This window comes from Loxodonta africana, chromosome 1 (assembly GCF_030014295.1).
Source record: "Loxodonta africana isolate mLoxAfr1 chromosome 1, mLoxAfr1.hap2, whole genome shotgun sequence".
Classification (NCBI taxonomy): Eukaryota; Metazoa; Chordata; class Mammalia; order Proboscidea; family Elephantidae; genus Loxodonta; species Loxodonta africana.
Genome location: NC_087342.1, coordinates 181,279,538 through 181,351,626, shown reverse-complemented (window position 1 = coordinate 181,351,626; position 72,089 = coordinate 181,279,538). Strand labels below are relative to the sequence as shown.

The following is a 72,089-nucleotide window of genomic DNA, read 5'->3' as shown; positions in this document are numbered from 1 at the left end:
CTGGCACTGTATCAAACCATGTTTCACTGTTATTCATAAAGTTTCAGTGGCAAATTTTTTCAGAAGTAGACTGCTGGGTTCTTCTTCCTAGTCTGCCTTAGTCTGGAAGCTTAGCTGAAAGCTGTCTGCCATGGGTGACCCTGCTGGTAGCTGATACTCATGGCATAGCTTCCAGCATCACAGCAATACACACATCCCCACAGTACGACAAATTGACAGATATGTGGGGACCATAATCCTCCATCTCCACAAAAATTTTCATCCCCTGTCCTGGGTTACTCTCCTTGTACTGCTAGAATGTTCTTTACTCCTACTATACTCACCCTACAATGTTGCCTTTCCTATTCCACACTTTCCATATTCCAACATAAGCAAATTCCACTATATTCACAGCCTTTGTGCAGATGGCTTTATCTAAGTCTACCTTAATTGAGACCTAACTAAAATGTCCCCTTTGATCCTCATGAGTGAGGTTTATGTCCGCACGTTTCACAAATGAAAAGGGAGGGCTAGTATTCCCATGGTTACCCAGCACTATGTCCCAACCAGAGCTTTTACACCATCCTGTAATAGTTTATCCTCCACTGAAGCTCAAGCTATTTGGCACCACTTCCATCTCTATCTCACGCCTACCATCTGTTTTCATTTCCTTCAATTATTCAGACTTTTGCATCTGGCGGCAGTCTTTCTCTTTACTTCATCTTCTGTCATTAGTAAAGGATTTTATTTTCAAATATTTTTAGTTATAGAAACTATTATCTCGTTAGCCTCCCTTCCAGAAATAGACTGATTCCTTTGATTACCAATTTATTAGTTAACTCAATCATTCATTGAATTGTTTAATAAACACCCAGAATATGCCAGTTATCTATAAAAATGCCTGGTATTTCTGGATACAACAAGGAACAAGACTGACAGGTATCTTGCTGTCATTGAGCTTACATGATAGTAGAGAGGCGACAGAAAATGTGAGGGGGGTAGCTCTAAAGGTCATGCCCCACTGCCAATAGTTGCCCGTCCAGTTGACTTTCACTTATGGTGACCCCATGTATGTCAGAATAGCATTGTGTTCCATAGGGTTTTCAATGGCTTATAGTTTAGAACTAGATTACCAGGCCTTTCCTCTGAAGCACCTCTGAGTGGTCTCGAATTGCCAGTCTTTTGGTTAGCAGCTGAGCAAATGAGCCACTTGTAACACTCAGAGACTCCAAAGTTTATGCAGAGAATTAAAACACAATGGTATGTTAGAGCGTGTCCTGAGAAAGCCTCAGGGAGGTGATGACATTTCAGCTGAAATCTGATTGACAAAGAGTCTGAGTTGCAAAGGAGCTTGGGTTTCAGTGATTTGAATGAAAGAGTGGTGAGAGCATGGAAGGTGAGAAAAATGGTAGCACATCATGAGGGAAGAGCTGCAGGTTGGGGCCAGGTTTAAGGGCTTCATTTTATTGTTGCTACTTGCTGTCCAGTCGATTCCAACTCATGGCAACCCCATGTGTGCAGAGTAAAACTGTCCCATAGGCGTTTCAGGCTGTCAGCTTTTGGAAGCAGATTGCCAGGCCTGTTTTTTGAGGCACTACTGCATGGGTCCGAAATGCCAACCTTTTAGCGAACAGTTGAGGGCTTCCTAGACCAGAGCATGTAATTTGCAAATCAGCTCCTGAAACTGCATCAGACATAATTTTCAATCTGCTTGTGTTGCCAAATACTACCTCCTGGGTTTAATGCCTCTGTGTGCCCGCATTCATAAACCTCCTAGATACTAATGATAATTCTAAACCTATTACAGCTTTTCATACCTGTGAGAGTCTGGGTTCTGCCTACCAGCCTGAATTTTTTCCCAATGCCTGCAAATGAGTCTCATACCCTGCCAGTAACTCCCACCGCCTCTTGTCCAATTTCTTGTTGTTGTTAGGTGCCATTGAGTTGGTTCTGACTCCTAGCAACCCCAAATACAACAGAATAAAAACACTGTCCTATCCTGCACCATCCTCACAATAGTCGTTACACTTAAGCCCATTGTTGCAGCCACTGTGTCAATCCATCTCATTGAGGGTCTTCCACTTTTTCCATGACCATCTACTTTATCAAGCGTGATATCCTCCTCTAGAAACTGATCCCTCCTGACAACATGTCCAAAGTATGTGAGAGGTAATCTCACCATCCTGCTTCTAAGGAGCATTCTGTTTATACTTCTTCCAAGGCAGATTTGCTTGTTCTTTTGGCAGTCCATAATATATTCAGTATTCTTCTCCAATACCACAATTTAAAGTGGTCAATTCTTCTTCAGTCTTCCTTATTCATCGTCCAGCTTTCACATGCATAGGAGGCGATTGAAAACACCCTGGCTTGGGTCAGGTGCATCTTAGTCTTCAAGGTGACATCTTTGCTTTTGAACACTTTTGCAGCCAATTTGCCCAATGCAATGTTGTTGTTGTTAGGTGCTGTCAAGTCAGTTCCGACTCATAGTGACCCTATGCACAACAGAAAGAAACACTGTCCCATCCTGTGCCATCCTCACAATCGTTGTTATGCTTGAGCCCATGGTGGCAGCCACTATGTCAATCCACCTCCTTGAGGATCTTCCTCTTTTCCGCTACCCTGTACTTTGCTAAGCATAATGTCCTTCTCCAGAGACTGATCCCTCCTGACAACATATCTAAAGTACGTAAGATGCAGTCTCGCCATCCTCGCTTCTAGGGAGCATTCTGGTTGTACTTCTTCCAAGACAGATTTTTGTGTTGTTCTGGCAGTCCATGGTATATTCAATATTCTTCACCAACACCACAATTCAAATGCATCAGTTCTTCTTTGGTCTTCCTTATTCATTGTCCAGCTTTCACATGCACATGATTCGATTGAAAATATTATGGCTTGGGACAGGTGCACCTTAGTCTTTAGGGTGACATCTTTGCTCAAAAAAAAAAAAAATTTTTTTTTTTCTCTGCTCTTCAACACTTTAAAGAGGTCCTTTGCGCAGATTTACCCAATGCAATGCATCTTTCGATTTCTTGACTGCTGCTTCCATGGCTTTGATTGTGGATCCAAGTACAATGAAATCCTTGACAACTTCAATCTTTTCTCCATTTATTATGATGTTGCTCATTGGTCCAGTTGTGAGGATTTTTGTTTTCTTTGTGTTGAGGTGCAATCCATACTAAAGGCTGTGGTCTTTGATCTTCATTAGTAAGTGCTTCAAGTCATTTTTACTTTCAGCAAGCGAGGTTGTGTCATCTGCATAATGCAGGTTGTTAATGAGTCTTCCTCCAATTCTGATGTCCCGTTCTTTTTCATATAGTCCAGCATCTCGGATTATTTGTTCAGCATACAGATTGAATAGGTATGGTGAAAGAACACAACCCTGGCGCACACCTTCCCTGACTTTAAACCAAACGGCAACCCATTGTTTTGTCCAAACAACTGCCTCTTGATCTATGTAAAGGTTCCTCATGAGCACAATTAAGTGTTCCAGAATTCCCATTCTTCGCAATGTTATCCATAGTTTGTTATGATCCACACGGTTGAATGCCTTTGCATAGTCAATAAAACACAGGTAAACATCCTTCTGATATTCTGTGATTTTAGCCAGGATCCATCTGACATCAGCAATGATATCCCTGGTTCCACGTCTTCTGAAACCAGCCTGAATTTCTGGCAGTTGCCTGTCAATATACTACTGCAACCATTTTTGAATGATCTTCAGGAAAAAATGCTTGCATGTGATATTAATGATATTCTATAATTTCTGCATTTGGTTGGATCACCTTTCTTGGGAATAGGCATAAATATGGATCTCTTCCATTCAGGTGGCCAGGAAGCAATCTTCCACATTTCTTGGCATAGATGAGTGAGCATCTCCAGCGCTGCATCTGTTTGTTGAAACATCTCAACTGATATTCCACCAATTCCTGGAGCTTTGTTTTTCACCAATGCCTTCAGAGCAGCTTGGACTTCTTCCTTCAGTACCATCAGTTCCTGATCATATGCTACTTCTTGAAATGGTTGAACATTATCTAATTCTTTTTGGTGTAATGACTCTGTGTATTCCTTCCATCTCCTTTTGATGCTTCCTGCATCATTTAATATTTTCGCAAAAGAATTCTTCATTATACAACTCGAGGCTTGAATTTTTTCTTCAGTTCTTTCAGCTTGAGAAAAGCTGAGCATGTTCTTCCCTTTTGGTTTTTTGTATCTCCAGCTCTTTGCACATGTCGTTATAATACTTTACTTTGTCTTCTCCAGCACCACTTTGAAATTTTGAAATCTTTTGTTCAGTTCTTTTACTTCATCATTTCCTCCTTTTGCTTTAGCTGCTCGATGTTCATGAACAAGTTTCAGAGTCTCTTCTGACATCCATCTTGGTCTTTTCTTTCTTTCCTGTCTTTTCAATGTTTTTGTTTTTGTTTTTTTTTTTTCAGCACTATCATTATCAGTGTCAGGAGTGCATTTCAGAAACTGCAAAACATTTCTGGGAAAAAGAAAGCAAGAGAAGCTTTTAAGAGGAAATATACAATTCACACTGTGAATCTGAAAGCTCCTTGCATAGTCTTCAAGTAAGTTAGTTCTCAAACACAATTTTCTGCAGCTTTCCTAAGAACTCTGAGTAATGGTTTGACCCTGTTTGGACTATGACTGCTAGATTGCAGCAAAATGTCAGTGCAGGGCCCTAGACCCACCAGTAAGAGTCAAATCAAATTACAATTCGAATGTCTTTTAAGTGCCCATCATATGCAAGGCACAACTTTAGATGCCAAAATAAATAAGTTAATTTAGGAAGTCTAACACTCCTAATCTTTTGGAGAGTATCTTTCTGCATGTTAAAATTCATGGACATATTATTTATATTACACAATGTATTTGAAAATCTGGAACATTTTATTACCTTAAGATATTAAAATTTTTGAATGTTTATGAAAGTACCTCCTATGAAAGCATAAAGAGAAGGAGGGGAAAGATCAGACCCTTTTGTTGGCATAGGAGTGGTATCATTTGTGAAATGGCAATCCCATCTCATTTCAGGTAAGCTTTTTACAGATTACCTATTTAGTCCCTTCTTAGCATGAATTCCCTAAACCTATCACAAAATTTTAGGTATTCACTGATTGATACACTGATTTTCTTTTTCTCGAGGCAGATGACTGTTTTAGCTCTGAAAACCTAGATGTGGCCAGTTGACATCATCATCATCATCTGACCCTTAAATCTATTAAAGGTTCTAGTTTTTCTTCTTTGGTTCCTAAAATCTATGTCTACCAGCAATTTTAGTAAATTAAATTACATTTTCCCATCAACTCAAATTATTATTTCAGAGATGATTTGAGTATGCGATAGAGCTTCATTGTCACTGGCCACATGTACTTTGTTTCATGTACCCCTGAACTCAAATTTGTTTACTAGTTTATGAACTATGAACAAAGATTTGGATTTCCAAAGGGAATCATAACAAATAACTGTCTTAGTTATCTAGTGCTGCCATAATAGAAATACCAAAAGTGGATGGCTTTAACAAAGAGAAATTTATTTTCTCATAGTCTAGTGGATTAAAACTCCAAATTCAGGGTGTCAGTTCCAGGGAAAGGCTTTCTCTCTCTGTCGGCTCTGGAGGAAGGTCCTTGTCCTCAATCTTCCCCTGGTCAAAGGGTTTCTCAGGTGCAGGGACCCCATGTCCAAAAGACGTGCTCTGCTCCTAGTTCTGTTTTCTTGGTGGTATGATGTCCCCAACTCTCTGCTTGCTTCCCTTGCCTTTCATCTCTTGAGAGATAAAAAGTGGTACAGGCCACAACAAGGGAAACTCCTTTTACCTTGGATCAGGGAGGTGACCTGATTAAGGATGGTGTTACAATCCCACCCTAATTGTCTCAACATAAAATTACAATCATAAAATGGAGGACATCCTCGCAATACTGGAAATCATGGCCTAACCAAGTTAACACATTTTTGGGGGGACGCAATTCAATCCATGACAACTGACAAGATTAAAGAATAAGAATAAAGAAAATAATTTTACTTGGAAGAAATTTTGCTTTGCTCAGTTTATACATGACATTATTACAAAATCTCAAAAGTGCAAATTAATTTGATGGAAAACTTAAACTGCTATGAAACAGCATCTGTAAAAGAATATATGACTTGAAATTTGCTGCGTATTTAAAACATTCACAAACATCTTAAAAGCTTGCAAGCAGCCATCCAAGTTACAACAATTGGACTGTATTCGCCAAGACCAACAGAGGAAGAAGAGTCAGGAACAGTAGGAGGAAAATGGAATGTGTCATTGATCACTTCCACGAGCAACTGCCTCCTTTTCCATGAGACGAGAAGAACTGGCTGGTGCCTGGACACCATTACTGAACTTTTTGATAAAATATTCTAAAGAAGAATTCTGATCAAAAGTGGAGAAAATGCAAAACAGAATTTCAATTCTCACGGCATTCAGACTTTCTGGAGCCATTGAGGCTGAATGAAACCCTAAAATTCTGACCTGAGATAATTTTTAACCCTGAAACCATAAGCCAAAAATATCTCCTGAAGGCTTCTTTAACCCAAACAACAGTGTAGCTTAACTAGGAAAGAATGTCTGGTGAGCGTTGTGCTCTTTTAAAGAACTTACAATATGGGATCAAATTGTTAACAGCAACTCAAAAGTTTAGTCATAGGCAGAAGTGAGTCCGCCTTAATAGGAGAGGAACAGCTCAGAAAAGAAGGGTGAGAATGGCTGCACAATTTGAAGAATGTAATCAGTGTCACTGTATTGTATGTGTAGAAATTATTGAATTAATGCTTTTCCCCCCATTTCTTACTTGTATTTATTATTATTGTACTTTACATGAAGGTTTACAGAACAAACTAGCTTTCATTAAACAGTTAGTACACATATTGTTTTGTGATATTGGTTACCGTCATGGATCGAATTGTGTCCCCCCAAAATATGTAACAACTTTGTTAGGCCATGATTCCCAGTATTGTGTGGTTATCCTCCATTTTGTGGTTGTAAGCTTATGTTAAAGAGGATTACGGTGGGATGTAATATTCTTGCTCACATCACATCGCTGATCCAATTTAAAGGGAGTTGACCTAGGGTGTGGCCTGTACCACCTTTTATCTTACAAGAGATAAAAGGAAAAGGAAGCAAGCAGAGAGTTGGGGACTTCATACTACCACAAAAGCAGCGCCAGGAGCAGAGTGTATCCTTTTCAATAGTAGTGGTATTAACTCTTCTCTGAGAGTTTGGTAGAACTCTCCAGTGAAGCTGTCCAGACCAGGGCTTTGGAGGCGGGGGGGGGGGGGGGGCAGTTCTTAATTACCTTCTCAATCTCTTCTTTTGTTATGGGTTTATTTAGTTGTTCTCCCTCTGTTTGTGTTAGTTTTGGTAGGTACTGTTTTTCTAGAAATTCCTCCATTTCTTCTAGGTTTTCTAATTTGTTAGAGTACAATTTTTCATAGTAATCTGATATGATTGTATTAATTTCTGTTGGGTCTGTTGTGACATTGCCCATCTCATTTCTTATTCAGGTTATTTGCTTCGTCTCCTGTTTTTCTTTTGTCAGTTTGGCCAATGCTCTATCAATTTTGTTAATTTTTTCAAAGAACCAGCTTTTGGTCTTGTTAAGTCTTTCAATTGTTTTTCTGTTCTCTTATTTACTTCTACTTTAATTTTTATTATTTGTTTTCTTCTGGTGTCTGAGGCTTTCTTTTGTTACTCTCTATTTGTTCAAGTTGTATGGATAATTCTTTGATTTGGGGCTGTTATTCTTTTTGAAAGTGTGCATTTATTGCTATAAATTGACCTCTGAGCACTTCTTTATCTGTGTCCCAAAGGTTCTGGTAGGAAGTGTTTTCGTTCTCATTGGATTTTATGAATTTCTTTATTCTATCCTTAAGTTCTTCTATAACCCAGTCGTTTTTGAGCAGGGTATTGTTCAGTTTCCAAGTGTTTGATTGCTTTTGCCTGCTTTTTCTGTTATTGATTTCTACTTTTATGGCCTTATGGTCAGAGAAGATGCTTTGTAATATTTTACTGTTTTGAATTCTGTTAAGGCTTGCTTTATTACCTAATATGTAGTCTATTCTAGAGAATGTTCCATGTGCACTAGAAAAGAAAGAACACTTGGCTGCTGTTGGATGGTGTATTCTCTATATGTCTATGAGGTCAAGTTGGTTGATTGTGGCATTTAGATCATCCGTATCTTTATTGAGCTTCTTTCTGGACGTTCTGTCCTAAACCAAAAGTGGTGTGTTTTCAGTGCAGTTAGAGTTTGTTTTATGTATCTTGAAGACCTGTCATTGGGTGCGTAAATATTTAATATGGTTATATCCTCCTGGTATATTGTCCCTTTAATCACTATATAGTGTCCTTCCTTATCCATTGTGGTGGATTTAACTTTAAAGTCTATTTTGTCAGAAATTAATATTGCCACTTTTGCTATTTTTGATTGTTGTTTGGTTGATATACCTTTTTCCATCCTTTGAGTTTTAGTTTGTTTGTATCTCTAAGTCTAAGGCATGTCTCTTGTAGGCAGCATATAGACAGATTGTGTTTTCTTATCCATTCTGCCACTGTCTCTCTCTTTATTGGTGCATTTAGTCCTGTTACATTCAGCGTCATAATGGGTAGGTATGAGTTTAGTGCTGCCATTTTGATGTCTTTTTTTGTGTGTTGTTGAGTTTCTTTTTCCCACTTAATTATTTGTGCTAAGTCATTTATATATTGTCCTTTTCTCTTATGCATTGTTGATTTTGTTTTTACTTTTAGTTTTTTCTTGTATTTTATTTGGATGAGTAGGACTGTTACTCTCCTTTGTGATTACCTTAATATTTACCCCTATTTTTCTAAGTTTAAACCTAACTTTTATTGTTTATATTGCCTTGACTTCCATTCCATATGAAAGATCTATGACTACATTTTTTAGTCCACTTTATTGTTTTAATGTTGTCATCTTTTACATAATGACATCACTGTTTCCTTGAGTGTTTTTTAATCTTATTTTTGTGATTTCCCCATCTGGGTTGACAACTTGTTGCTCTGTTCTGTGTTCTAGTCTTGGGTTGATATCTTCCAATATTGATTTTCTAACCAGAGAACTCCCTTTAGTATTTCTTGTAGTTTTGGTCTAGTTTTACAAATTCCCTAAACTTCTGTTTATCTGGAAACGTCCTAATTTCACCTTCAAATTTTAGAGACAGTTTTGCTGGATATATGATTCTTGGCTGGCAATTTTTTTTCTTCAATGTTTTACATAAGTCATCGCATTGCCTTCTTGCCTGCGTGGTTTCTGCTGAGTAGTCCAAGCTTATTCTTATTGACTTTCCTTTGTAGCTGACTTTTCATTTATCTGTAGCTGTGCTTAAAAATCTCTCTTTACCTTTGGTTTTGGCTCATTCAAAGACTTGAAAGAGTGAAAAAGATTACCTACAGACTGGGAAAAAGTTTTTGGCTATGATATGTCTGATCTCTAAAATTTACATGATACTGCAAAAACTCAACAATGAAAAGACAAATAGCCCAATTAAAAAATGGGCAAAGGATATGAACAGACACTTCCCCAAAGAAACCATTGAGACAGCTAACAGATATATGAGGAAATGCTCATGATCATTAGCTGTTAGAGAATGTAAATCAAAGCCATAATGAGATACCACCTCACTCCAACAAGGCTGGCATTAACCCCAAAAAATACAAAATAATAAATACTGGAGAAGTTGTGGAGAATCTGGGACACTTATAAACTGTTGGTGGGAATGAAAAATGGTACAAACACTTTGGAAATAAATTTCACACTTACTAAAAAGGCTAGAAATAGAACTACCATACCATTTAGCAATCCTACTCCTTGGAATATATCCTACAGAAATAATAGCCTTTACATGAACAGACACATGCACACTCATGTTCATTGCAGCACTGTTTACGATAGCAAATAGATGGACCAACCAAGGCGCCCTTCAACATAAGAATAGATAAATAAATTATGGTATGTTCACACAATGGAATACTACACATCCGTATAGAACAAAGATGAATCCATGAAACATTTCATAACATGGAGGAATTTGGAAGGCATTATGCTGAGTGAAATTAGGCAGTTGCAAAAGGACAAATATTGTATGAGGTCACTATTATAAGAACTCAAGAAATAGTTTACACACAGAAGAAAATATTCTTTGATGCTTATGAGAGTGGAGAGGGAAGGAAAGAGAGGGGTATTCACTAATTAGATAGTAGACAAGAACTATTTTAGGTGAAGGGAAAGACAGCACACAATACAGAAGAGGTCAGAACAACTGGACTAAACCAAAAGCAAAGAAGTTTCCTAAATAAACCAAATGCTTTGAAGGCCAGAGTAGCAGGGATAGGGGTCTGGAGACCATGGTTCCAGGGGACATCTAGGCCAATTGGCATAATAAAATCTATTATGAAAACATTCTGCATCCTACTTTGGTGAGTGGTGTCTGGGGTCTTAAACGCTAGCAAGCAGCCATCTAAGATGCATCAACTGGTCTCAGCACACCTGGAGCATAGGAGAATGAGGAACACCAAAGACACAAGGTAATTATGAGCTCAAGAGACAGAAAGGACCACAAAAAGTAGAGACTACATCAGCCTGAGACCAGAAGAACTAGATGGTACCCAGCTACTACAGATGACTGCCCTGACAGGGAACACAACAGAGAATCCCTGATGGAGCAGGACAGCAGTGGGATGCAGATCTCTAATTCTCATAAAAAGAAGAGATGTAATGGTCTGACTGAGGCTAGAAGGACCCCAGGGGTCATGGTCCCCAGACCTTCTGCTACCCCAGGACTGGAACTATTTCCAAAGCCAGCTCTTCAAACAGGGATTGGACTGGACTATAGGATAGAAAATGATACTGGTGAGGAGTGAGCTTCTTGGTTCAAGCGGACACATGAGACTATGTGGGCTGCTTCTGTCTGGAGGAGAGATGGGAGGGCAAAGTGGGATGGAGGCTGGCTGAGTGGACGTGGGGAATACAGGGTGGAAAGAAAGAGGGTGCTATCTCATTGTGGGGAGAGCAACTAGGAGTACATAGCAAGATGTAAATAAATTTTCGTATCAGAGACTGAGTTGTAAACCTTCACTTAAACCACCAACAAAATAAATAAATAAAATAAAAAGGAAAGGTTACCATTTGAAGGAGGTCCACAGGGTGGAAGCAACAAGCATAGAAGCTACACTTCTCTAAACATACCTTTTTAGATGATTTGACTTTGGAACCATAATCACCTTACATAATTACCAAACATAATAAATTAACAGCAAATGCTAACAATTGAACGTGAAATTAAATAGATGAACCTACCTGCTTAATGAGTTAGTGCATAATATGTAGAGAAAAACACAATAATTTGATTGCATATTCTTACTGAGATATACCATAAAGACAAATAGGGACAGAAAAAACAAAATTAACAAAGAAATAAACAAAATCCTAGATTGCTCCCCAAAATCAAATGGTTTATGGTAGAGTTGGTAAACAAACAATTTCCTTTGTAAGGATCAGCACAAAGCTGGTTCCTCTGAGACAGAAGTTAAAGATGTCCCAAATGTCCAACTTTTCCAACCAGCTGTACCACTTCATCATCTCTAACATCAGCTACTCCCTCTCCTCTCAGCACTTCACTGCAACACCTCACAGAACTCATAAACTGTATAAAGGAAATGGCTCATGTGGTTGTGGAGGCTGGCAAGTCCCAAATTTATGGGTCAGGCATAGGCTTCTTACGACCCATGTGGCTGTAGGAAATAAAGAACCCAAATTGGCAGTTTAGACCACAGGTTGCTGACTCAAGAGGCTTCAGAGGCTGGTGAATCTCATCATAAGATAGGCTGCCAGACGAAGGGGCTGTGGAAGCCAGGAAATCCCACAATCAGCAGGTCAGACAGCAGTCCTCTGGAGAGGTCGATTGATCATGAACTGGAAAATGGACCCAAATGCAGAGACAAACAGCCTGGCCAACACACACATATATATCTTAGATGGAGGCCACACCACAGGGAAGGGTGTAATTTTACTAAGGGTTGGGCTTGAGTCATGTCATCCTGCAGGGCTTTGACCTAAGACACACCAATCCTGTCTCATCAACATGTAGAGGTCAGGATCCACAACACATAAAATGGACGACAACCACATAATACTGGGAATCATGGCCTAGCCACATTGACACATAACCCCAACCATCCCAGGTTTCATATACCTTATTTACATAAGCCCACTCAATCCTTGTGTGTGAGTCACAAAGACCATGGTTAGAAGAGCCATATTAGGTGATTCATTGCACCACAGTTGGTATCATTCTTCTGAGTCTTTTATGTGTGTCTTATGCTTTAGGGAAAAGTAGTAATTATGTTGGTGTTATAAGAACTGGGATTTTTGACATGAGAAAAACAAGGTAAACAGGCAAGTTCTATAAAGTCAAAATAAACAAAAAAACTTTTAGTCCAGAATTTGAATCGTAAGTTAGTATGAACTCATGATGTATTTTTATCTTCAAAAGAAAATAAATTCCAACTTTATTCTCTAAAAAGATCTAGACATAGTGACCAACCCAGAAACATGAGCATCTCTAATGCCCAGATTTTCTTCTTAAGTGCCATTTTCCACTAAAAGGAACCAGCTCTTCTCGGAGAATTGGTTGATTTCAGGTCTGGGACAGGAACCATACAAAATAAGCCTAGAATAATTTGTTAAAGTAGATAGCAAGTAAGTTGTGAGGACTGCTAGGACCATGTAAAATGATACCACTGGCACGCAGTCCACAAACTGGGGAACCCTACAAGACAAACAACATAATTTTGTATATAAATAAATTACAAGAGAGAGACAGAAAAGGCAAATCTATAGATTGAAAGCCACTTAGACATATCAACTGATGGAGTATATGTACTTCCTTGAATCCCAGTTCAAACAAATAAACAAGCTGGAGCTTGACTGTATATTTGATAATATTAAGGGATTAATGTTATTTCTTAAATGTGATGATAGTATTTTGTTCATTATATATATATTTGAGTTTTTTATACATATATATATGTTTATTGGTTAACAACCACACAACATGTCAGTACATTCCCTTCTGAACCCTGGGTTCCCTATAACCAGCTTTCCCATTCCCTCCTGCATTCCAGTCCCTGCCCCAGGGCTGGTACACCCCTTTAGTCTTGTTTTGATCCACGGGCCTTTTCAATCTTTGGCTGAAGGGTGAACCTCAGAAGTGGCCTAATTACTGAGCTGAAAGGGTGGCCAGGGGCCAGTCTCTCAGGGTTTCTCCAGTCTCTGTCAGGCCAGGAAGTCTGGTCTTCCTTTTTGAGTTAGAACTTTGTTCTACACTTTTCTCCAGCTCTGTCTGGGACCTTCTACTGTGATTCCTGTCAGAGCAGTCAGTGGTGGTAGCTGGACACCATCTATTTGTACTGGACTCAGTTGGTAGAGGCTGTGGTAGATATGGTTCATTAGTCCTTTTGACTAATCTTTCCCTTGTGTCTTTAGTTTTCTTTATTCTTCCTTGCTCCCAAAGGGGTGAGAACAGTGGAGTATTGTAGATGGCTGCTCATGGACTTTTAAGACCCCAGACACTACCCACCAGAGTAGAATGTAGAACATTTTCTTTATAAACTCCTTATGCCAGTTGAGCTAGATGTTCCCTGAGACCATAGTCCCCATAGCCCCTGGCCCAGCACTTGGGTCCCTCAGGGAGTTTGGATGAGTCTATGGAGCTACCATGGCCTTGCCTTATACAAGTTGTGCTGGCTTCCCCAGTATTGTGCACTGTCTAACCTTTCACCAAAGTTACTGCTTATCTTTTGTCTATTAAGTGTTTTTCCATCCCCACCCCTCCACTCCCTTGTAACCATCAAATAGTTTCCTTTTGTATGTAAACATTTTCATGAGTTTTGCAGTAGTAGTCTCATGCAATATTTGTCATTTTGTGATTGACTTATTTCACTCAGCATAATGTCCTCCAGATGCATCCATGTTTTGAGGTGCTTCACAGATCCATTGTTGTTCTTTATCATTGAGTTTATTGCTCTCCTTTTGTAGTGTTTGTGTGTGTGTGTGTGTGTGTGTGTATGGTGCTAACGTTTTCTTTGTTCCTCATACTCTCCTGTTCTGAGTTCCTTTTGTCTGTGGATTTGTTTTGTTTTTATTGAGACTTTATGTTTTTCTTCTTTGTTTTGATGAGGAGGTTTGTTAACTTTCTTTGTGGTTGTGTTGAAACTTATGCTTGTCTTCCTAGGTAATAAAGGCTCCCATTATTACTTGGTATAGCCTTACCTTCCTCTCCATTAGAAAGTTCTATACCTATACCATTTATTCCCTCTTTTCTTGTTCTGACATCGTTGTCATTGATAGATAAACCTCTCTGGTTCCCTGTTGCAATTCTTTTGGTTTTGATAGTTCCTTGAGAGTTCATTTCCTAGGTTGGTATCTGGCTGGTACAGTCTTGCATCCTAGATTCAGGCTGTGGTCTGGTGTTGTCAGAATGAAGGAATCTCTTTAATAATTCTTGTAAGTTTGGTTTGTTTTTCACATATTCACTTAATTTCTGTTTATCTGGAAATGTCCTAATTTCACCGTCATATTTGAACAAAATTTTGCAGGGTATATTTTTCTTGGTTGGCAATTTTTTTTCAAGGTTTTAAAAATATGTCATCCCATTGCCTTCTTGCCTGCATGGTTTCTGCCAGTTAACCAGCACTTGGATGTATTGTTTCTCCTCTGTATGTGACTTTTTGTTTTTCTCGAACTGCTCACAGGATTTTTTCTTTGTCTTTGGTTTTAGCAAGTGTGATTATGATATGCCTCGGTGTTTTTCTTTTGGGTCTATCCTACATGGGTTTCATTGAGCTTCTTGGGTGGTCAGCTTTTCATCATTCACGATATTAGGGAAGTTTTCTGTCAGCAATTCTTCAGTGATCCTCTCTGTGTTTTCTGTTTTCTCTCCCTGTTCTGAAACTCCAATCACTTGCAAATCTTTACTTTTGATTGTATCCCACATAATTCTTAGGGTTTCTTCATTTTTTTTTTTTTCTCAAAAAAAGTTGTATCAATCTATTCAACACTTTTTCACATTTTTAAAAAGTATTTCCTAGGGGACGTTTCAAGAATAAACAAAAGTAGAGATAATAATATAATGAAGCTCCGTGTACCCATAAGTAAGTTTCAACAATTGTCAGCACATTGCCAATATTATCTATGCTCTAAGAGACTTCCTTCCATTCCCTCCAAATATTGCCCTATGGTCATCGGGGAAGAGGAGTCTTTAACATTCAGGTAGAGAAAATGTCACATAGCTGCAAAGGAGAATGGGGACCTTATAAGTCAGCGAACTTCAAAAGACTGGCTATGTATTATTTATCTTTTGTAGTATAACAAATCACCCCAAATCTTAGTGGCTTAAAACAACATTCTTTTTTCTCTTTTTTTACTGTGCTTTAAGTGAAAGTTCACAATTCATGTCAGTTTCTCATACAAAAACTTATACACACACAGTTATGTGATCCTAGTTGCTCTCCCTATAATATGACAGCACACTCTTCCTCTCCACCCTGTATTTCCTGTGTATATTCAGCCAGCTTCTGTCCCCCTCTGCCTTCTCATCTCACGTCCAGGCAGAAGCTAACCATGTAGTCTGATGTGTCTACTTGACCTAAGAAGCACAGTCCTCACCAGTATCATTTTATGTCTTACAGTCCAGTTTAATCTTTGAAGAGTTGGTTTCAGGAATTGGTTTAGTTTTGGGCTAACAGAGAGTCTGGGGGCCATGTCCTCTGGGGTCCCTCCAGTCTCTGTCAGACCATTAAGTCTGTCTTTTTTATGAGAATTTGAGGTCTGTATCCCACTTTTCTCCTGCTCCATCAGGGATTCTCTGTTGTGTTCCCTGTGAGGGCAGTCATTGGTGGTAGCTAGGCACCACCTAGCTCTTCTGATCTCAGGCTGATGGAGTCTCTGGTTTGTATGGCCCTTTCTTTCTCTTGGGTTCATATTTCCTTTGTGTCTTTGGTGTTCTTCACGCTCCTTTGCTCCAGGTGGCTTGAAACCAATTGATGCATCTTAGATGGCTGCTTGATAGCTTTTAAAACCCCAGGTGCCACTCGCCAAAGTGGAATGCAGAACCTTTTGTTTAATACGCTTCGTTATGCCAATTGACCTAGATTTCCCCTGAAACCATGGTCCCCAGACCCTACTGCTGCTACTCTGTCCCTCAAAGTGTTTGGTCGTATTCAGGAAACTTCTTAGCTTTTGGTTTAGTCCAGTTGTGCTGACTTCCCCTGTATTGTGTGTTGACCTTCCCATCACTACAGTAATTCTCATCTACCATCTAATTAGTGAATACCTCTCTCCCTCCCTTCCTACCCTTGTAACCATCAAAGAATGTTTCCTTCTGCGTTTCAACTTTTTCTTGAGTTTTTATTATAGTGGTCTCATACAATATTTGTCCTCTCGTGACTGACTAATTTAACTCAGTATAATGCCTTCCAGATTCCTCTATGCTATGACATGTTTCACAGATTCATCTTTGTTCTTTATCACTGAGTAGTATTCCATCATGTGGATATACCATAATTTGTTTATCCATTCATCTGTTGATGGGCACCTTGGTTGTTTCCATCTTTTTGCTATCGTAAAAAGTGCTGCAATGAACATAGGTATGCGTATATCTATTCATACGAGGGCTCTTATTTCTCTAGGATATATTCCAAGGAGTGGGATTGCTGGGTTGTATGGTAGTTCTATTTCTAGCTTTCTAAGGAAGCACCAAATCAATGCCCAAAGTGGTTGTACCATTTTACATTCCGACCAGCAGTGCATAAGTGTTCCAGTCTCTTTACAACCTCTCCAACATTTATTATTTTGTGTTTTTTGGATTAATGCTAGCCTTGTTGGAGTGAGATGGAAACTCATTGTAGTTTTGATTTGCAATTCTCTAATGGCTAATGGTTGTGAGCATTTCTTCACGTATCTGTTAGCCTCCTAAATCTCTTCTTTCCTGAAGTGCCTGATCATATCCTTTGCCCATTTTTTAATTGGGTTGTCTTTTTGTTGTTGAGGTTTTGAAGTATCTTGTAGATTTTAGAGATTACACACTGATCAGATTCGTTGTAGCCAAAAAGTTTTTCCCAGTCTGTAGGCTGTCCTTTTACTCTTTTGGGTGAGCAAAAATGTTTGATTTTTAGAAGCTCCTAGTTATCTAGTTTCTCTTCTTGTGTTTGTGGATTGTTAGTAGTGTTTTGTATACCGTTTATGCCATGTATTAGGGCTCCTAGCGTTGTCCTTATTTTTTCTTCCATGATCTTTATTGCTTTAGATTTTATATTGAGGTCTTTGATCCATTTTGAGTTAGTTTTTGAGCATGGTGTGAGGTATGGGCCTTGTTTCATTTTCTTGCAGACGGATATACAGTTATGCTAGCACCATTTGTTAAAAAGACTGTCTTTTCTCCATTTGGACCTTTGTCGAATATCATCTGCTCATAAGTGGATGAATTTATGTCTGGATTCTCAATCCTATTCTGTTGGTTTGTGTCTCTGTCATTGTACCAGTACCAAGCTGTTTTGACTACTGTGGTGGTATAATAGGTTTAAAATCAGATAGTGTGCAGCCTCCCACTTTGTTCTTTTCTTCAGTATTGCTTTACTTACCCAGGACCTCTTCCCTTTCCATATGAATTTGGTGATTTGTTTCTCCATCTCATTAAAAAATGCCATCAGAATTTGGATCGGGATTGCATTGTGTCTGTAAATCACCTTGAATAGAACAGACATTTTCACAATGTTGAATCTTCCTATCCATGAGAAAGGTATGTTTTTCCACTTATGTAGGTCCCTTTTGGTTTCTCACAGTAGTGTCTTGTCGTTTTCTTTGTATAGGTCTTTTACATCTCTGGTTAGATTTATTCTTAAGTACTTTATCTTCTTGGGGGCTACTGTAAATGGTATTGATTTGGTGATTTCCTGTTTGATGTTCTCTTTCTTGGTATAGAGGAATCCAACTGATCTTTATGTGTTTATCTTGTAAACTGATAATTTGCTGAACTCTTCTATTAGTTCCAGTAGTTTTCTTGTGGATTCGTCAGGGTTTTCTGTATATAAGAACATATTATCTGCAAATAGAGATACTTTTACTTCTTCCTTACCAATCTGGATTCCCTTTATTTCTTTTTCTAGCCTAATTTCTCCAGCTAGGACCTCCAGCACAATGCTGAATAAGAGTGGTGATAAAGGTCATCCTTGTGTGGTTCCCATTCTCAAGGGGAATGCTTTCAGACTCTTCATTTAGGATGATGTTGGCTATTGGCTTTGCATAAATGCCCTTTATTCTGTTGAAGAATTTTCTTTTTATTTCTATTTTGCAGAGAGTTTTTATCATGAATGCGTACTGGACTTTGTCAAGTACCTTTGCTGCATCAATTGATAAGATCATGCTGTTCTTTTCTTTTGTTTTATTTATGTGATGGGTTACATTGATTATTTTCATAATGTTAAATCATCCCTGCATACCTGTTATGAATCCCACTTGGTCATGGTGAATTTTTTTCTAGATATGTTTTTGAATTCTATTGGCTTGAGTTTTGTTGAGGATTTTTGCATCTAAGTTCATGAGGAATATTAGTCTGTAATTTTCTTTTTTCATGATATCTTTACTTGGTTTTGGTATCGGGGTTATGCTGGCTTCATAGAATGAGTTTGGGAGTATTCCATCCTTTTCTATGCTCTGAAATACCTTTAGCAGTAGTGGTGTTAACTCTTCTCTGAAAGTTTGAAAGAATTCTCCAGTGAAGCCATCAGGGCCAGGGCTTTTTTTGTTGTTGGGAGTTCTGTAATCACCTTTTCAATCTCTTCTTTTGTTATAGATTTATTTAGTCATTCTACTCGGAATTGACTCGATGGCAGTGGGTTAGTGGGTTTACCTTTATTTGTGTTTGTTTAGGTAGGTAGTGCATTTCTAGAAATTTATCCATTTCCTCTAGCTTTTCAAATTAGAGTACAATTTTTCATAGTACTCTGTTATGATTCTTTTAATTTCAATTGGGTTTGTTGTGCTATTGCCCATCTATTTCTTATTTGTGTTATTTGTTTCCTCTCCTGTTTTTCTTTTGTCACTTTGGCCAATGGTTTATCGATTTTGTTGATCTTTTCAAAGAACCAGCTTTTGGTCTTATTAACTCTTTCAATTATTTATATGTTCTCCATTTCATTTAATTTGGCTCTAATTTTTATTATTTGTTTTCTTCTGGTGCCCAAGGGCTTCTTTTGCTGCTATCTTTCTATTTGTTTGAGTTGTAGGGGTCATTCTTTGATTTGGGCCCTTTCTTCTTTTTGGATGTGTGACTTTATTGCTAAATTGACCTGTGAGCACTGCTTTGGCTGTGTCCCAAATGTTCTGATAGGAAGTTCTTTCATTCTTATTTGATTCTATGAATTTCTTTATTCCGTCCTTAATTTTTTCTATAACCCAGGAATTTTTGAGCAAGGTGTTGTTCAGTTTCCATGTGTTTGTTTACTTTTTTTTTTTTTCATTGCTTTTTGTGTTATTGAATTCTCCTTTTATGGCTTTATGGTCAGAAAAGATGCTTTGTAATATTTCAATGTTTTGGAGTCTGTTAAGGCTTGGTTTATGCCCTAATATGTGATCTATTCTGGAGAATGTTCCATGTGTGTTAGAATATAAAGTATATTTGGCTGCTGCTGGGTGGAGTGTTCTGTATATGTCTATGAGGTCAAATTGGTTGACTGTGGCATTTACATCTTCCATGTCTTTATTGAGCTTCTTTCTGAATGTTTTGTCCTTTACCAAAAACGGTATGTTGAAGTCTCCTACTATTATTTGCAGCTAGCTGTCTATTCCTCTTCTCAATGCAGTTAGAGTTTCTTTTATGCCTTTTGGAGCCCTGTTGTTGGGTCCAAAAATATTTATTATGGTTATATCCTCTTGGTATATTGACCCTTCAATCAGTACATAGTGTCCTTCCTTATCCTTTGTGGTAAATTTTACTTTAACGTCTATTTTGTCAGAGATTAATATTGCCACTTCTGCTCTTCTTTGATTGTTACTTGATTGATATATTTTTTCCACCCACTGAGTTTTAGTTTGTGTCCATGAGTCTAAGGTGTGTCTCTCGTAGGCAGCATATAGACAGATCGTGTTTTTTTAATCCATTCTGCCATTCTCTGTTTCTTTATTGGTGCAGTTAGTCCATTTACATTCAGTGTAATTTTTGATAGGTATGAATTTAGTGTTGTCATGTTGATGTCTTTTTTGTGTGTGTTGTTGACAGTTTCTTTTTTCCACTTATTTTTCTGTGCTGAGTCATTTTCCTTTATATATTTTCTTTTTCTCTTTTTCATTGTTGTTGATTTTGTATTTGCTGAGTCTTTATGTTTTTCTTTTTTTTCCTTTATATTGATGTGTAGGCTTGGAAGTTTCCTCTGTGATTACCTTAATATTTACCACTTTTTTCTAAGTTTAAACCAATCTTTTGTTTCTTTATATCACCTTGACTTCCTCTCCACATGAAAGGTCTATGACTACGTTTTTTAGTACCACTTTTGTGTTTAATTGTCATCATCTTTTACAAAATGACATCTCTGTTTCCCTGTTTTGAGCCTTTTAACTTTGATTTATTTTTGTGCTTTCCCTATCTGGATTGATATCTGGTTGGTCTCTCCTGTGTACTAGTTTTGAGTTGTTATCTGATGTTATTGATTTTCCAACCAGAGGACTCACTTTAGTATTTCTTAAAACTTTGGTTCATTTTTTGCCAAAGTCCGTAAATTTCTATTTATCTGGAAATGTCCTAATTTCACCTTCATATTTGAGAGAGAGTTTTGCTGGATATATAACTCTTGGCTGGCAATTTTTATCCTTCAAGGCTTTATATATGTCATCCCTTGCCTTCTTGCCTACATGGTTTCTACTGAGTAGTTTGAGCTTAGTCTTATTGACTCTCCTTTGTAGGTGACGTTTTGTTTATCCCAGCCACTCTTAAAATTCTCTCTTTATCTTTGCTTTTGGTAAGTTTGATTATAATATGTCTTAGTGACTTTCTTTTGGGATCTACCTTCTGTGGAGTTTGATGAGCATCTTGGATTAATATCGTCTCATCTTTCACTATATCAGGGAAGTTTTCTACCAACAAATCTTCAACAATTCTCTTTGTATTTACTATTATCCCCCTGTTTTGGTACTCCAATCACTCGTAGGTTATTCCTTTTGATAGAGTCCAACATAATTCTTAGGGTTTCTTCCTTTTTTTTTTTTTTTTTTTAATGTTTTTCCCTCAAATATGTTGGTGTCAAGTGCTTTATCTTCTATTTCACTAATTCTGAGTTCCAGTTCCTCAATTCTGCTTCTATGAGTTTCTACTGAGTTGTCTTATTTCTGAAATTTTAATGTAAGTCTTCTGGATTTTTGTTTGCTGTTTATATATTCTTGCAACATATTACATTTGTCATTATGATCTCTTATCTTCTTGAATTTCTCTAATACTTTGTCTGTGTACTGCTTGGCTTGATCTGCATTTTGCTTCATCTCTTTCCTGATCTCTTGAAAAGTTCTGTATATTAATCTTTTGTATTCTACCTCTGGTAATTCTAGGAAGTTCTCTGCACCCAGAAGATTTTTTTGATTCATTGTTTTGGGAGCTTGCTGAAGCCATCATGGTCTGCCTCTTTACATGATTTGATATTGACTGTTCAAACTACATTTATTATCTCATAGTTTCTGTGCATCAAGAATTCAAGAGAGGCTTACCTGGGTGGATTTGGTTCAGTGTCTTCTCATAAGGTTGTGATTATGCCAGCAGGGTCTGCAGCTATCTGAAAGCTCAACTACGGCTGAAGAATTCATGTCCAAGACACGTTACTCATGTGGCTCTTGGCAGAATGTTTTAGGTCCTCAACACATGGGCCTCTCAATAAATTGTTTGAGTTAATGACAATTAATTTCCTCCAAAGTGAGAAATCCAGGAGAAAAGAGGCTGTAATACCCATTATGCCTAATTCTGAAGACATAAATCATCATGTCTGCTTTTTTTTCTATTCATTAGAAATGAATAATTAAGTCTATCCCATGCTGAAGGAAAAGCATTAAGCTTTATCTCTTAAAAGGAGGAATTTAAAGGAATTTGTGGATATGTTTGAAAACCACCACACACAATTTGAAAGAGATGTCAAGAATTTCCAGCAAAACATTAAGGAGTGATAATTTTGTGTGATTTTCACTTTTTTAGTCTCTAAATCCTGATGCATAGAGCTAGCTTTATTATGGACAGGCTGATTTCTTCATCATTTTGCCTTGGGTTTTCCTGCACGATGATTCTCGTGATTCCTTTTTTCTCTATTTTGTGTGGGACCCCCGGTTTTCTAGATCCCACAACTTCCCTTTCTTGGAGTACTTCCTCTTCTGGAAGAGCACATACTCCAGTAGGTTCCTGATAAAGAGTGAATAGGAGATAAAGTTTGTGAAAACATAATCATCTAGCTTCCAGTCATTATTCAGACACCCAATGTCATCTGATTCTGGATACTTCATCTGTTCTTTCTCTCTGGGAAACGTTATGATCTTCTTCTTATCCGCAGTTCCAAAATTGCGCATTTTATGTCACAGTGTGGGTTTTGTATCTTTCTTCTATACTGGGCACCTGATGGAACTCTTCAATCTAGAAATATATATATATATATTCTTTGGGGATAAGTTCTTGAATTATATCTTTGAATATATATTATCCTATTCTAAATTTTTTTTTATCCCATCCTATTCTATCCCATTTCTCTGCTCTGTCCTACTAGAATCCATTTTTAATTCTGCTTTCACATTTTTATTTTCTAAGAATTCTTTTGCATCCTCTAAATATTTTTAATACCTTCCTAGTCTCATTCTCATTTCACACATGCAAGATCTCTTCTTATATATCTGAATTCATTAATGGTAATCTTAATTAGGGGGAGGGTGAGTTCTCTTGAAGCTGCATAGACTCGGTTGCCGTTGAGTAATTTCTCATTTAATTTTTTTATTTATTGGCCTCTGTTTTCATTCTTTTCTTAAGCTTCTGTAGCTCCATGGCTATCCACTCATATTGGATACTCTGTGAACTTTGTTGGATATTATAGATTATGGGCTTCAACATAGGATGATAAATTGGGGAACATAAATATGAGTCTCAAGTTTGTCATTTTATTGAAGTCTCTTTTCTAGAGCAGTCAGATTTCCTATAAATGACTCTTCTGACCTACTTCCTGAAGAACATAGGCTGAATATCAGCATTCTGGCAGTCAGGTGGGAGAATAGGCTGGAGAAATAAAAATTCAGAATGTATGTTTTAACTCAATTCCCATTTGTTCAATATAGTGTCTCTGCCTTCAACTGTGTCTCATGTCTCTCAGTCCAGAAACCTTTTCTAAAAACCACATTTAGAAATTAAAACTCCTGTCTTCTTCCAGGGTAAGAAGAAGCAGCTGCCCGGGTACATGGAATGGGAACAGAGACCTGGGAGACTAATTCCTTCTTAAATAATTTTTTTTTTAACCAGTCCTGTTTTATTTCTACCTGCAGCTTCATTTCCAGAGGTAACTGGTGCTTCTAATTCTTGAGGCTTTTACAGATTTCATGGTGCATATCATATTGACCATATTCCTTCTTGTCTTTCTCCACTTCTGGATTGGGATTCATATTTCTCAGGTCTGTTAGGCCAACTAACACTTAGTATCTGTTTTCCAGCTTCCAGAAATTACATGCTTTTGCCTCCTTTTCTGTTCTCTGGTTGCTTTATGACATTTAAAAAAAAAAAAAAAAGGAAAAAAGCTCCTTTACTCTCATTTTTTTGTAGCTGAATATAAAAGTACTTCTGTCCGTTGTCTTTCACACCAAGAATTTTATTTGTCAAGATCTAAGAATCTGTAATAAGTATAAGTTGTTAGATCACAAATTGGAGTGGGGACTGGGGACATAGAGGACTTGGAATAAAGGTTTAGATTTTCAGAAAATAAAATAACTATTTTAAAAGTGAGGGTCACTCACATCTGCAGAGGGAGTTACGTAACTTCTAGGTGGAATAACTATGTCTATGAGCCTGGAAAGGTTGTGAAATTGTGTTGTGTATATACAGTGGGAAGCAGATTTCAAAGTTAAAGAATGTAGGCTCCTTAAAGTTAGTCTTCTTAGATTGTATATGAATTGAATAGGAACAGTTGTCTCAGGAAAGAAGTCTTGAGCAAAGATGGGAGCTGAGAAAGGGGTTAGGATTGTTTTGATTTTTAGGAGGGAAACCATCTGCTTCTGATTTTATGCACTGCCCTGTCTCCAAGTATTTTTAAGTATCTGTAAACTGCCTCAACACAAAATGATCAGGTCTCCGCAAACTAAACTATGGTTTAATGAATCTCCTACGTATCCATCTACTTGCTTGATCATTGAAATAAGTTGCTCTATAACCTGACCATGTCTCATATTTGAGTTTATGCAAGGTGCTATCATTGAATCAGACCATATGATTTAAGAATATTGTGAAGTAAGCTAAACAACAGTTGATGGCCAACTGCCATTGGCTATCTAAAGTATGTTTCCCAAACTGCGTCTTATGGAAGATCAATAGCCACTAAGTTGGTGGCAGGTACTCCATTAGAAAAAATGTCTTTTAACTTTTGTTTTTTCACTCATATGTATGAAAAATATTAAATATTATTACATAATTGTTTTTCTTATGCTGTAATCTGCCTGTAACAAATGGAGTGCCATACCAAACTGCCTGGTTGATAAGCATAGAGTTTTCACATCTAAGAATGATATATCTATATCAAAATGCAGAGTCTGGCTCCTGATTTATTGTTTATGGCTATATATATAGGGTCATAAAATTTCAAGAAATATTTGTCACACTTTAAAATTTTTCTTCTTAGAAAAAACAAATTGCAGTCATCAGTTTTTGTCAGTTTTGTTGCTGGTTTGTGACAGCTGCAAAATATATTTTTTAAGTCTTTGAAAATCATATTAGGAAGAGAAAACACATCATTGTGATATGACACAAAGAGGTATGTGATCGAATGCTACAGTGATTCTGAGAGAGAAAATTCTAAGAGTTCAGAGAAAGAAGAGACTATTGTGTACTCGCATAGTTGGGGAGGTCATTGACCAGGAAGCAGAATTTGAAAGGGGCTTGAAAATAAAAAAAATGTGTGATCAGAGATAGTCTGTCATGGGTCTCTTGGGTTCCTACACATCTTGCTAGTACGCCAAGAATGCAAAACTCTGCTTTTTGCCCAGGCCTTTTCTTAGGCTTGTGCTTGTAGAAAGCAACCTTGAGAGATGAGGTAATGTCTCCCTCTGGGACAAGAGCAGTCTGGATTACTAAAAACCAAAAAAAAAAAAAAAAAAAAAACCATTGCCGATGAGTTGATTCCAATTCATAGCAACCCTATAGGAGAGAGCAGAGCTGCCCCATAGGGTTTCCAGGGCTTTGACTCTTTATGGAAGCCGACTGCCACATTTTTCTCCCGCAGAGTCACTGGTGGGTTCCAAACGTTGACATTTTTATTAGCAGCTGAGTGCTTACCCACTGTGCCACTAGGGCTCTGGATCAATAGTGTAAACCAATAATAGTGACTTGATTACTAAAAAAAAAAAACTGGGTATAAAATGGCAGTTCCTCAAGCTCAGCGTTTGCTCCAGTAATGCAACCTACTATGTAAGCAGGTATTCTTGGCATTGCCGCCTTGGGACCTCGGGTTAAGGGGAACCAATGCAAATATTATGCTCATGCTGATTGCTCTGCTGTGATTAACACTATTTTGTTCACCGGCCCAGAAGTTTTATGTTATCTGCCAGCATGCATGAAATAGTAACAGACTGATGGCTTCTAAGTAGGGTGAAATTAAAACCCAGACCTGACACTGGGGTAATCAGAAAAAAAAAAATCAGCTGAGTCGAGTGAGAATAAGCCTGGTGTGTTTCATGCTGGTGGTAATGGGTGTGATAGAATGATCAATAAATAGGTCTGATTAAATCAGAAAATATGTATTGAAAAGTAATGAAAAAGTAATGGTATGTAGGTGGGATGAGGGTGGGGATGGGTGGATTTTAAGGGACTTGAATGACAGGCAAAGGAATTTAGATTTATTTACTAAGTCAAGTACCATATTAAACACTGGGAATACAACAAGATGAATTGGCACAGTAACTGCAACAATGGGCTCAAGCATAGTAATGATTGTGAAGATGGCACAGGACAGGGCAGTGTTTCATTCTGCTGTATGTACACAGGGTCGCTATGAGTTGGAAGCAACTCCAACAGTACCTAATAACAACAATACAATGGTGAAAATAAAAAATTCTTATCTATTGTGAAAATTAAAAAGTTATATCCCCCAAATTCATACTTGGTCCATAGACCCAAACCATGAATAATAAACCCCTACAGTCAAACTGAAGCCTATCCCAATAGACCAATGAAAACTTCCCTTCAGTAATCATGATTCTGAAAGCCAACCAGTCAGTGATAGTCTTCACACATCTGAAAGTCAATGAGAGTGCCATAACTGAAAGCCAGCCAATTAGCAATAGCTTCACTTCAATAACCACACTTATATAAAGTTCCACCAATTCCTAAACAAGTCCCACTTCTGAAAATTCACATATTCCTGGAATCTGCCACTCCCCAACAGGTTTGTTTGTTTAGGGCCTACAAACACAGCTCTCTGTTGGTTACCACACAAAAAATAACCTTTTCCTTCATAAATTGGATTCATCAGTGACTTCCTTCAACACGTGAATCTTAGTGTCTAGATTTGATGGGACAAATCCCATTCAGGGTGTTTTAGAATTGTGCTACAATGGGTGTTTTAGAATTGCAGTTGCAATTGCAGGTAATTGCAGGAAGGATGGATTAGAAGAGGGAGAGATTGCAGATAGGTAAACCAGGTATGAAACTATTTCAGTAACCCAGGATCAGATAGAGTCTGTAAGACTTGAAATTCATCTCAGCACCTTACATCTGAACCCTCACTGAAAGCAATACAATGCATTGCACTAGAGCAGTAAACAACCCTGAAGAAAAAAAGAGAAGTGACTCTAAGAAGCAAATTCCAGAAAAAAGAGACAAAGGAGATGGGACCATCTGAGAGTTTTATATATAGGGAAGTGTTGGGTTTTTTTTGTTTTTTGTTTTTTTTTGATCCACAATGATATCAAACCAAAATATTCATGGGTATTGGGCTCTTTGTTATGAAACAAAACAAAACAGAACCCAATTGCTGTCGAGTAGATTCCGACTCTATAGGACAGAGTAGAACTGCTCCATGGGATTTCCAGAGAGAAGCCGGTGGGTTCAAACTGCTAACCTTTTGGTTAGTAGCTGAGCTTTTAACCACTGTGCCACCAGGGCTCCTTTGTGACAAGATACTGTTTAATAATACATGAGAAATAGTGACCAGAACATTCTAAGTTTGCTGGAATAGTTCTGAGAGAATTACTTAAAACAACAACAACAACAAAAAAAAAACCCAAACCCATTGCCCTCCAGTCGATTCTGACAGAGTAGAACTGCCCCATAGGTTTCCAAGGAGCAGCTGGTGGACTTAACAGCCGATCCTTTGGTTAGTAGCTGAAGGTTTAACCATTATCCACCAGGGCTCTAGAGAATTACTTAATCTTATCAACATCAATTTGAATTAGATAGATTCTCAAGCTGACACTGTTTTTTGTTTGCTTTTATTCTACACATACTTAAAGAAACATTATTTTTTTGACCGCCCTGACAGGGAACACAACAGAGAGTTCCTGACACAGTGGGAGAACTGTGTGAACTGAGCTCAAATTATTGTAAAAAAGACCAGACTTAATGGTCTGACTGCGACTGGAGGAACCCCCCAAGCCATGGCCCCTGGCGGCTCTGTTAACCCAGAACTAAAACCATTCCTGAAGCCCACTCTTCAAACAAAGATTAGACAGGACTATAAAACATAAAATAACAGTCATGAAGAGTGTGCTTCTTAGTTCAAGCAGATACAAGAGACCAAATGGGAGATTCCTGTCCAGAAGCAAGATGAGAAAGCAGGAAGGGACAGGAACTGATTGCATGGACACAAGAAGCCAGGGGTGGAAAAGAGGAGGGTGCAGTCACATTATAGGCATTGCAACTAATGTCACATAACAGTATATGTATAAATTTTTGCATGAAAAATTAACTTGAACTCTAAACTTTCACCTAAAGCATGATAATAATAATAATGAAACATTACATTTTAAAATATGACACCCTCTCCCCAGAACAAAATGAATTCAATAAAAGGATATTCCAGAGGGATGGACTATTATGGAAAAGCCCTGAGATAGCACTTCAGGGGGATACCTTAGGACTCAATACTGATTATCAAGATTTTAGACACCACTGTTTAATATGAATATAACGAAAGGAGCCTTCACTGGGAGGCTGTGGGTAGCCAGGGGCCTTCTGGAGTTATAAATTCAGTAGCCCTGACTTTTCAGTCCCTCCCTGATGGTTGGAATTGAACCCACTCTTCAAGCCTTAGCCAAAGTCTTGCCTCTTCAATCAATGAAAAGTTCTCTGAATATTCCTTGGTAGAATTTATTTTCTTATTTTTCAAAACATTTCGCTTATACCTTATTACCATGAATTTTAGTGTATATCATTATTCATAGATTCCTTATTCATTTAATTGTTTACTTACTTTTCTGCCAATTTTTTGAGAGTAGATAGAGGCTACATATTTTTTTCCTTTTCTCCAGTCCCTTTAGCCTTCTGCTTTGAAAAAAAGTTTATTGAGCCTTTTCTAGGCATTATGACATTTATTTCTCACAAAAAGCATATGAACAACTAATATGATTCCTGCACATTTTACAGATCCTGAAAGAGGGACTTGGAGGAGCGCTTAAGGTCACATTCTTAGTAGAGGCTGATCTAGGACATGAACACTGTGTTATCTACTTCCAAAGACTGAGCTTTTAATCATGGGATTATAAAGACTTCTCCATATAATAGGTACTCTCAATATACATTTAGATGTTTTTTAAATGACTGAAAATGAAAATATTAAGAAGCAGGAGATAAACATGAAGGTATTGGATAAATGAAGCCTGGAAAGTGACAAAGAGAATCATTGAAACAGTGAGTTGCAGAATTTTAAAAACAAAGTTTACCTATTTTGGTATGTTTTTCTAGGACTGCTTTTGTTGGCTGTAACTACTGAATATACAAGTTCATTTCTTATTATTATCAATAATTTTATCAAAAAAAGTTTTTAAAGTAAAACTATTCAAAATGTGTTCAAGGTATCCTAAGAGAACTCATACACACACACAACTTCCCATCTGACTTTATTTGCACGGTATCGTATTTCCTTAGATCTCAGAAATCATTTCCCTGGCTTCAGGGCTATGACCACCTACAGTCTAATAAGAGCATCACTTCTCCTTCTCTTAATCAGCACGTTCTTGCTGTCTGCTGATTACCCCAGAGTGGCCAATGGTCTGACTTGGTCATCAGGTTATTTCGGGATTGTGGGGAATGTGTGAAGTTGCTTTTCATTTAATTCAGGGTTAAATCAAAAGGCCTTACAATGACCCAAAGGCCTTTCATGCTCTTCCCCACTCTCTTGCTTTTCTGACATCATAGAATACTCTTTGCTCCGGCTCGCTATTCTCAGGCCACACTGGCTAACTTTTCACCTCTTCAAGTCTCTGCTTAAAGGTCACTTCTCAATGAGGGCAACCCCTCTCCAACCCTCAGCATTCCTAATACCTCTCAGAGTGTTCTTCTTTTTTTTTTTTTAAATAGTATTCTTCCCTTTCTTACATATCCGATTACTTATTTAATTATTACATTAAATGTTTATTACCTCTATCCCCTCCTGAAATGTAAGGTCTACAAGGGAAGAAACTTTTCTGTTAGTTCACTGATGTACCTCAAGTCTTAGAACACGCCTGGAATGTAGCAGTCACTCCATATTTGTTGATTTAAGTGGGTGAAATAATAATGAACTCCTATGAATCCGTAGGCAAAAGACGGGCAACTCAAATTAAAAAAAAAAAGTGAAAAGGCTTGAATGGGGTTTTATAAAAGACAATGTCCAAATGGCCAGCACATATAGGAAAAAATGCTCTAAGACTTTAATGATCAGGGAAATACCAATTACAACCACAGTGAGAGATAGCATTATATACTCAACAGAGTGACAAAAAGGAATTGGAAATGCCAAGTGTTACAGAGGCGGAAAGCAGTGGGAACTCTTGTGATAGTGTAAATTGGTATGATCTTTTTGGAAAACATTTGGCATTATCTAGAAAACTGGAATATTTGCATACCTTCTGTGCATACCATCTATTCCTAGGAACAAATCCTGGAGAAAAACTTGCACACGTATAACATAACACGAGTACATGAATGTTTACCCCAGCACTGCTCATAAGAGCCAGAAACAGAATAATCCATACCTACATCAGCAATTAAATGGATAGATTGTGCTATGTTCATTCAATGGAATACTATACAGCAATCAAAATAAACACATTAATCTAGATAAAATATTGATGACCCTCACATGTCTGTCAGTTTGTCACACTGTGGGGCTTGTGTGTTGCTATGATGCTGGAAGCTATGCCACCAGTATTCAGATACCAGCAGGGTCACCCACGGTGGACAGGTTTCAGCTAAGCTTCCAGACTAAAACAGACTAGGAAGAAGGACCCGGCAGTCTACTTCTGAAAAGCATTAGCCAGTGAAAACCTAATGAATAGCAGCAGAACATTGTCTGATATAATGCTGGAAGATGAGGCCCCCAGGTTGGAAGGCACCCAAAAGATGACTGGGAAAGAGCTGCCTCCTCAAAGTAGAGTCAACCTTAATGATGTGGATGGAGTAAAGCTTTCGGGACCTTCATTCGCTGATGTGGCACAACTCAAAATGAGAAGAAACAGCTGTAATCAGAACCTGGAACGTATGAAGTATGAATCTAGGAAAATCGGAAATCCTCAAAAATGAAATGGAACCCATAAACATCAGTATCCTAGGCATTACTGAGCTCAAAAGGACTGGTATTGGCCATTTTGCATCAGACAATCATACAGTCTACTATGCTGGGAATGACAACCCAAAGAGGAATGATGTTGCATTCATCGTCAAAAAGAATGTTTCGAAATCTATCCTGAAGTACAACGCTGTCAGTGATAGGATAATATCCAAACGCCTACAAGGAAGACCAGTTAATACTACTGTTATTCAAATTTACGCACCAACCACTAGGGCCAAAGATGAAGAAATAGAAGATTTTTATCAGCTGCTAGAGTCTGAAATTGATCGAACATGCAATCAAGATGCATTGATAATTATTGGCGATTTTAATGTGAAAGTTGAAAACAAAGAAGAAGGATCAGTAGTTGGATAATATGGCCTTGGTGATAGAAACAATGCTGGAGATCGAATGATAGAATTTTGCAAGATCAACGACTTCTTCATGGCAAATACCTTCTTCCACCAACATAAACGGCGACTATACACATGGACCTCGCCAGATGGAACACACGGAAATCAAATTGACTACACCTGTGGAAAAAGACGATAGAAAAGCTCAATATCATCAGTCAGAACAAGGCCGGGGCCGTCTGTGGAACAGACCATCAATTGCTCATATGCAAGTTCAAGCTGAAACTGAAGAAAATCAGTGCAAGTCCACGAGAGCCAAAATATGACCTTGAGTATATCCCACCTGAATTTAGAGACCATCTCAAGAATAGATTTGACGCATTGAACACTAGTGACCAAAGACCAGATGAGTTGTGGAATGACATCAAGAACATCATCCAGGAAGAAAGCAAGAGGTCCCTGAAAAGGCAGGAAAGAAAGAAAAGACCAAGATGGATGTCAGAGGAGACTCTGAAACTTTCTCTTGAGTGTCGAGCAGCTAAAGCAAAAGAAAGAATTGATGAAGTAAAAGAATTGAACAGAAGATTTCAAAGGGCCTCTGGAGAAGACAAAATAAAGTATTATAATGACATGTGCAAAGAGCTGGAGATGGAAAACCAAAAGGGAAGAACACTCTCGGTGTTTCTCAAGCTGAAGAACTGAAGAAAAAATTCAAGCCTCGAGTTGCAATAGTGAAGGATTCTATGGGGAAAATATTAAACGACACAGGAAGCATCAAAAGAAGATGGAAGGAATACACAGTCATTATACCAAAAAGAATTAGTCGATATTCAACCATTTCAAGAGGTGGCATATGATCAGGAACTGATGGTACTGAAGGAAGAAGTCCAAGCTGCTCTGAAGGCATTGGTGAAAAACAAGGCTCCAGGAATTGATGGAATATCAATTGAGATGATGTTTCAACAAACAGATGTAGCGCTGGAGGTGCTCACTCGTCTATGCCAAGAAATATGGAAGATTGCCTCCTGGCAGACTGATTGGAAGAAGTCCGTGTTTATGCCTATCCCCAAGAAAGATGATCCAACCGAATGTGGAAATTATAGAACAATATCATTAACATCACACGCAAGCAAAATTCTGCCGAAGATCATTCAAAAACAGCTGCAGCAGTATATCGACAGGGAACTGCCAGAAATTCAGGCCAGTTTCAGAAGAGGACGTAGAACCAGGGATATCATTGCTGATGTCAGATGGATCCTGGCTGAAAGCAGAGAATACCAAAAGGCTGTTTACCTGTGTTTTATTGATTATGCAAAGGCATTTGACTGTGTGGATCATAACAAACTATGGATAACACTGCGAAGAATGGGAATTCCAGAACACTAAATTGTGGTCATGAGGAATCTTTACATAGATCAAGAGGCAGTTGTTTGGACAGAACATGGGGATACTGATTGGCTTAAAGTCAGGAAAGGTGTGTGTCAGGGTTGTATTCTTTCACCATACCTATTTAATCTGTACGCTGAACAAATAATACGAGAAGCTGGACCATATGAAGAAGAAAGGGGCATCAGGATTGGAGGAAGACTCATTAACAACCTGCGTTATACAGATGACACAACCTTGCTTGCTGAAAGTGAAGAGGTCTTGAAGCACTTACTAATGAAGAGCAAAGACCACAGCCTTCAGTATGGATTACACCTCAACATAAAGAAAATAAAAATCCTCACAACTGTACCAATGATCAACATCATGATAAAAGGAGAAAAGATTGAAGTTGTCAAGGATTTCATTTTACTTGGATCCACAATCAACAGCCATGGAAGCAGCAGTCAAAAAATCAAAAGACGAATTGCATTGGGTAAATCTGCTGCAAAGGACCTCTTCAAAGTGTTGAAGAGCAAAGATGTCACCCTGAAGATTAAGGTGCACCCAAGCCATGGTATTTTCAATAGCATCATATGCATGTGAAAGCTGGACAATGAATAACGAAAACTGAAGAAGAGTTGGCGCCTTTGAATTGTGGTGTTGGCGAAGTATATTGAATATACCATGGACTGCCAAAAGAACAAACAAATCTGTCTTAGAAGAAGTACAACCAGAATGCTCCTTAGAAGCAAGGATGGTGAGACTGCATCTTACATACTTTGGACATGTTGTCAGGAGGGATGAGTCCCTGGAGAAGGCATCATGCTTGGCAAAGTACAGGGTCAGTGGAAAAGAGGAAGACCCTCAATGAGGCGGACTGACACAGTGGCTGCAACAATGAGCTCAAGCATAACAACGATTGTAAGGATGGCACAGGACCAGGCAGTGTTTCGTTCTGTCGTGCATAGGGTCGCTATGAGTTGGAAATGACTCGATGGCACGTAATAACAACAATATTGATGAATCTGAAACAAAAACAAATGAAAAAGATCATAAAATAATTCTTAGAGAAAAATTTGATTCATATAAAGTTCAAAAACAGGCAAAAATAAATGTTAATTGGTTAGGTATGCACACAGAAGTGGTGAAATTGTAAACAAAAGTAAGGAAATCATCATTTCTCAAGGTTTGGACTGTGAAGGGATACACTGAGGTTACATAGATGTTTGCTTTGTAACTCTTTATAAATAAATCCTTTAATATTCTCTATGTTTAATGTCTCACAATTCTTAAATTACAATAACTTGCCTTATCTTCTTGGAATTTTCTTTCATTTGAAAGAATTTAGTGTTCTGGTCCTAAGGCAATGAGTCTTGACAGAACATATCCCTTTTTTTATATAAGTCTTTTCTATTAGACAAGAATATAATATACTCTATTTCACAATCATTATATCGCAATTCACAAGAGATATTTCAGAAAAAAAAAGGAAGAGGCAAAATAAGATCCACAGAAGGCTTAGTTTTCCGGGCAGACCCAGCGTTTGACACATAGGAGGCTCCGAGTAGGAGTTTGCTGCCGACAAACATAGGCAGCAGTGCCTGCTGCTGGGGCTGACTCAGACAGGGAGCGGTTCTCCATCTTTTTGTCTTAGGAGAAGTTCTTTACTGTAGGCCATCTTTTTTTATCTGGTAGATAAGATGCAGGGTGTTGTGAGATTTAGAGATTTCAAGATGTTTTTCAGCCAGAGACATTTTCACACATGGCTAATTCTGTTTTCAGGTGCTTCCCTCTGAACCTGTTTCTTTAACCAGTTCATAGAGCATTGATATTTCTGGCCATGGTTTTTGGATGGAGCAAAGAGATCATGCTCCATCCTGTTTTATCTTCTTACCAGTACCAAATGCAATGTGAAATCATACTTCAGAACAACTTAGTTATTTTTCAGCAAATATTAATAACATATGCTGTGTCTGAGTCTCTCCTAAGATTAAGGCTTCAGGGCAGCATAAAGCCAAGGGTGATGATGAAGAATCATCTGGTAAATCACCAAGCAGATACACACCGAGTGTAGAAAATCCTCTTGAGGCAAGGATGTGGCCTGTTTGGGCCCAGGCCAAGAGAAATGGTGTGTCCTGCCAAACAATGGTGACTACACTCCCACCATGAAATAACTCGGCTGTGTCCTGGTTTCATATGTCTATTCAAAGTGAACTTAGCTATTTCCTTAAAGCCATCAGTAGTTGCCAAGGATGATGATGGTGATGTAAAAAAGATTGGGGTTCACCGAGGACATCTGTACCTCTGCTCACAGGGTCAGGTGGGCTAAGAAGGGAAAAGACTGATTTAGTAACAAGAACAGCCAAGTGGCCACATTGAACCACATCTAGAAAGGATCAGCCCCCACCCCTCCATCTTCAGTTCTGCCTTCATTGACCATGTGACCTTGAACTACTAATGTAGCCTTGTACCCTTTAATTCCTCACTTGTGAATGTGAGCGTTCCACGGGTATCCCACAACTGTCATGAAAATAAGATGAGGTCTGGATGTAAACCTGCTTTGTGGACTATAAAATCCAACACGAGTGTAAGCGTTCTTTTTAATCTTTGTTATTACTTAGGTAATATTTATTATTCATTACAAAATATTTCAAAGATCAAAAGTACATGAAGCTAAAAAAATAAAAGATCCCCTGCCCCAATCGTCATCTCCAGAAGTGATCACATTGAACAATTTGGTGTTTATCCTTGCATACTTCAGGAATGTGTGTGTGCGTTTTAAATACAAAAGAGATCATACCCTACTAACCAGTGGAATGTTGTTGTTGTTGTTAGGTGTCGTTGAGTTGGTTCTGACTCATGGCGACCCTATGCACACCAGAATGAAATACGGCCTGGTCCTGAGCCATCCTTATAATCATTGTCATGCTTTAGCTCATTGTTGCAGCCACTGTGTCAGTCCACCTCATTGAGGGTCTTCCTCTTTTCTGCTGACCCTGTACTCTGCGAAGCATGATGTCCTTCTCCAGGGACTCATCCCTCCTGACGACATGTCCAAAGTATGTAAGACACAGTCTTGCCATTCTTATTTCTGAGGAGCATTCTGGTTGAAATGTTCTTCTCCCTATTCTACAGATTTCACTTTCTTAGAGATTTCCCCCACTCTTCCGCCCTAAATCAGGTTACAATTTGTATTTCCATGTTTTTGCAGGGTACAGATTGTATCTGATGCCCCCTTTCCATTGAAGCTGCATGATGACTACACGGGAGTTCATAATACCATGCTCCCTACTTTTTGTGCATATTCGAGATTTACCAGAATAGCTTTAAAATATTTCCACCAGTCCTACAAACTAAAAACAAGGTATTAACTGCAATTTTCCTAAAATACATTTTCAAATTTTGGATTTAAAATTTTTTACTTTCCTTTCCAAGATGAATTTTTGTATTTTTTTAAATAATTTTTATTGTGCTTTAAGTGAAAGTTTACAAATCAAGTTAGTCTGTCACACAAAAACCCATACACGACTTGCTATATACTTTCAATTACTTTCCCCCCATGAGACAGCCTGCTCCCTCCTTCCACTCTCTCTTTTTGTGACCATTTTGTGAGCTTCTAAGCCCCTCTACCCTTGCATCTCCCCTCCAGGCAGGAGATGCCAACATTGTCTCAAGTGTCCACCCGGACCAAGTAGTTTACGCCTCATCAGCATCCTTCTCCAACCCATTGTCCGGCCCAATGCATGTCTGATGAGCTGGCTTTGGGGATGGTTCCTGCAGTGGGCCAACAGAAGGTCTGGGGGCCATGATCACCAGGGTCCTTCCAGTCTCAGTCAGACCATTAAGTCTGGTCTTTTTATGAGAATTTGGGGTCTGCATCCCACTGTTCTCCTACTCCCTAAGGGGTTCTCTGTTGTGTTCCCTCTCAGGGCAGTCATCGGTTGTGGCCGGGCACCATCTTGTTCTTCTAGTCTCAGGATGATGTAGTCTCTAGTTCATGTACCCCGTTCTGTCTCTTGGGCTCGTTATTATCTTGTGTTCTTGGTGTTCTTCATTCTCCTTTGATCCAGGTGGGTTGAGACTCATTGATGCATCTTAGATGGCCACTTGCTAGCATTTAAGACCCCAGATGCCACACTTCAAACTGGGATACAGAATGTTTTCTTAATAGATTTTATTACGCCAATTGACTTAGATGTCCCCTGAAACCATGGTCCCCAAACCCCTGCCCCTACTTTGCTGACCTTCGAAGCATTCAGTTTATTCAGGAACCTTCTTTGCTTTGGTTTAGTCCAGTTGTGCTGATCTCCACTGTGTACAATATTGTCCTTCCCTTCACCCAAAGTAGTTCTTGTCTACTTTCTATTTAGTAAATACCCCTCTCCCACCCCGCCTCCCTGCCCCTTCTCATAACCACAAAAGAGTGTGTTCTTCTCAGTTTAAACTATTTCGAAAGATCTTATAAGAGTGGTCTTATACAATATTTGTCATTTTGCAACCGACTAATTTCACTAAGAATAATGCCTTCCAGGTTTCTCCATGTTCTGAAATGTTTCACAGATTCATCACTGTTCTTTATTGATGTGTAGTATTCCATTGTGTGAATATACCATAATTTATTTATCCATTCATCCATTGATGGGCACCTTGGTTGCTTCCATCTTTTTGCTATTGTAAACAGTGCTGCACTAAACATGGCTGTGCATACGTCTGTTTGTGTAAAGGCTCTTATTTCTCTAGGATATATTCCGAGGACATGGATTCCTAGGTCATATGGTAGTTCTATTTCTAGCTTTTTTAAGGAAACGCCAAATCGATTTCCAAAATGGTTGTACCATTTTACATTCCCACCAGCAGTGCATAAGTGTTCCAATCTCCCCACAGCCTCTCCAACATTTATTATTTTGTGTTTTCTGATTAGTGCCAGCCTTGTTGGAGTGAGATGGAATCTCATTGTAGTTTTGACTTGCATTTCTGTTTTTTTTTTAATGGCTAATGATCGAGAGCATTTCCTCATGTATCTGTTAGCCACCTGAATGTCTTCTTTAGTGAAGTGTCTGTTCATATCCTTTGCCCATTTTTTAATTGGGTTGCGTGTCTTTCTGTGGTTGAGTTTTAGCAGAGTTATGTAATTTCAGAGATCAGGCGCTGGTCGGAGATGTCTTAGCTGAAAATTTTTTCCCAGTCTGTAGGTGGTCTTTTTACTCTTCTGGTGAAGTCTTTAGATGAGCATAGGTGTTTGATTTTTAGGAGCTCCCAGCGATCTGGTTTCTCTTTGCCATTTTTAGAAATGTTTTGTATTCTGTTTATGCCATGTATTAGGGCTCCTAATGTTGTCCCTATTTTTTCTTCCATGATCTTTATCGTTTTAGATTTTATGTTTAGGTCTTTGATCCACTTAGAGTTAGTTTTTTGTGCATGGTGTGAGGTATGGATCTTGTTTCATTTTTTTGCAGATGGATATCCAGTTATGCCAGTACCATTTGTTAAAAAGACTGTCTTTTCTCCAATTAACTGACACTAGGCCTTTGTCAAATATCAGCTGCTCATATGTGGATGGATTTATATCTGGATTCTCAATTCTGTTCCATTGGTTCATGTGTCTGTTGTTGTACCAGTACCAGGCTGTTTTGACTACTGTGGCTGTATAATAGGTTCTAAAATCAGGTAAAGTGAGGCCTCCCACTTTTTTCTTCTTTTTCAGTAATGCTTTACTTTCCTGGGGCTTCTTTCCCTTCCATAAGATGTTGGTGATCTGTTTCTCCATCTCATTAAAAAATGTTGTTCGAATTTGGATCAGAAGTGCATTGTATATATAAATGGCTTTTGGTAGAATAGACATTTTTACAATGTTAAGTCTTCCTATCCATGAGCAAGGTATGTTTTTCCACTTATATAGGTCCCTTTTGGTTTCTTGCAGTAGTACCTTGTTGTTTTCTTTGTATAGGTCTTTTACATCTTTGGTAAGATTTATTCCTAAGTATTTTATCTTCTTGGGGGCTACTGTGAATGGCATTGATTTGGTGATTTCCTCTTGGATGTTGTTTTTTTTTGATGTAGTGGAATCCAACTGATTTTTGTATGTTTATCTTGTAACCTGATACTCTGCTGAACTCTTCTATTAGTTTCAGTAGTTTTCTGGAGGATTCCTTAGTGTTTCCTGTGTATAGGATCATGTCATCTGCAAATAGAGACAGTTTTACTTCTTCCTTGCCAATCTGGATGCCTTTATTCCTTTTCTAATCTAATTGCTCTGGCTAGGACCTCCAGCACAATGTTGAATAAGAGTGGTGATAAAAGGCATCCTTGTCTGGTTCCCGTTCTCAAGGGAAATGCTTTCAGGCTCTCTCCATTTAGGATGATGTTGTCTGTTGGCTTTGTATAAAGGCCCTTTATTATGCTGAGGAATTTTCCTTCTATTCCTGTTTTGCTGAGAGTTTTTATCATGAATGGGTGTTGGACTTTGACAAATGCTTTTTCTGCATCAATTCATAAGATCATGTGGTTCTTGTCTTTTATTTATGTGGTGGATTACGTTAATTGTTTTAATGTTGAACCAACCTTGCATACCTGGTATATATCCCACTTGGTTGCGGTGGATTTTTTTTTTTGACATGTTGTTGAATTCTATTGGCTGGAATTTTGTTGAGGAGTTTTGTATCTACATTCATGAGGGATATAGGTCTGTAATCTTCTTTTTTTGTGCTGTCTTTAGCTGGTTTTGGTATCAGGGATATCTGGCTTCATAGAATGAGTTAGGTAGTATTCTGTCCTTTTCTATGCTTTGAAATACCTTCAGTAGTAGTGGTGTTAACTCTTCTCTGGAAGTTTGGTAGAACTCTGCAGTGAATCCATCCGGGCCAGGCTTTTTTTTTGGGGGGGGGTGAGTTTTTTGATTACCTTTTCAATCTCTTTTTTTGTTATGGGTTTATTTAGTTGTTCTGTTGTGTTAGTTTAGGTAGGTAGTGTGTTTCTAGGAATTCATCCATTTCTTCTAGGTTTTCAAATTTGTTAGAGTACAATATTTTGTAGTAATCTGATATGATTCTTTTAATTTCAGTTGGGTCTGTTGTGATATGGCCCATTTCATTTCTTATTCGGGTTATTTCTTTCTTTTTCTGTATTTCTTTAGCTAGTCTGGCCATCGGTTTATCAATTTTGTTAATTTTTTCAAAGAACCAGCTTTTGGCCTTGTTAATTCTTTCACTTGTTTTTCCGTTCTCTAATTCATTTAATTCTGCTCTAATTTTTGTTATTTGCTTTCTTCTGGTGCCTGACAGTTTCTTTTGTTGCTCTCTATTTGTTCAAGTTGTAGGGACAGTTCTTTGATTTTGGCTCTTTCTTCTTTATGTATGTGTGCATTTATTGATATAAATTTCTTTCAGTATGTCCCAAAGGTTTTGATAGCAAGTGTTTTCAGTCTCATTGAATTGTATGAATTTCTTTATTCTCTTCTTAATGTCTTCTATAACCCAGTCTTTTTTGAGCAGGGTATTGTTCAGTTTCCAAGTATTGAGTTTCTTTCCCTGGTTTTTCTGTTTTTGATTTCTACTTTTATGGCCTTATGGTCTGAGAAGATGCTTTGTAATATTTCAATGTTTTGGATTCTGCAAAGGTTTGTTTTATGACCTAATATGTGATGTATTCTAGAGAATGTTCCCTGTGCATTAGAAAAGAAAGTATACTTTGCAGCTGTTGGGTGGTGTGTTCTGTATAAATCTATGAGGTCAAGTTGGTTGATTGTAGCAATTAGGTCTTCTGTGTCTCTATTGAGCTTCTTACTGGAAGTAAGCTTCTTCACTGAAAGTGGTGTGTTGAAGTCTCCTACTATAATTGTGGAGGTGTCTATCTCACTTTTCAATTCTGTTAAAGTTTGTTTTATGAATCTTGCAGCCCTATAATTGGGTGCATAAATATTTAGTATGGTTATATCTTCCTGGTAAATTGTTCCTTTAATCATTACATAGTGTCCTTCTCTATCCTTTTTGGTGGATTTAACTTTAAAGTCTATTTTGTCAGAAATTAATATTGCCACTCCTCTTTTTTGATTGTTGTTTGCTTGATAAATTTTTTTTTCCATCCTTTGAGTTTTAGTTTATTTGTGTCTCTAGGTCTAAGGTGTGTCTCTTGTAGGCAGCATATAGATGGATTGTGTTTTTTTAATCTAGTCTGCAACTCTCTGTGTCTTTATTGGTAAATGTAATCCATTTACATTCAGTGTAATTATAGATAAGTATGAATTTAGTGCTGTCATTTCGATGCCTTTTTGTGTGTGTGTGTTGTTGACAATTTCATTTTTCCACTTACTATTTTGTGCTGAGAAGTTTTTCTTTGTAGAATGTGTGTTCCTCCTTTTCTTAGTAGTTGAATTTAATTTTGCTGATTCATTATGTTTATCTTGGTTTTTATTTTTAAGGATAGTATTGTTAGACCTCTTTGTGATTACCTTAATATTTACCCTTATTTAAATAAGTAGAAACCTAACTTGTATTGTCCTATATTGCCTTGGTTTCCTCTCCATATGGAAGATCTATGCCTCCTGTATTTAGTCCCTCTTTTTTATTGTAATCTTTTACTTAATGACATCAATGATTCCCTGCTTTGAGCAACTTTTTTTTTTCATCAATCTTATTTTGTTTTTGTGATTTCCCTATCTGCGTTGATATCAGGAGGTTTTGTTCTGTGAACTTGTGTTGTGTTGGTATCTGATATTATTGATTTTCTGACCAAAGAATTTCCTTTAGTAATTCTTGCAGTTTTGGTTTGGTTTTTGCAAATTCTCCAAGCTTGTGTTTATCTGTAAATGTCTTAATTTCACCTTCATATTTGAGAGAGAGTTTTGCTGGATATATGATTCTTGGCAGGCAGTTTTTCTCCTTAAGAGCTCTATATTTGTCATCCCATTGCCTTCTTGCCTTCATGGTTTCTGCTGAGTAGTATAGTCTTACTTTTATTGATTCTCCTTTGTAGGCGTCTTTTTATTTATCCTTGGCTGCTTTTAAAATATTCTCTTTATCTTTGGTTTTGGCAAGTTTGATAATATGTCTTGTTGATTTTCTTTGGAGATCTATCTTGTATGGGGCTCGATGAGCAGCTTGGATAGATATCCTTTCATCTTTCACAATGCCAGGGAAGTTTTCTCCCAACAGATCTCCAACTATTCTCTCTGTATTTTCTGTTATCCCTCCTTGTTCTGGAACTACAATCACACACAAGTTATTATTCTTGATAGAGTACCACATGATTCTTAGGGTTTCTTCATTTTTTTAAATTCTTTTATCTGATTTTTCTTCAACTACATTGGTGTCAATTGCCTTATCCTCCAGCTCCCCAATTCTGCACTCCAATTCCTCGATTCTGCTCCTTTGACTTCCTATCGAGTTGTCTCTTTCTGTAATTTTATTGTTAATCTTTTGGATTTCTGAATGCTGTCTCTTTATGGATTCTTGCAGCTTATTAATTTTTCCACTATGTTCTTGGATAATCTTTTTTATTTCTTCAGCTGCTTTATGTGTGTTCCTTGGCTTTTTCTGTAGATTGCCTTATTTCATTTCTGAGGTCATCCCTGATGTCTTGAAGCATTCTGTATGTTAGTTTTTTATTATCTACATCTGGCAATTCCAGGAATGTATCTACATTTGGGAATGATTTTGATTCTTTGATTTGGGGGTTTGTAGAAGCAATCATGGTCTGCTTCTTTAAGTGATTTGATATCGACTGCTGTCTCCAAGCCATCTATAAGATATTGTAATGTTTTCTTTTATATTTGTTCACTGAGTCTTATCTTCTTGTTTTGTTTTGTTACAATACACCCACGTGGGCTACTAGATTGTGCTATCTTGATTGCTGCAGCTTTTGAATCACTTATGTCCTGTTACCAGGTATATTAGCCTATGAGTCCATTCACTATTCTTGAATAGAATCAGCTGAGGTGTCCTAGTCCTCAGGGTCACCTAGTGTTTGGTGTAGGCTCTTATGTATTAACTTAGAGGAGTAGTGGTGATGGTTGTATGCGCCACTTTCTAGTAGCTGCAGGGGGTCACACTCTGAGGAGGGCAGGATGCTGACAGCCTTCCCCCAAGTGTCAGTAAGGTAGGAGTGGCTCTATTCTCTAGAGCGCTCTGGTGAGTGGACTCTGCAGCTGTACCTTGGGCACCCAACGCTTGTACCTCTATAGATTGGTAGGTGTCACTATCCTCAGTCCCCTCTAGCAGGTGGCTAGGTGGTGTGGGTGGAGCCTCAGCCCTCAGTTCCCTAGTGTGGATCAGTGAGGGCTCTGTTTAATAGGTAGAGAGGTATCTGACCTCCAAAACTTGCGTTTCCACCATTCAGCTAAAACACAGTCAGATCTCTATCAGAATTGCCTTTGCATTATAATAGCCACCTGGTTGCCTGTAGGGATGAAAGCCAAAGACTGTGGGCCTCTTATGCCTGGATGGAGCTGGTTCTGTATTGTTATTCCAGTTTGGGGAAGTCAGAGAAGAATTTTTCCTTTGATTGTTAAATTCTGCTTTTCTCAGGCCAGGAGAATGGGTTAGAAAAGAAAGAGGAAGAAAAAAATAAAGCCAGTGCACTTCCTCTCTAACCCAGGGAATTCCAATGTTAATGAAGCTGGCTGGGGCAGGGAGGGGGGGGATCAGATAGGAGAGAGTAGCGCAGCAAGATAGACAAAGTTACTTATCTTGTTTGGTGAGGACTGTTTTTTCTGAGATTCCAGAGGGGTGTGTAGCTTGTGTGCACTGGCAGGTTCCCTGCTGAGACTGCCCCAGATGTTTAGGGCTGTGTCCCATGCTTGTGCCTTCTTAGGAAGCCTCAATCAGCTCCTCCATGCTTAGTCCAAAGCCCAGCACCAAGGTTTCCTTTCTGGGACGCTGTGCTCTTGGCTCCAAAACCAGTCACTGCTTCCCCGTGGTTCTTCATTTGCCTGTCAGCCGTGTCGGTATGCAACCTGTGTGCACGGGCTGGGTCACCTCTGAGGTTGGTCCCAAGGGTTAGGCCTATGTCCGTGCTTGCCCCATCTCAGTAAGCCACAATCACTCCCACCACTCTGGCACCAGGGAACCACAGGGGCTCAAGGCTGTGGCATGGCACACTGGCTCCACAAGCAGTTGCTGCTTCAGCGTGTGGCTTTTCGTTCTCCTGTCACTCAGGTCAACTCCTTAGTTCTGTGTTTGATGGTCAGCGTTCATAAATTGTCCTGTATGTGATCGATTCACTTGTTTTTTTGAGTCTTTGTTACAAAAGGGATAAGCAGAAGCTTCTACTTAGTCAGGAATCTTGGTCCTGACTCTGAATTTTTGTATTTTTGTTTAGCAACCATACTAGAGCCATAAAATGCCAGTATTTTTAAGTTTCCAACCAGATGTTGTCTACAAGAAAATAAACTTGAAATTAACAACAGATAACCTAATAGGAAGGTCTGAAGTATAATGGCTCTTTCACTGTTTTTGCTACTAATGTATTTTATTTGAAAGCAGCATTGTTATTCAGTGGAAAGGACACTAGACTGAGAAGATAAGACTTCTTATCTAGTTCCAGTCTGTCACTTTGAACGAATCATTTAACCTTGCTTTTTTTAAAAAAATTAATATAATAGAGGGGTTCACTTCTAAATTTTTATTTCAGATTTAAAATACTATGTTTTCAAAATGCGGAAGGAAAAAAGCAGTCATAACCAATATTAAGTTCTATTTTTTAAAAATAAAGCAATAGTTCCAAGGACTTTTTTTCTTTTCATTTCTAAGGTCATACCTCCACAGTGGTGTTTATACCAGACGAATCTACAAAGCCAAGAATGGGAAACAAGGCATCTCCTTCTGCAGATCTGATACTCTGACTCTTCTCTCTTCTGTTAACATATTTGTGCAATACGCTGTAGTACTGCTCCTTGGGACTGAAAGTATATAGTGATGAAATCTGTTGCCAGTCTTTAATTGCTGGGGTGTAGTGTTTCTTTGGATGTGAGCCCTCAAAGGAACTTTTAACATTCTCTTCTGCCAATATGGTTGCATGCTCTGTGGCTTGAGTTTTAAGGATCTTCTGCTCCTGTTCCAAATAGATTTTCCAGAATTTCAGCTGCAGAACACTAACTGGAGATAGGCATCGGGAGACAGACGTAAAAATCAGAAGGACGATAATAACAATTGCCATCAGAATCCAGCCCAGCACCTTAGGAAAATGTGCCAAAATAGAAAGTTAGTCACATTTTTCATAAGAAATTTAAAAATTCTCAGATAGTAGTTCACCTGTTATGACAGTGAACAAACAACAGTTTTAGGACTTCATCTCTTAAAGGAAAGGAGTCATAGTAACCTTGTCCCTGATACACCTGCTTGCTTGCCAAGTCAGTCATATTCCAAGTCATGTCAAGATCCCAGGGAGGAGTCTATTGTTTGTCACTCCCATAGAACTCAAACCATGTAGACTTTCTGCATATCCCATGAAAGCAATGCTCATTTTAAAGAGCCTCTGGGCTTTATAAGCCCAGAGGCAGTGTAGGATTGTGGCTTTCCAGCTGGGCAGACCCCTTTTATTGCAACAATTCTTTGGCTTTCTTCTGGCTGGAGAAACAATTTTACCTAGGCTCAGTGTATTCAATATGAAAGGTAAATAAGAATACCCCGACAGGATTGTTGTGAGACATAAAAGAATAATGCAGGAGGTGATGCGCCTGGAGTAGTATCTGGCACAGAGTAGATGCTCACCGTACATGAGTGCCTTTCTTTTTATTGGTTTTATTTTGATATTCGCCTCTGGGCTCATTAGAAGCAAGTATCTTTCCTTGTTCTTTTAGGGTGTACTATTATGGCATAAAAAAAAATTAAAAAAAAAATTTTTTTTTTTTTTTATGCCTGGGGAAGATGGTCTTTCTGATCTTGTATAAGTGAGATACCATCTCACCTGAGCACCCCGTAAAAGCTTCCCTCTTTCCAATCTCCCCCGCCTTCGGATCCCTTGCACCCTGAGCGTCTCGCACTGGAGCTTGACCTGTGACTGAGCCCCAGAGCTCCTTGAGAAGGTTTTGCAGATCGCACTTCTTGGCCTGATGGCAGGGCACCAGCAGCAGCTGGGCTACGCAGCTGAAGTAGCGGCCGTGGCACAAGCGCCGCGCGAAGGGCGCGCTCTCGCTGGCCGCGCACTCGTAGAAGGCGCCCAGGAGCAGCGCGATGGCCACAGAAGTAAGCGGCGCGAGCGCGGTGCCGGCACTCGGCTGTGTGCACACCAGGGCGCAAAGCCCTGCGCCACAGCCTGTGCGGACTCCTGGCGCATAGCAGCCGGTGAGCAAGCGCCACGTGCGCGCACTCAGCACATAACCGCGGAGGAAAAGCGCGAGCTCCTACACCAGCAGAAACAGCAAGCCATAGGGCAGGTTCCAGGTGGCACTGCAAGGGCAGGAGGGCACCACGGTGGAGAGGAGGCGCTCCCAGCCCGCCGTCAGCAGGGTCACCAGGCCATAGCCTAGCGCGCTGTAGTGCCTTTGGTACAGGTCCAGAAACTTGCGAAACTTCTCCATGGGTCGCCTACCCTACAGTGCCTTGGACAGGCCCAGATGCTTCTCCCTCTTCCTTGCCCTGCTCCTCAAATGCAGAGGCGTGCGCTGGGACCTAGGGCTCTCCTCTCTCTTTGCTAAGAAGCAGTCTCAGAAAAAGCAAGAGCCCTTCAGAAGGTTTCCCTTTCTCATTTCAACCCAACTAGCACTGGCTGCCAAACACTCCATTGATCTCACCAGCACCCACCCACCCCTTTGAGAGGCAGAGACAACACAGTATCTTTCTCCAAGAAGCCAGAAACCTGCCAGAGGATAGACCTTGTTCCAGTGTTATCTATGTTTCACCAAACTGATAAGAAAGGAAGGGACTTTCCTTAGGCTTCCTGACACAGTGCAGCCACCTTATGGAAATAGTACTTTTTACTTAGGCAAATACCAGATTTTTCTCTATGGCAGCCACTCTGGTTCCTAAGCCAACTTATAGGAAGATGAAACAATTATGAAACACTGATCTGTTAGAGGAAACATTATTCTAGGACAAATTTCTGGTTTCTTTTCCACAAGCTAGATCACAGCAAAGCCCAGCTCAAGTTCTAGTTCTTCAATGATGCTCTGCCCTCTTCCTGTCCCCCTTCTGGACAGAATCAGCAGCCTGGTTCACATGAACTGTTCTCTCCTCTGCCTGGTATTCCACAGGACATGCCACTCTAACTCACCTTTCAGCCCCTGAATATACTGTATTGATTTCTGTCTTTTTCCTCAGGTATGTCATAGCACTGGAGAGTCACATTTGTCCTTGATGAATTCCACATTGATCAACATAGAGGGGTACATGGTTGTTCGAAAATACTAGTTGAATCAAAAAATGTCAAGCTGCGGTAACATGTAACTTGTTTTCTCCATCCCCAGCTTTCTCAAAACAGCATTTCTCTGACACAAACTGTAACCACTTCTGTGACACTAAACCTTATTCTGTGGGGCTCCAGAATGATGTGAGGTGAACTTGGAAGAACATAGACTGGTTTTGGAGTCAGGTGCATTGTGTGTGTGTGTGTAACAACTTAGCCCCTCTAAGGCTCAGCATCCTCATTTGTAAAAACAGGAAAATAGTCTCAATTTAAAGATTATTGTGGGAGTAAATTCAGTAGTGTCATGGATTGAATTGTGTACCCCGAAAATATGTGTATCAGTTTGGCTAGGCCGTGACTCGCAGTATTGTGTGACCATCTACCATTTTGTCATCTGATGTGTTTTTCCTATGTGTTATAAATTCTATTGCTATTATGTTAATGAGATGGGATTAATGGCAGTTATGTTAATAAGGCAGAACTCAATCTACAAGATTAGATTGTGTTTGAGGCAAACTCTTTTGAGATATAAAAGAGAGAAGCCAGCACAGAGACATGGGAACCTCAAATCACCAAGAAAGCAATGCCAGGAGCAGAGCGCATCCTTTGGCCCCCAGGTTCCTGCACTGAGAAGCTCCTTGACCAGAAGATGACTGATGAAAAGAACCTCCCTCCAGAGTCAACAGAGAGAGAATAAACTTCTGTGTGTTAATACCATCTACATGTGTATTTCTGTTATAGCACCACTAGATGACCAAGACAAGTTGCCTACATAAAGAACCTTTTAATATAGGTGTGCCTATTGGATGGATACTTGATGTAGCTTTGGGAATAGACTGCAAGTAAGTACATTGTACATAATGTAAGAATCCCAATGGATGCTCAATTTTAGACCAAGGATTGAATCCAGTGATTCAGTGGTTATCTACTACCTTAAAAGAATTGGTACCCCCCGTTGGCCATGTGCCTCAAGACAAGGAAAGCATCTGGATATGAGGTCTGAGTAGATAGTTCACAGTGAACTGGTTGCTGTTGACACCCATCCACTGGGCCTACCTTATTTTATCTAGAAAGTAGCTATGGAGTCAAGCGAATTGTTAGAGAAAGGGCAACTTGCTTTCTTAGCCCTAGTCCTACCCACGCCCCACTCCCAGCCTATCATTTATCAGTGCCTCCATAGTGCCTGGCATAAAACTCCACTCCATTGCAGTTTGTTGAATGGCCAGTCTCTTTCTGAGGCTGTTTAGAGGCTGCAAGGCAGTCCATTCCAAGGTCAGGCCCCTCCTTCTCATGCAGGGCACCTTGGGCCCTCTTCTCTGAGACTACAGCAGGGGTCCTTGCACAGTTCTGGCTCCCTGTGAACTTGTAGAAAATTCACGAGTTTGAGGAGAGTAACTGCTGTTGTTGTTAGGTGCCATCGAACAAATTCTAACTCATAGCGACCGTATGTACAACAGAACAAAACACTGCCCGGTCCCGTACCATCCTCACAGTATTTTTTATGCATGAGATCATTGTTAGAGCCACTGTGTCAATTCATCTTATTGAGGGTCTTTCTCTTTCTCGAGGACCCTCTTCTTTACCAAGCATGATATCCTCCTCCAGGGACAGATCCCTCCTGATAACATGTCCACAATATGTGAGACGAAGTCTGTTCATCCTCGCTTCTAAGGAGCATTCTGGTTGTACTTCTTCCAAGAAAGATTTGTTCACTCTTTTGGGAGCTCATGGTATAATCTATATTCTTCAGCACCAGCACTCAAAGGCGTCAATTCTTCTTTGGTCTTCCTTATTCATTGCCAAACATTCGCATGCATATGAGGCGACTGAAAACACGTGGCTTGGGTCAGGCGTACCTTAGTCCTCAAAGTGACAACTTTTCTTTTTAACACTTAAAGAGGCCTTTTGCAGCAGATTTGCCCAAAGCAATGCCTCATTTGATTTCTTGACTGCTACTTTCACTTTTTTTTTTTTTACTTTCACTGGGGTGTTGATTGTGGATGCAAGTAAAAATGGAATCCCCACCAGCTTCAATCTTTTCTCCACTTACTGTGATGTGGCTTATTGGTCCAGTTGTGAGGATTTTTGTTTTTTTATTTTGAGATGTAATCCATACTGAAGGCCACGGTCCTTAATCTTCAACACTAAGTGCTTCAAGTCTTCTTCATTTTCAGCAAGGAACAGTCATCTGCATAATGCAGGTTGTTAATGAGTCTTCCTCCAATCTTGACGTCTCTTTCTTCTTCATATAGTCCAAGTTCTTGGATTATTTCCTCAGCATGCACACTGAATAAATATAGTGAAAATCTACAACCCTGATGCACACTTTTCCTGACTTTAAAACAAGCAGTATCCCCTTGTTCTGTTCTAACAACTGCCTTTTGGTCCTGTACAGGTTCCTCATAAACACAATTAAGTGTTTCGAAATCTCAGTCTTCACAATGTTATCCATAATTTGTTATGATCCACACAGCTGAATGCCTTCGCATAGTCAATAAAACACAGGTAAACATCTTTCTGGTATTCTCTGCTTTCAGCCAGGATCCATGTGACATCAGCAATGATATCACTTGTTCCATGTCCTCTTCTGAACCTGGCTTGAATTTCTGGCAGTTCCCTTTTGATGTACTGCTACAACTGCTTTTGAATGATCTTCAGCAAAATTTTACTTGCATGTGACATTAATGATATTGTTTGATAACTTCCGCATTTGGTTGGATTACCTTTCTTTGGAATAGGCATAAATATGGATCTCTTCCAGTAGGTTGGCCAGGCAGCTGTCTTCCAAATTTCTTGGCATAGATAAGTGAGAACTTCCAGCACTGCATCTGTTTGTTGAGACATCTCAACTGATATTCCGTCAATTCCTGGAGTCTCTTTTTTGCCAATGTCTTCAGTGCAGCTTGCACGTCTTCCTTCATTACCATCAGTTCTTGATCATATGCTACCTCTTAAAATGGCTGAAGGTCCACCAATTCTTTTTGGAACAGTGACTCTGTGTATTTCTTCCGTCTCCTTTTGATGTCATATGGTATTTACCCTGTAGAATCCTTCAGTATTGCAACTTGAGGCTTGAATTTTTTCTTCGGTTCTTTCAGCTTGAGAAATGCCAAGCATATTCTTCCCTTTTGGTTTTCTATGTCCAGGTCTTCATATATTTCGTTATAAAAATTTACTTTGTCTTCCTGACCCACCCTTTTGAAATCTTCTGCTCAGTTCATTTACTTCATCACTTCTTCCATTCGCTTTAGCTACTTGACGTTCAAGAGCAAATTTCAGAGCCTCTTCTGATATCCGTTTTGGTCTTTTGTTTCTTTCCTGTCTTTTTAATGACCTCTGGGTTTCTTCATATATGATGTACTTAATGTCATTCCACAGCTTCTCAGGTCTTTGGGCATTAGTGTTCAATGCATCAAATCTATTCTTGTAATGGTCTCTAAATTCAGGCGAGATATACTCAAGGTTGTACTTTGGCTCTCAAGGACTTGTTCTAATTTTCTTCAGCTTCAGCTTGAACTTTCATATAAGCAATTGATGGTCTGTTCTGCAGTCAGCCCCTGACCTTGTTCTATCTGATGATATTGATGTTTTCCATTGTCTCTTTCCAGAGATGTAGTCGATTTGATTTCTGTTTATTTCTTCTGGCCAGATCATTGTGTATAATTGCCATTTTTGTTGTTGAAAAAAGGTATTCGCAATGAAATTGTTGATCTTGCAAAATTCTATCATGTGATCTCGGGCATCATTTCTATAACCAAGGACATATTTTCCAACTACCTATCCTTCTTCTTTGTTTCCAGATTTCGCATTCCAATCACCAGTAATTATTAATGCATCCTGATTGCATGTTACATCAATTTCAGAATGCAGAAGTTGGTAAAAATCTTCAGTTTCTTTATATTTGGCCTTAGTGGTTGGTGCATAAATTTGAATACTAGTCGTATTAACTTGTCTTCCTTGTAGGCATCTGGATACTATCCTATCACTGACAGCATTGTACTTCAGGATAGACCTTGAAATATGCTTTTTGACGATGAATGCAATGCCATTCCTCTTCAAGTTGTCATTCCCAGCATAGTAGACCATATGATTGTCCAATTCAAAATGGCCAATACCAGTCCACTTCAGCTTACTAATGCCTGGGATATCGATGTTTATGCATTCCATTTCATTTCTGATAATTTCCAATTTTCCTAGATTCATCCTTTGTACATTCCAGATTCTGATTATTAAAGGACATGTCCAGCTGTTCCTTCTCATTGTGAGTCCTGCCACATCGGCAAGTGAAGATCTTGAAAGCTTAATTCCATCCATGTCATTAAGGTTGACTCTACTTCAAGGAGGCAGATCTTCCTCAGTCATATTTTGAGTGCCTTCCAACCTAAGGGGCTCATCTTCTGGCACTATATCAAGCAATGTTTCGCTGCTATTCGTAAAGTTTCCACCAGCAAATTTTTTTCAGAAGTAGACCGCTGGGCTCTTCTTCTTAGTCTTAGTCTTAGTCTGGAAGCTCAGCTGAAACGTGTCTTCCATGGGTGACCCTCCTGGTAGTTGATACTCGTGGTATAGTTTCCAGCCTCACAGCAATACACACGTTCCCACAGTACAACACATATGTGGGGACTGTAATCCTCCATCTCCACAAAAACTTTGATCCTGTCTTGGGTTACCCTCCTCCTTGTACTGCTGGAATCTTCTTTACTCCTACTTTACCCCCCTACAATGTTGCTTTCTCTACTCCACACTTTCCATATATCAACATAAGCAAATTCCACTATGTTCACAGCCTTTGTGCAGATAGCTTTATCCAAATCTGCCTTAATTGAGACCTAACTAAAATGTTCCCTTTGATCCTTGTGAGTGAGGTTTATTTCCCCACATTTCACAAATGAAAAGGGAGGGCTAGCATTCTCCTAGTTTCCTACCACTGTGTCCCAACCAGAGCTTTTCCACCATCCTGTAATAGTTTATCCTCCACTGAAGCTCAAGCTATTTGACACCACCTCCATCTCCACCTCACACCTAACATTTGTTTTCATTTCCTTCAATTATTCAGACTTTTGCATCTGGTGACATTCTTTCTCTTTACCTCATCTTATGTCATTAGTAAAGGATTTTGTTTTCAAATATTTTTAGTTATAGAAATTATCTTGTCAACCCCCCTTCCCCAAATAGACTGATTCCTTTGTTTACCAACTTATTAGTTCATTCAGTCATTCATTGAATTATCTAATAAGCTTCCAGAATAAGCCAGGTATCTATAAAAATGCCTGGTATTTCCCGATACAACAAGGAACAAGATTGACAGGTACATTGCTGTCATTGAGCTTACACAATAGTAGCGAGGAGACAGAAAATGGGAGGTGAGTAGCTCTAAAGGTCACACCCCACTGCCAACAGTTGCTGTCTAGTTGATTTTGATTCACGGTGACCTGATGTGTGTCAGAATAGGATTGTGTTCCATAGGGTTTTCAGTGGCTGATTTTTCAGAAGTAGATTGCCAGGCCTTTCCTCTGAAGGACTTCTGAGTGGGCTCGAATTGCCAGTCTTTTGGTTAGCAGCTGAGCAAGTAAACCACTTGTAACACTCAGAGACTCCAAAGTTTATGCAGAGAATTTAAACAGAATATGTTAGAGTGTGTCCTGAGAAAGCCTCAGGGAGGTGATGACATTTCAGCTGAAATCTGATTGACAAAGAGTCTGAGTTGCAAAGGAGCTTGGGTTTCAGTGATTTGAATGAAAGAGTGGTGAGAGCATGGAAGGTGAGAAAAATGGTAGCACATCATGAGGGAAGAGCTGCAGGTTGGGGCCAGGTTTAAGGGCTTCATTTTATTGTTGCTACTTGCTGTCCAGTCGATTCCAACTCATGGCAACCCCATGTGTGCAGAGTAAAACTGTCCCATAGGCGTTTCAGGCTGTCAGCTTTTGGAAGCAGATTGCCAGGCCTGTTTTTCAAGGCACTACTGCATGGGTCCGAAATGCCAACCTTTCAGCTAACAGTTGAGGGCTTCCTAGACCAGAGCATGTAATTTGCAAATCAGCTCCTGAAATTGCATCAGACATAATTTTCAATCTGCTTGTGTTGCCAAATACTACCTCCTGGGTTTATTGCCTCTGTGTGCTCCCATTCATAGACCTCCTAGATACTAATGATAATTCTGAACCTATTACAGCTTTTCATACCTGTGAGAGTCTGGGTTCTGGCTATCAGCCTGAATTTTTTCCCAGTGCCTGCAAATGAGTCTCATATCCTGCCAGTAAGTCCCACCACCTCTTGCCCAATTTGTTGTTGTTGTTAGGTGCCATTGAGTTGGTTCTGACCCCTAGCAACCCCATGTACAACAGAAAAAACACCACCCTATCCTGTGCTAACCTCACAATAGCTTTTATGCTTAATCCCATTGTTGCTGCCACTGTGTCAATCCATCTCATTGAGGGTCTTCCTCCTTTTCAGTGACCGTCTACGTTATCAAGCATGATGTCCTCCTCTAGGGACTGATCCCTCCTGACAACATGTCCAAAGTGTGTGAGAGGTAGTCTCGCCACCCTTGCTTCTAAGGAGCATTCCGTTTGTACCTCTTCCAAGGCAGATTTGTTCGTTCTTTTGGCAGTCCATAGTATATTCAATATTCTTCTCCAACACCACAATTCAAAGTGCTCAATTCTTCTTCGGTCTTCCTTATTCATCATCCAGCTTTCCTATGCAGAGCAGGCGATTGAAAACACCATTGCTTGGGTCAGGCGCATCTCAGTCTTCAAGGCGACATCTTTGCTTTTCAACACTTTGAAAAGGTCTCTTGCATCTGATTTGCCAGATGCAAAGAGTCTTTTCATTTCTTGACTGCTGTTTCCATGGGCGTTGACTGTGGATCCAAGCAAAGTGAAATCCATGACGACTTCAATCTTTTCTCTGTTTATTGTGATGTTGTTTATTGGTCCAGTTGTGAGGATTTTTGTTTTCTTTATGTTGAGGTGCAATCCATACTGAAGGCTGTGATCTTTGATCTCCATCAGTAAGTGTTTTAAGTCCTCTTCATTTTCAGCAAGCAAGGTTGGGTCATCTGCATAATGCAGATTGTTAATGAGTCTTCCTCCAATCCTGATGCCCTGTTTTTCTTCATATAGTCCTGTTTCTTGGATTATTTGCTCAGCATACTGATTGAATAGGTATGGTGAAACGATGCAACCCTGATGCACACTTTCCTGACTTTAAACCATTCAGTATCCTCTTTTTGTGTTCGAATGACTGCGTCTTGATCTATGTATAGGTTCCTCATGAGCACAATTAAGTGTTCTGGAATTCCCATTCTTTGTAATGTTATCCATAATTTGTTATGATCCACACAGTCTAATGCCTTTGCATAGTCAATAAAACACAGGTAAACATCTTTCTGGTATTCTCTGCTTTCAGCCAGGATCCATCTGACATCAGCAATGATATTTCTGGTTCCTGGTCCTTTACTGAATCTGGCTTGAATTTCTGGCAGTTCCCTTTTGATGTACTGCTGCAGCCGCTTTTGAATGATCCTCAGCAAAATTTTACTTGTGTGTCACATTAATGATATTGTTCAGTAATTTCCACATTCAGTGTGATAATCTTTCCTGAGAATAGGCATAAATATGGATTTTTTTTAGTAGGTTGGCCAGGTAGCTGTCTTCCAAATTTCTTGGCATAGATAAGGGAGTACTTCCAGCGCTGTATCTTTTTGTTGAAACATCTCAATTGGTATTCTGTCAATTCCCGGAGCCGTGTTTTTCACCAATGCCTTCAGTGCAGCTTGGACTTCTTCCCTCATTACCTTTAGTCCCTGCTCATATGGTACCTCCTGAAATGGCTGAACATCCACCAATTCTTTTTGGTATAGTAGTATATTGACTTGGTACGCTCCTTCCATCTTCCTGCCCAATAGGTCATTCTAATACTGGATCTATTAAAGATAGCCCAGCCCTCCATACTTGGCTCTGTCCTGAGAGGACACTGCTCAGAAGTTTGACCTTCAGTGGAACTAGAGTAACATACTAATGATGTGGAGAGGATTCAAGAATTTTCTCTGAGAGTAAACTAAACCACCTTTAAGATCCCTTACCTTTTTGAAAACCTGTGATACTAATCCCAGTTTGCTTTAGCTTTTATGAAATGGTGGAGGGGGGTAGAAACGAGCAAGAAATTCTCATGTTAAGCACATGTAAATCCAATGGTTATGAGTTTTGTTTTTTTTTTTCTTTTAAAATGTAGTACTCCGTTTTTTTTCAGCACTATCATTACTAGTGTCAGGTGTGGATTTCAGAAACCACAAAACATTTCTGGGAAAAAAAAAGCAAGAGGAACTCTAAAGAGGAAATACACATTCACACTGTGAATCTGAAAGTTCCTTGCAATATTGTTCAAGTCTGTTAGTTCTCAAACATGATTTTCTGTACCTTTCCTAAGAACTCTGACTAATGGTTTGATTCTGTTTGGAATATGACTGCCAGATTCCAGCAAATCATCAGTGCTGGTCCCTAGACCCACCGGTGAGAGTCAAATCAAATTACAATTCAAATGTCTTTTAAGTGACTATCATAGCAAGACTTAACTTTAGATGCCAAAATAAATAAGTTAATTTAGAAAGTCTAACACTCCTAATCTTTCGGAGAGTATCTTTCTGCATGTTAACATTCACGGAGATATTATTTATATTAAATAATGTATCTGAAAATCTGGAATATTTTATTATCTTAAGATAATAAAGTTTTTGAATGTTTATAACAGTACTTCCTATGAAAGAATAAAGTAGAAGGAGGGAAAAGATCAGGCCCTTTTGTTGGCATAGGAGTGGTGTCATTTGTGAAATGGCAATACCATGACATTTCAGATAAGCTTTTCACAGATTACCTGTTTTCTCCCTTTCTTAGCATGAATTCCCTAAATGTATTACAAAATTTTAGGTATTCACTGATTGATACACCGATTTTCCTTTGTTTCAGGCAGATGACTCTTTTAGCTCTGAAAACCTAGATGTGGCCAGTTGACATTATGGTCATCATCATCATCATCTGACCCTTAAGTGTATTGAAGGTTCTAGTTTTTCTTCCTTGGTTCCTAAAACCTATATCTAGCACCAATTTTAGTAAATTAAATTACACTTTTCCGGAGGCTGCAGTGGCTGCACGCTCCGGTGGTCTGAAGCGGCGGTAGGCTGCTATGAGCCATGGCAAGATGAATTGCAGGGCTGCCCCGGCTCAGGGCTGTGAGGGGTGAAGGGTGAGGGGCCAGGGGTGGGCAGCAGCGGGGGAGCCAGTGGCTGACACTTCTCCTCAGCGGAGGCGGCGGTTGCTATGTGCGGGATGGCACTGCCAGAGCCACAGGGCCAAGTTGCCTCCCAGGGACCCGCGGCCTAAGGGCTCTGCCGCCGCTACTGCTGCTCCTGCTTGCGCTGCTGCCACTGTTGTCCATGCCCACCGCCGCCCCGCCACTGCCAGTGCTCAGGCGGGTGGCAGCAAGGCTCAGTATGAGCATCTACCTGAGTGAGGACGAGGTGCACTGGCTGATCGGACTTGATGTAGAACTTTATCATTTGAGAAACGACCTCAGTCATTATGCCTCTCCTTTAACCTGTCAGTACCCAGTGAAACAAATTTCTTGCACTTCACTTAGCACCCAATGTTGGGTATAAGCAGGGATTTCAAGTGGACAATTTTGTGGGTATGGGCATGCCCCAGGTCAACATTTCTGTTCAGGGGGAAGTTGCGTGTACTTTTTCAGTGTTTTGGGTAGAACTGTCCTGTACTGGATAAGTAGATTCTGAGGTTATGATACTAATGCAGCTCAACTTGACAGTAAATTCTTCAAAAAATTTTAGTCTTACAGGCTACACCACACACTAGATGACCCACTATCAGGACACCTAAGCTGATTCTATTCAAGAATAGTGAAAGGACCCATAGGCTTATATATCTGGTAACAGCTCAAACCATTTGGTAATAGGACATAAGGTATTCAAAGGCTACAACAATCAAGATGGTGCCATCAAGTAGCCCATCTGAGTGTACCGAAACAAAACAAAACAAGAAGATAAGACTCAGTGGGCAAATATAAAATAAATCATTACAATGTATTATAGATGGCTTGGAGACAGCAGTCGATTTCAAATCGTATAATGAAGCAGACCATGATCGCTTCTACAAACCCCCAAATCAAAAAAACAAAATCTTTCCCAAATGAAGATATATTCCTGGAATTGCCAGATGTACAATATAAAAAACTAATATACAGAATGCTTCAAGACATCAGGGATGACCTCAGAAATGAAATATGGCAATCTACAGAAAAAGCCAAGGAAAACACTGGTAAAGCAGTGGAAGAAATAAAAAACATTATTCAAGAACATAGTGGAAAAATTAATAAGCTCCAAGAATCCATAGAGAGACAGCATTCAGAAATCCAAATGATTAACAATAGAATTACAGAATTAGACAACTCAATAGGAAAAAAAAAATTTTTTTTTTTTCTTTGTAGGAAGTCAGAGGAGCAGAATCGAGCAATTGGAATGCAGAGTGGGGGAGCTGGAGGATAAGGCAATGGTGAAGGTGACACCATTAGAGTTGAAGAAAAATCAGATAAAAGAATTAAGAAAAATGAAGAAACCCTAAGAATCATGTGGGACTCTATCAAGAAGAATAACTTGCGTGTGACTGGAGTTCCAGAACAGAGAGGGATAACAGAAAATATAGAGAGAATAGTTGAAGATCTGTTGGCAGAAAACTTCCCTGGCATCATGAAAGCTGAAAAGGTATCAATCCAAGATGCTCATTGAACCCCATACAAGATAGATCCCCAAAGAAAATCACCAAGACATATTATCAACAAACTTGCCAAAACCAAAGATAAAGAGAAAATTTTAAAAGCGGCCAAGGATAAGTGAAAAGTCACCTACAAAGGAGAATCAATAAGAGTAAGTCCATACTACTCGGCAGAAATCATGGAGGCAAGAAGGCAATGGGATGACATACATAGAGCTCTGAAGGAGAAAAACTGTCAGCCAAGAATCACATATCCAGCAAAACTCTCTCTCAAATATGAAGGTGAAATTAAGACATTTACAGATAAACACAAGCTTGGGGAATTTGCAAAAACCAAACCAAAACTGCAAGAATTACTAAAGGAAATTCTTTGGTCAGAAAATCAATAATATCAGATACCAACACAAGTTCACAGAACAAAACATCCTGATATCAAGTCAGATAGGGAAATCACAAAAACAAAATAAGATTAATTAAAAAAAAAAAAGTTGCTCAAAGTAGGGAATCACTGATGTCATTAAGTAAAAGATTACAATAAAAAGGAGGGACTAAATACAGGAGGCATGGATCTTCCATATGGAGAGGAAACCAAGGCGATATAGGATGATACAAGTTAGGTTTTTACTTAGAAAAATAGGGGTAAATATTAAGGTAACCACAAAGAGGTCTAACAATTCCATACTTCAAAATAAAAACCAAGATAAACATAACAAATCAGCAAAAATAAATTCAACTATTAAGAAAAGGAGGAACACACATTCTACAAAGAAAAACTTCTCAGCACAAAAAAGCAAGTGGAAAAATGAAATTGTAAACAACACACACACACAAAAAGGCATTAAAATGACAGTACCAAAGCTCATACTTATTTATAATTATGGTGAATGTAAATGGACTAAATGCACCAATAAAGAGACAGATAGTTGCAGATTGGATAAAAAAACATAATCCAGCTATACGCTGCGTACAAGAGACACACCTCAGAATTAGAGACACAAACTAAAACTCAAAGAATGGAAAAAAATATGTCAAGCAAACAACAATCAAAAAAGAGCAGGAATGGCAATGTTCATTTCTGACAAAATAGACTTTAAAGTTAAATCCACCACAAAGGATAAAGAAGGACAATTAACCAGGAAGATACAGCCATATTAAATATTTACGCACCCAATAACAGGGCTGCAAGATACATAAAACAAACTAACAGAATTGAAAAGTGAGATAGACACGTCCACAATTATAGTAGGAGACTTCAACACACCACTTTAGGTGAAGGACAGGACATCCGGTAAGAAGCTCACTAGAGACAGGGAAGATCTAATTGCTACAATCAACCAACTTGACCTCATAGACTTATACAGAACACACCACCCAACAGCTGCAAAGTATACTTTTTTTTCTAGTGCACATGGAACATTCTCTAGAATAGATCATATATTAGGTCATAAAACAAGCCTTTGCAGAACCCCAAACATCAAAATATTACAAAGCACCTTCTCAGACCATAAGGCCATAAAAGTAGAAATTAATAACAGAAAAATCAGGGAAAAGAAATGAAATACTTGGAAACTGAAGAACACTGTGCTCAAAAAAGACTGGGTTATAGAAGACATTAAGGAGGGAATAAAGAAATTCAAAGAATGCAACAAGAATGAAAACACTTCCTATCAAAACCTCTGGGACACAGCAAAAGCAGTGCTCAGATGTCAATTTATTTCAATAAATGTACACATACATAAAGAAGAGCCAAAATCAGAGAACTGTCCTTACAACTTGAACAAACAGAACGAGAGCAACAAAAGAATCCGTCAGGCACCAGGAGAAAACAAATAATAAAAATTAGAGCGGAATTAAATGAATTAGGGAACAGAAATACAGTTGCAAGAATTAACAAAGCCAAAAGCTGGTTCTTCGAAAAAATTAACTTTTGTGATTAACTTATTTCACTCAGCACAATGCCCTCCAGATTCAACTATGTAGTGAAACGCTTCACAGATTCATCATGGTTCTTTATCATTGAGTAGTATTCCATCCTGTGTATGTATCACAGTTTGTTGATCCATTCATTTGCTGATGGGCATCTAGGGTGTTTCCATCTTTTTGCTATTGTAAACAATGCTTCAGTGAACATGGGTGTGCATATGTCTATTCGTGTGATGGCTCTTATTTCTCTAGGATATATCCCTAGCAGTGTGATTGCAGGATCATGTAGTATTTTTATTTCTAGCTTTTTTTTTAAGGAAGCGCCATATCATTTTCCAAAATGGCTTTACCACTTTGCATTCCCATCAGCAGTGCATGAGAGTTCCAATCTCTCTGCAGCCTCTCTAATATTTATTTGTTTATTTATTTATTTATTGATTTGTTCCAGTAGTGTTGAGGTGAGATGGTATCTCATTGTGGTTTTCCTTTGCATTTCTCTAAATGGCTTTTTTTTTTTTTTAATGGCTAGTGATCAAGGGCATTTCCTCAAGTGTCAGTCAGCCACTTGAATCTGCTCATTTTTAATTGGATTATTTGTCTTTTTGTTGTAGAGGTATTGGATTGTCCTGTAGATTTTAGAGATTAGACATTTGTCAGATTTGTAATAGCCAGATTTTTTTCCCCAGTCTGTAGGTTCTCTTTTTACTCTTTTGGTGAAGTCTTTTGATGAGCATAAGTGTTTAATTTTTAGAAGATTCTAGTTATCTAGCTTATTTCTGGAGCTTGTGTGTTGTTTGTTATGTTTTATATTTTGTTAATGCCATGTATTAGGGCCTCTAACATTGATCCTATTTTTTCTTCTATGACATTTATACTTTTTGGCTTTATATTTAGTCTTTGATATATTTTGAATTAGTGTTTGTGTGTGGTGTGATGTATGGGCCCTGTTTCATTTTTTGCAGATGGACATCCAGTTTTGCCAGCACTGTTTGTTAAAAAGACTGTCTTTTCCCCCATTTGATGGACTTTGTGACCTTCTCGAAGATCAGGTGACCATAGGTGGATGAATTTACATCTGGGTTCTATATTCTGTTCCATGGGTCAATGTTATCTGTTGTTGTACCAGTACCAGGCTCTTTTGACTACTGTAGCTGTATAGTAGGTTCTGAGGTCAGGTAGTGTGAGTCCTCCTACTTTATTACTCTTCTTCGATAGTGCTTTACTTATCTGGGGCCTTTTCCCTTTCCATATAAAGTTAGTGATTAGTTTTTCCACCTTTTTAAAAAATGTTGTTGGTATTTGGATCAGGATTGCATTGTATTTTTAGATTGCTTTGGGTAGAATTGTATTTTCACAATGATGAGTCTACTTATCCATGGGCATGGTATGTTCTTCCATGAACATACATCTCTTTTGATTTCTTGCAGTAGTGTTTTGTAGTTTTCTTTGTATAAATCTTTTACATCCCTGGTTAGACTTATTCCTAAGTATTTTTTTTTTTTAGGGACTATTATAAATGGTATCATATTCCTGATTTCCTTTTCATCGTTCCCTTTATTGATGTATAGGAATCCAACAGATTTTTGTACATTTATCTTGTATCTTGCTGCTCTGTTGAATTTTTATACCAGTTCCAGTAGTTTTCTCTTGGAGTCTTTTGGGTATTCTATGCATAGTATCATATCATCCACAAATAGGGACAGTTTAACTTCTTCATTACCATTTTGGACGCACTTTGTTTCTGTTTCTTGCCTTACGGCTCTGGCTAGGATGTTCAACACAATGTTAAATAGGAGTTGTGATTAAGGGTATCTTTGTCTCGTCCCTGTTCTCAAGGGGAATGTTTTCAGCTTCTCTCCATTAAGAATGATGTTGGCCTTGTATTTGCATAAAAGCCCTTTATTATGTTGAGAAATCTCCCTTTTATACCTATTTTATCGAGAGTTTTTATCAGGAATGGGTGTTGGATTTTGTTGAATACCTTTTCTGTGTCAATTGAGATGATTATGTGATTCTTTTCTTTCCTGTTATTTATGTGGTGGATTACATTGATTTTCCTTGCATACCTGGAATGAATCTTACTTGGTCATGGTGTATTTTTTTTTTTTTTTGATATGATGCTGAATTCCATTGGCTAGAATTTTGTTGAAAATTTTTGCATCTGTATTCATAAGAGATATTGGTCTGTGATTTTCTTTTTTGTAGTGTATTTGCCCAGTTTTGGAATCAGGGTTATGCGGCTTCTTAGAATGACTTTGGCCATATAGTTCCCTTTTCTATGTTCTGAAATGGTTTGAGTAGTATTGGTGTAAGCTCTTCTCTGAATGTTTGGTAGGATTCTCCAGTGAAGCCATCTGGGCCAGGGCATTTTTGGCTGGAAGCTTTTTAATTACCTTTTCAATCTCTTCTCTTGTTATGGGTCTGTTCAGATTTTAATGTCATTCTGTGTTAGTTTGGGTAGGTAGTATGTTTCTAGAAATTTGTCCATTTCCTCTAGGTTTTCAGATTTGTTGGAGTATAGATTTTCATAATACTCTGTTATGATCCTTTTTATTTCAGTTTGGTCTGTGGTAATGTCCCCCATTTCATTTCTTATTTGGGTTATTTCCATTCTCTCCTGTTTTTCTTTTGTCAAATTTGGCCAGTGGTTTGTTGATTTTGTTGATCCTTTCAAAAAAACAGCTTCTGGTTTTATTGATTCTATTGTTTTTCTATTCTCTATTTCACTTATTTCTGATCTGGTCTTTATTGTTTTTCTTCTGGTGGCTGTGGGCTTCTTTTGCTGTTCTGTTTCTATTTGTTCAAGTTGTGAAGCTAAAGTTTTCATTTTGTCCCTTTCTTCTTTTTTTTATGTGTGCATCTTTTGCTATAAATTGACCTCTGAGGACTGCCTTTGCTGTGTCCCAAAGGTTTTGGTATGATGTGTTTTCATTCTCATTTGATTCTAGGAATTTTTAAAATTTAACCTCTGATTTCTAATACCCAGTGGTTTTTAAGCAGGGTGTTATTCAGTTTCCATGTAATTGATTTTTTTCCTTACTCTTCATGTTGTTAATTTCTACTTTGATGGCATTCTGGTCAGAGAAGATACTTGGTATTATCTTAGTGTTTTGGATTTTGTTGAGGGTTGCTCTGCAGCCTAAGATGTGGTCTATTCTGGAGAATGCTCCATGTGCTTTGGAAAAAAATGTGTACTTTGCAGCTGTTGGGTGGAGTGTTCTATATGTGTCTATGAGGTCAAGTTGGCTGATTGTGCTCTTTAGCTCTTCTGTATCTTTGTTGAGTTTCTTTCTATATGCTCTGTCCTTTACTGAGAATGGTGTGTTGAAGTCTCCTATAATTAGTGTGGAAGTCTCCTACAATTAGTGTGGAACTGTCAGTTTCTCTTTTCAGTGCTGTTACAGTCTCTTTTATGTATTTTGGAGCCCCGTCATTGAGTGTGTAGATGTTTATTATGGTTAAGTATTTGTGATGGATCGTCCCTTTAATCATTACATAGTGCCCTTCTTTGTGTTTTATGGTGGATTTTGTTTTAAAGTATATTTTATCTGAGATTAGTATTGCCAGTTCTGCTTTTTTTAGTTTTTTTTATTTGCTTGATGTATTTGTTTCCATCCTTTGATTTTTAATAAATTTACACCTTTATTTCTAACGTGTGTCTCTTGGAGACAGCATGCTGATGGATCCTGTTTTTTTTTTTTTTTTAATCAATTCTGTCAGTATCTGTCTCTTTATGGGTGCATATAGGCCCTTTACATTCAGTGCAATTATTGGTAGGTGTGAGTTTTTTGCTGTCATTTTGTAGTGCTTTTTTTTTTTTTTTTTGTGGTGCTAACATTTTCTTTGTTCCTCTTATCCTCCTGTGCTGAGTTTCTTTTGTTTGTGAATTTCTTTTTCATTTTTTATTATTGTAGATTTTGCTTTTATTGATAGTTTTATTTTTTTCTTCATTTTGATGTGTAGGTTTGTTAACTTTCTTTGTGGTTACCTTGAAATTTACCCTCATCTTCCTAGGTTTGAACCAGTCTATTATTACTTGGTATTGCCTTGCCTGCCTCTCCACTAGAAAGTTCTATATCTACACCATTTATTCTCTCTTTTATTGTTCTGACGTTGTTGTCATTTAGAGGTTAACCTCTCTGGTTCCCTTCTGCAATTCTTTTGGTTTTGGATAGTCTTTTGAGAGTTTATTTCGTAGGTTGGTATCTGGCTCGTTCAATTTTGCATCCTAGATTCAGTCTATGGTCTGAGGTTGTTTGTTCTCAGACCAAAGGACTCCCTTTAATAATTCTTTTAAGTTTGGTTTGAATTTACATATTGCCTTAATTTCTGTTTATCTGGAAATGTCCTAATTTCACCATCATCTTTGAACAAATGTTTTGTAGGATATATTATGCTTGGTTGGCATTTTTTTTCTTTCAAGGTTTTATATATGTCATCCCATTGCCTTTTTGCTGAATGGTTTCTGCTGAATAATCAGAACTTAGTCTTATTGTTTCTCCCCTGTATGTGACTTTTTGTTTTTCTTGGGCTGGTCTCAGGATTTTTTCTTTGTCTTTGATTTAGTGAGTGTGATTATGATATGCCTTGGTGTTTTACTTTTGGGTCTAGCCTGTATGGGGTTCACTGAGCTTCTTGGATGGTCAGCTTTTCATCTTCATGATATTAGGGAAGTTTTCTGTCAGCAATTCTTCAATGATCCTCTCTGCATTTTCCTTTTTTCTTTTCCCATTCTAGAACTCGGATCACTTGCAAATTTTTGCTTTTGATTGTATCCCACATAATTCTCAGGGTTTTTTCATTCTTTTTTTTCTGATTTTTCCTTAAACAGAGTTGTATCCAAGTGTTTTTCTTCAATTTTGCTGATTCTGTCTTCCATCACTTCAAACCTGCCCATCAGCCCTTCTATGACACTGTCCATTTCTGAAATCTTGTTGTTTATCTTTTGGATTTCTAATTGCTTTTGTATGATTTCTAGTTGTGAATTTATTTTGGTGTTTTGTTCCTGTATTATTTTCCTGAATTCTTCCATTTTTTTCCTCTCCATTTTCCATGAATTTGTCTGTTTTTTCCCCTAATTTTTGCCTGCTTTTTTGCTTCAAGCCTTCAATTTCTCTGAATATTAGAGATTTGAATTCCCTATCAGGTAGTTCTAGTGCCTTTTCTTCTACTGGAAAGTCATCTGCTGTTTTATTTTGGATGCCTACTAGAAACATCCTATCTTTTTTTTAAACATGTTTTGATATTGTCTGCTGTCATTGGGACATTCAGTAGTTGTTTTCTTCATTTCTTGATTGTAGACTTGTTTATTTCATCCTGATTTTTTTGTTTTACTTGGTTATGTCTGAACAGGCGAGCTGTGTGTTCTTTGTTGTTTGCTTATCTGTAGTCAATATACTTTTCACCTCCATGTCCAATGGGCAGGGCCAGTCACTCAGCTGTGGTGAAGCAGGAGAGGTCCAGATGAAAGACGGGAGCTGGGAGTGGTTTTTTGTGGCACTTCCTAGGGCTGACAGTGACCAGCAGGAATCAGCACTGGGCAGGTTCCAGTAGGCCGTGCCTGTGCTGCTCAGGAGTGTGATGTTCAGCACATGGTGCAGGTAGGTAGGAAAGAAGGGGGAGGTTGTGATGTGTGGAGTTAATTGGGATATGGGAAAGGGGAAAGAAAGGAGAGAGAAACAGGAGCCAAAAACAAACTAACAAACAAAGGGGACAAAAAAAGGAGTGCTAAGGGAGGTTGCCATTGGAGTGGAGAGATGAGAAACTGAGAAATAGAGAAAAGAAGAAAGAAAAAGAGTAAAAAAAAAAATCAGATAAAAATTTGGAAAAGAAAAAAATAAAGAAAGAAATGAAAAGCTCCTGGGGGCCACACTGGTGGGGCCCCAAAGACCAGGGAAATGGCTCCCATGCTGCACAGCATAGCCTGGCTACAGGGTGTATAGAGGTCACAGCACCAGGTATTCAGGAGACAGGAAAAGAAGGTAGTATAGGGAGACAAGAACTCAGAAATGATGAAAGACAGAAAGCAAAAAAGTGAAAGAAAAGAAAAAAAGAAAGAAGAAAAAGAGAAATGCCCCAAGTTTCCAGAGTTGTGCAGGCTGGGGTAGTGGCTCCTAATGTGTGCAGTGCAACCTACCTAGAAGGGGCTACCACGCCACAAAACAAAAAACAAAGAAAAACTCAACGAAACAAGCAAAAAAAAAAAAAAAACCAGCACAGTGTCGTGGGGCGGGAGAGTGGTTCCCTAGTTGAGCAGGGCTTCACAACCTTTCAAGAAGAAGCCAGGTATTTGAGAGAAAGGAGGGGGAGTTGGTGGGAGGCATGGAAAAAAAAACAAAAGAAATGTAAGCAACACCAGCTCAGGGGGCTGGCCAGTGTGGGCATGGCAAATCCTAAGCAGTTGCCTCCCAGCCAAAAGACTGCAGCTGGCAGGAAGCAGAGGAGGCTGAAAGGGGGAGGGGAAGAAGTCTGGGAGTTAAGAAAGCGTATATCGTTGGTTGCCAAGAGCTCTGTCGCCTGCTGGTAACTTTGTGAAGCTGCTTTCCTGTACTCTCTGTCTACTGATCTCTCACATGAGTGGGGATAATCCAAGCGGCACAAACGCTGCAGTGTCTGGCCAGCTGAGTCACTGCAGCAAGTCAGAAAGCTCAGAGGTAGAGCAGCAGGGAGAGGATGGGGGTGGGAAAGCACATATCTCTGGTTACTGGGTGCTCTGTCTCCTGCTGGGAGCACCGTGAAGCTGCTTTCCCATGTTCCCCACCCACTGATCCCTGACAGGAGTTCAAGATGGCAGATCTGTGCTGAGTTAGCTGATAGGGGCCCTCCGCATCTAACTCTCCTCGTTCTCTGTCCTCCGTCAGTTTCTTATTCCATTTGCTGTTTGGCTGACTTCTTTGACTCTTCATTCGACACTTCAGGTTCCAGGAATGATGTTTGTCTATTTTGCTTACTTTTTCAGGTCTTTGCTGTGGAGGGATGATGTGGTGCTTCTGTCTATGTCACCATGTTTGCCAGAAGTCCCCACAAAATATTTCAAAGATGAAAAGTGCATGAAGTTAAAAAAAAAAAAAAAACCCTGCCCCAATCTTAGTCTCCAGAAGTGACTACATTGAACAATTTGGTGTTTATTCTTGCATACTTCATGAATGTGTATGCTTTTTAAACAAAATGAGATCATACCCTGCTAAACAGTGGAATATTATGCAGTAATTTTTAATGAGGTAAACTGTTGTATACTGACATGGAAGAATAATATTTTATGTGAAAAACTGCACATATTTGTGTAGACACAGAGTATATGGCTAACTCTGAGAGGAATATTAGGAACCCTTGTGGAGCAGTGGTTAAGAGTTTGGTGGCCCAACCAAAAGGTAGGCAGTTTGAATTCACCAGCCACTCCTTGGAAACCCTGTGGGGTAGTTCTACTCTGTCCTATCGGGTTGCTATGAGTCAGAATCAACTGGATGGCAATGGATTTGGTTTGGGGAGGAATATATTGCAAAGGCGAGAGGTATTAATTGTAATTATTACTTCTCACAGTTCTGTGGCATTGTAGTTTTTTTTTATTTTAAGCATGTATACTTTTATAATAATTATTACAGACTGTGCAAGAGAAAGTGAAAGGGAGCACAAGTCACCTTAGAGACAATATGATACTATGGAAGATGTAGACTAGAAAAAAATCATTGAAAGGGAAGAATGTACAAGAGAATATATAAAAATAAATTGGAAAGGAGGCGGGACCAAGATGGCTGACTAGGCAGAAGCTTCCACTGATCCCTCTTGCAACAAAGACTTGAAAAAACAATGAATTGATTATATACATGACCATCTACGAACGCTGACCATCAAACAAAGAACTAAGGAACTTACCTGAATGACAGGGGAGTGAGAAATCGCATGCTGAAGCAGCGACCAGTTCCAAGCCCGGCGTGCCATGCCCCAGCCCTGAGTCCTTGCAGTGCTTGGGGCCAGAGCGGTGGGGCTGATCGTGGCTTCCTGAGACAAGGCAAGCACTGGACGCAGCCCTAACCCCCTGGGGCAATCTCAGCAGGGACCCAGCCAGCACATGCAGGCTACACACCAACGTGGATGACCGGGGTACGAGAGACCATGCAGAAGCAGCGACTGGTTCCGGAGCCTGGCACACAGCATCCCAGCCCTGATCCTTTGGTACTGGGCTTTGGGCCAAGTTCAATGGGGCTGATAGTGCCTTCCCGAGACAAAGCAAGCACAGGATGCAGCCCTAACACCCAGAGGCAATCTCGGCAGAGACCCAGCCAGCCACACAGAGGCTACACACCCCTCTGGAATCTCAAAGAGTCCTCACCAAAAAAGATAAGTGATTTTGTCTATTTTACCTTGCTACTCTCTCCTATGTATTTGATTCCTCCCTGCCCGAGCTGGCTTCATTAACATTTGAATTCCCTGGGCCAGAGAAAGAGGTGCTCTGCGTTCTTTTTTTTTTTTTCCTTTTCTTTTCTCTAGCCCATTCTTCTGACCCGGGAAAAGCAGCAATTAACAATCAGGGGAAAAATCCTTTCCTGACTCCTCTAAACTGGAATAAGTGTACAGAAGCAGCTCCATCCAGGCATAAGAGACCCACAGTCTTTGGTTTTCACTCCTACATGGAACCAGGTGACTATTATAATGTAAAGGCAATTCTATTAGAGATCTCATTGTAATTGTTCCAGCTGAGCAGTGGAAAGGCAGGGTTTGGAGGTCTAATACAGCTCTATCTGTTAAACAGAGCCCTCACTGATCCACAGCAGGGAACTGAGGGCTGAGGCTCCATCCACACCACCTAGCCACCTGGTAAAGGGGTCTGAGGATAGTCATGCCTACCAAACTTTAGAGGTACAAGTATTGGGTGCCTAAGGCACAGCTGCAAGCCCACCCATCAGAGTGCTCTAGAGAATAGAGATGCTCCTTCCTCACTGGCACTTGGGGTAGACTGTCAGCACCCTGCCTTCCTTGGAGTGTGACCCCCTGCTGCTACTAGAAACTGGTGCATACAACCATCACGACTCCTCTAAGATAGTATGTGAGAGACTACACCACACACTAGGTGACCAACAATCAGACACTTGAGCTGATTCTATTCAAGAATAGTGAATGGAATCATAGGCTTATATACCTGGTAACAGCTCAGGCCAGCTGGTAACAGGACATAAGTGATTCAAAATCTACAGCAATCAAGATAGCACAATCTAGTAGCCCACGTGGGTGTCTCGTAACAAAACAAAACAAGAAGATAGGACTCAGTGAGCAAATATAAAAGAAAACATTACAATATCCTATAAATGGCTTGAAGACAGCAGTCTATACCAAACCACTTAAAGAAGCAGACCATGATTGCTTCTACAAACCCACAAATCAAAGAATCAAAATCATTCCCAAATGTAGAAACATTCCTGGAATTGCCAGATGTAGAATATAAAAAACTAATATACAGAATGCTTCAAGACATCAGGGATGACCTCAGAAATGAAATTAGGCAATCTACAGAAAAAGACAAGGAACACACAGATAAAGCAGTGGAAGAAATCAGAAGATTATTCAAGAACACAGTGAAAAATTTAATAAGTGGCAAGAATCCAGAGAGAAGGCATTCAGAAATCCAAAAGATTAACAATAAAATTACAGAATGAGACAACTCAATAGGAAGTCAGAGGAGCAGAATAGAGGAACTGGGAAGCAGAATGGGAAGATGGAGGAGAAGGCAATTGGCACCAACATATTTGAAGAAAAATCAGATAGAAGAATTAAAAAAAAATGAAGAAACCCTAAAAATCATGGAAACTTAAGAATACCCTGCTCAAAAAAGACTGGGTTATAGAAGACATTAAGGAGGGAATAAAGAAATTCATAGAATCCAATGAGAATAAAAACACTTCCTATCAGAACCTTTGGGACACAGCAGTGCTTTTGCTGTAGATTTTGAATCACTTATGTCCTGTTACCAGCTGGCCTGAGCTGTTACCAGGCATATAAGCCTATGATTCCATTCACTATTCTTGAATAGAATCAGCTCAAGTGTCTGATTGTTGGTCACCTAGTGTGTGGTGTAGTCTCTCACATACTATCTTAGAGGAGTCGTGATGGTTGTATCCAAAAAGAAGAAAGGGCAAAAATCAAAGAAGTGTCCCTACAACTTGGACTAATAGAAAGAGAGCAACAAAAGAAACTGTTAGGCACCAGAAGAAAACAAATAATAAATATTAGAGCAGAATTAAATGAATTAGAGAACAGAAAAACAATTGAAAGAGTTAACACGACGAAAAGCTGGTTCTTTGAAAAACGTAACAAACTTGATAAACCATTGGCCAAACTGAGTAAAGAAATACAGGAAAGGAAACAACCTGAATAAGAAATGAGATGGGTCATATCATGACGGACCCAACTGAAATTAAAAGAATCATATCAGATTACTATGAAAAATTGTACTCTAACAAATTTGAAAACCTAGAAGAAAGGGATGAATTCCTAGAAACACGCTACCTAACTAAACTAACACAAACAAAAGTAGAACAACTAAGCAGACCCGTAACAAAAAGAGATTGAAAAGGTAATCAAAAAACTCCCAACAAACAAAAGCCCTGGCTCTGAGGGCTTCACTGCAGAGTTCTACCAAACTTTTAGAGAAGAGGTAACGCCACAACTACTAAAGTTATTTCAAAGCACAGAAAAGGATGGAATACTCCCTAACTCATTCTATGAAGCCAGCATAACCCTGATACCAAAACCAGCTAAAGACACAACAAAAAAAGAAAATTACAGACCTATATCCCTCATGAACATAGATGCAAAAACCCTCAACAAAATTCTAACCAACAGAATTCAACAACATATCAAAAAAAGAAAAAAATCACCATGACCAAGTGGGATTCATACCAGGTATGCAGGGATGGTTCAACATTAGAAAAGCAATTAATTTAATCCACCATATAAATAAAACAAAAGACAAGAACCACATGATTTTATCAACTGATGCAGAAAAGGCATTTGACAAAACCCAACACCCATTCATGATAAAAACTCTCAGCAAAATAGGAAAAGAAGGAAAATTCCTCAACATAATAAAAGGCATTTATACAAAGCCAACAGCCACCATCATCCTTAATGGAGAGATTCTGAAAGCATTCCCACTGAGATCGGGAGGTCCTAGTCAGAGCAATTAGGCTAGATAAAGAAATAAAACGCATCCAGATTGGCAAGAAAGTATTAAAAGTATCTCTATTTCCAGATGACATAATCTTATACACAGAAAACCCTAAAGAATCCTCAAAAAAACTACTGAAACTAATTGAAGAGTTAAGCAGAGTATCAGATTACAAGATAAACACACAAAAATCAGTTGGATTCCTCTACACCAACAAAAAGAACATCAAAGAGGAAATCAATACCATTCACAATAGCCCCCAAGAAGATAAAATACTTAGGAATAAACCTAACCAGAGACTTAAAAGTCCTATACAAAGAAAGCTACAAGGCACTACTGCAAGAAACCAAAAGAGACCTACATAAGTGGAAAAACACACCTTGCTTATGGATAGGAGGACTTAACATTGTAAAAATGTCTATTCTACCAAAAGCCATCTATATATACAATGCAATTCCAATCCAAATTCCAACAACATTTTTTAATGAGATGCAGAAACAAATCACCAACCTCATATGGAAGGGAAAGAGGCCCTAGATAAGTAAACCATTACTGAAAAAGAAGAACAAAGTGGGAGGCCTCACTCTACTTGATTTTAGAACAACCTATTATACAGCCACAGTAGTCAAAACAGCCTTGTACTGGTACAACAAAGATACATGGACCAATGGAACAGAATTGAGAATCCAGGTATAAATCCATCTACATATGAGCAGCTGATATTTGACAAAGGCCCAGTGTCAGTTAATTGGGGAAAAGATAGTCTTTTTAACAAATGGTGCTGGCATAACCAGATATCTATCTGCAAAAAAATGAAACAAGACCCATACCTCACACCATGTACAAAAACTAACTCAAAATGGATCAAAGACCTAAACATAAAGTCTAAAACAATAAAGATCATGGAAGAAAAAGTAGGGACAATGTTAGGAGCCCTCATACATGGCATAAACAGAATACAAACATTACTAAAAATTCAGAAAAGAAACCAAATAACTGGGAGCTCCTAAAAATCAAACACCTATGCTTATCCAAAGACTTCACCAAAAGAGTAAAAAGACTACCTACAGACTGGGAAAATTTTTCAGCTGTGACATTTCCGACCAATGCCTGATCTCTAAAACCTACATGAT

At 38.9% G+C, this 72,089-nt stretch overlaps 1 pseudogene; it reads right to left on the bottom strand.

The window, feature by feature from the left end:
• Positions 1-44,191: 44,191 nt before the first annotated feature.
• On the bottom strand, positions 44,192-46,953 carry LOC100671235 (calcium homeostasis modulator protein 6-like; annotated as a pseudogene).
• Between the last annotated feature and the right edge of the window lie 25,136 nt (positions 46,954-72,089).